Below are 71,686 nucleotides of genomic sequence, written 5' to 3' on the forward strand. Positions count from 1 at the left end.
ACACATAGAGACGGTCCCTACCCAACAGTGGGGGTCGAATGCAGTAACTGCTCAATAAATACGATTGAATGAGTAGACGCTCAGTAAATACGGTCGAATGCGGTAAGCGCTCCGTAGATACGATTGATGGAGTGGAGGAGGCGCTCAGTTAATAGATAAATAGATAAATAAATAGATAGATAGATAAATAAATACATGAATAAGTACATAAATAAATAAATAAGCACATAGATAAGTACATAAATAAATAAGTAAATAAATAAACGAATAATGAATAAATAAATAATAAATAGATATAAATAAATAAATAGATAGATAGATAGATGGATAGATAAATAAATAAATAAATAAATAAATAAATTGATTAATATGCCAACCGGTGCTGGTTACCTTGGAGGCCGGGCTCCCGCGATCCCGAATCCAAGCAAGCTGTTTGGCCCCCGTCCATAGCAGGCCCGAGCCCACCCCCTGTCCCCCTTCCCCTCCCCCGGACTTTTTGGGGAAGGGTCTTTGTCCTCATGGTTCTAAGCGTCTCCACCTCCTGGGGATTCCACCCCCCAAGCCCCCCTCTGTGGCCTAATAATAATAATGATGCCATTTGTTAAGCGCTTACTACGTGCCCAGCACCGTTCTAAGCGCTGGGGAGGTTACAAGGTCATCAGGTTGTCCCACGGTGGGGGGACCACAGTTTTCATCCCCATTCTCCCGATGAGGGAACTGAGGCCCGGAGAAGTGACCTGCCCAAAGTCACCCAGCTGACAATTGGCGGAGCCGGAATTTGAACCCCTGATCTCTGACCCCAATGTGAACTCTTTCCACAGCCACGCTGCTTCTCTGATAATAATGATAGTATTAAGCGCTTACTATGTGCCAAGCACTGTTCTAAGCACTGAGGGACATACAAGGTAATCAGGCTGTCCCTCGTGGGGCTCAGTCTTCATTTTAATAATAATAATAATAGTATTAAGCACTTACTATGTGCCAAGCACTGTTCTAAGTGCTGAAGGACATTCAAGGTAATCAGGCTGTCCCTCGTGGGGCTCAGTCTTCATTTTAGTAATAATCATAATAGTATTAAGCGCTTACTATGTGCCAAGCACTGTTCTAAGCACTGAGGGACATACAAGGTAATCAGGCTGTCCCTCGTGGGGCTCAGTCTTCATTTTAATAATAATAACAATAGTATTAAGCGCTTACCATGTGCCAAGCACTGTTCTAAGCGCTGAGGGACATACAAGGTAATCAGGCTGTCCCTCGTGGGGCTCAGTCTTCATTTTAATAATAATAATAATAGTATTAAGCACTTACTATGTGCCAAGCACTGTTCTAAGCGCTGAGGGACATACAAGGTAATCAGGCTGTCCCTCGTGGGGCTCAGTCTTCATTTTAATAATAATAATAATAGTATTAAGCGCTTACCATGTGCCAAGCACTGTTCTAAGCGCTGAGGGACATACAAGGTAATCAGGCTGTCCCTCGTGGGGCTCAGTCTTCATTTTAATAATAATAATAATAGTATTAAGCACTTACTATGTGCCAAGCACTGTTCTAAGCACTGAGGGACATACAAGGTAATCAGGCTGTCCCTCGTGGGGTTCAGTCTTCATCCCCATTTTAGTAATAATAGTATTAAGCGCTTACTATGTGCCAAGCACTGTTCTAAGCGCTGAGGGACATACAAGGTAATCAGGTTGTCCCACATGGGGCTCAGTCTTCATTCCCATTTTAATAATAATAGTATTAAGCGCTTACTATGTGCCAAGCACTGTTCTAAGCGCTGAGGGACATACAAGGTAATCAGGCTGTCCCTCGTGGGGCTCAGTCTTCATTTTAATAATAATAGTATTAAGCGCTTACTATGTGCCAAGCACTGTTCTAAGCACTGAGGGACATACAAGGTAATCAGGCTGTCCCTCATGGGGCTCAGTCTTCATTTTAATAATAATCATAATAGTATTAAGCGCTTACGATGTGCCAAGCACTGTTCTAAGCGCTGAGGGACATACAAGGTAATCAGGCTGTCCCTCGTGGGGCTCAGTCTTCATTTTAATAATAATCATAATAGTATTAAGCGCTTACTATGTGCCAAGCACTGTTCTAAGCACTGAGGGACATACAAGGTAATCAGGCTGTCCCTCATGGGGCTCAGTCTTCATTTTAATAATAATCATAATAGTATTAAGCGCTTACGATGTGCCAAGCACTGTTCTAAGCGCTGAGGGACATACAAGGTAATCAGGCTGTCCCTCGTGGGGCTCAGTCTTCATTTTAATAATAATAATAATAGTATTAAGCACTTACTATGTGCCAAGCACTGTTCTAAGCACTGAGGGACATACAAGGTAATCAGGCTGTCCCTCGTGGGGCTCAGTCTTCATTTTAATAATAATAATAATAGTATTAAGCGCTTACTATGTGCCAAGCACTGTTCTAAGCGCTGAAGGACATACAAGGTAATCAGGCTGTCCCTCGTGGGGCTCAGTCTTCATTTTAATAATAATAATAATAGTATTAAGCGCTTACCATGTGCCAAGCACTGTACTAAGCACTGAGGGACATACAAGGTAATCAGGCTGTCCCTCGTGGGGCTCAGTCTTCATTTTAATAAAATAATAATAGTATTAAGCGCTTACTATGTGCCAAGCACTGTTCTAAGCACTGAGGGACATACAAGGTAACCAGGCTGTCCCTCGTGGGGCTCAGTCTTCATCCCCATTTTAATAATAATAATAATAATGGCATTTATTAAGTGCTTACTATGTGCAAATCGCTGTTCTAAGCACCGGGGGTCAGGTTGCCCCATGGGGGGCTTACAGGCTTCATCCCCATTTTCCAGATGAGGGAACTGAGGCCCAGAGAAGTGAAGTGACTTGCCCAAAGTCACCCAGCTGACGGTTGGCAGAGTGGGATTTGAACCCATGACCTCTGACTCTTCTTTCCACTGAGCCCCCATAAAGGCGGGATGCACCACAACTCTGCAGGAATTTCTATCCCCAAACACGGCCCCTCACCCTTGAAAAAGCCAAAAAAAAAAGGAAAAAAAAATCCACCCTACACACGATCCCATTTGCTCCTCTCCTCTGGTTGATTGAGTTCTTCAGCAATTAAAAATTTTCTTCCCTATATTGAGCCAGCTGTTGTGTAGGGGCAGTCTCTATATGTTGTCAACTTGTACTTCCCAAGCTCTTAGTCCATCTATTAGTATAATCTTAAAAGGAAATACGATTGAATGAATTTGTACTGCTCCACCTCTAATAAAATTCTCTGCACACAGTAAGTGCTCAATAAATAGGATTCATTGTGTTAATTGAGTGCTTACTGCATGTAGTGTGCTTTTCTAGCACTTGGGAGAATACAATATCACAGAGTTGATAGTCATGTTCCCTCCTCACACATAGTTTACTAAGCGCTTAGTACAGTGCTCTGCACACAGTAAGCACTCAATAAATACGATTGAATGAATGAATAATCCAGTGCTCTGCACACAGTAAGCGCTCAATAAATACGATTGAATGAATGAATGAATCAATCAATCGAATTGGAATTCCAATTCCACAGGAAGGAATGAAGTGCTTCTCTGGGAAGCGGGGTGGGAAAGAGAGCTGTTTGGGGTTTAATCTGTTTTATTGTTAAATTGCCTGGCACATAGTACGCTTTTAATGAAAACCATTATTATTATTTTGTAGTTCCCAGACTGTGTCCCCCCATTTTTCCTCTCCTTCCCCTCCCCACAGCACTTGTGTATATTTGTAATAATAATGATGGCATTTATTAAGCGCTTACTATGTGCAAAGCACTGGAGGTTACAAGGTGATCGGGTTGTCCCCCCGGGGGGCTCACAGTCTTAATGCCCATTTTACAGATGAGGTAACTGAGGCACAGAGAAGTGAAGTGACTTGCCTGAAGTCTACACAGCTGACAATTGGCAGAGCAGGGGTTTGAACCCGTGACCTCTGACTCCAAAGCCCTGGCTCTTTCCACTGAGCCACGCTGCTTCTCTGTACATATTTATTATTCTATTTTATTAATGATGTGTATATAGCTATCATTTTATTTATTCTGATGGTATTGACACCTTTCTACTTGTTTTGTTGTCTGTCTCCCCCTTCTAGACTGTGAGCCCGTTGTTGGGTAGGGACCGTCCCTGTTGCCAATTTGTACTTTCCAAGCGCTTAGTACAGTGCTCTGCACAGAGTAAGTGCTCAATAAATACGATTGATTGATTGCTTAATAAATATGATTGAATGAATAAATGGTTTTGTTTCATTTCCTTGGGGCTGGGGTTCAGGATTTCTGCAAAGTCAAGTTCTGTCTCCCCCACCCCCCAGGCCAACACCCCAGGAGACTTAAATAGCTAGTTTTGGGCAAGGGAATGTTACTGTTTGCTGTTGTACTTTTCCAAGCGTTTAGTACAGTGCTCTGCACACAGTAAGCGCTCAATAAATAGGGTTGATTGAATGAATGAAATCACCACCAGCCAATAATAACGACTGGAATGTGTTAAGTGCTTCTAGACTGTGAGCCCCATCTCTATATGTTGCCAACTTGTACTTCCCAAGCGCTCTGTGTGTGCTCTGCACACAGTAAGCGCTCAATAAATGCGATTGATGATGATGATGAATCCCCATTTTACAGTTGAGACTAGTTTAGAAAATGCCATAATGATATTTTAATAATATATTGTTAATTGTAATATTAATTAATTAATTGTAACATTATGATTATTTATTTGTTTGTTTATTTTACTTGTATATATTTATTCTATTTATTTTATTCTGTTAATATGTTTCGTTTTGTTCTCTGTCTCCCCCTTCTAGACTGTGAGCCCACTGTTGGGTAGGGACCGTCTCTATATGTTGCCAACTTGGACTTCCCAAGTGCTTAGTACAGTGCTCTGCACACAGTAAGCTCTCAATAAATACGACTGAATGACTCAATCATCGATAACGAAATCCCTGTTCTCCCCTCTACTTAGACTGGAAGCCCCATGTGGGATAGGGATGATGCTCTGTGCATAGTAATAATAATAATAATAATGGCATTTGTTAAGCGCTTACTATGTGCAAAGCACTGTTCTAAGCGCTGGGGAGGATACAAGGTGATCAGGTTGTCCCACGTGGGGTTCACAATCTTAATCCCCATTTTACAGATGAGGGAACTGAGGCCCAGAGAAGTGAAGTGACTTTTCCAAAGTCACACAGCTGACAAGTGGCGGAGCCAGGATTTGAACCCATGACCTCTGACTCCCAAGCCCGGGCTCTTTCCACTGAGCCACGCTGCTTCTCGTAGAGCATCCCCTCCTCCCCCTCTCCATCCCCCCTGCCTTACCTCCTTCCCCTCCCCACAGCACCTGTATATATATATGTATATATATACATATATATATGTTGTACATATTTATTACTATATTTTACTTGTACATATTTATTCTATTTATTTTATTTTGTTAATATGTTTTGTTTTGTTGTCTGTCTCCCCCTTCTTGACTGTGAGCCCGCTGCTGGGTAGGGACCGTCTCTATATGTCGCCAACTTGTACTTCCCAAGCACTTAGTACAGTGCTCTGCACACAGTCAGCGCTCAATAAATACGATTGAATGCATAGTAATCGCTCATTCAATACCACCGATTGATTCGCGGTCCCTGCACGCTCTGAATTCCAAAAGAGTCCCAGAACAGCCCTTTTATTTGATAATACTGTTTATTGTCCGACGACTTGGACGTTCACTTGAGAATGAGACGAGGCGTCGGAGCCGCGCCTGATCCCGCTTGTCATTTTCTCAACAACTTTCATGTGTTCCCAGCACAAGAAGATCTCGGACTTCATTATTCCAGCAAAAACACGTCGCTCCCCTTCCTCCCCCCCGCCCAGCCCCAAACAACAACAAAAAACCTCCCCCCCCCCCAAAAAAGAATCAACAAAGCTTTAAATTATGGCGGCGTTAGATATTTCTTAATACTTATCAAGCGGAGATTTGAAAATAACTATAATGTAAACTTTTTTTTAAATATTTTGAGTTGCTTGCAAGAAGGGGAGAAAAACAGGAGGGAAGGAAAAGGGAACTATATAAATTAATGCCAAATGGAGAATCCTTCTACCTCTCTCTGTCTGGCCACCATTTACTGCGAATGGAAGGCCTTCCCGCTCCACCAGGGCCTGAATTTTCTCCGTCCGGGCTTGCTCAGCAAGCTGTAGACCCAACTAGGAAGGATCAAAAAAGTCTATCCCATCCCCTTAAAGCAACTTTCCAGAAGCCATGTCGATTCTGCCGGGATCCCATCACAGTGGGGAGTGGAGGAAGAAGAAAAGGAGCAAAAGGGAGAATTTCTAGGTGGGACACTCTGTGTCAAATGCATCCAATGCCAAAAAAGAAAAAAAAAAGACTTTCAGAAGGGGGGAAAAAAGGATGATAAAAGGGGAAGGAGGAGCGAGAAAGTGCAAGTCTCACAACTAACCACGAGGAAACGGAAGGTGGGGGGGGAATCCAGCGGATGCCAAAACAAACCAAAATATTAGAATAAAAATGAAAAAGAATCAGCAGAAACAGGAGTAAATGTCACCTATGATATAACCATACAGTAAGCAAACAGGGAATGTTATACTGGATTGATTAGAGGGCTTTTTTGTCTTTTTTATATATATATTTATATTTATATATATATAGAAATCACACCAACTGGTCCAATGTGACATCTGAAAAGCCTGAAAAGCATGAAAATGCCCCCGACACGGGTCTGAAGGGATTGGTCCTGGGCTGGGTGTTTTCCCTGTTAATCTGTCCTCGGGATGGAAGGGTCTGGGGCGGGTGGGATTGAGGGAGGAGGGGATGGGGGGCGTCGAGTTCTGGCCTCCGCTCTGCCCCTGGCCTGCTCTGGGACCCAAAGCAATCGATCAATCAATCGATGGTACTTACTGAGCGCTTAGTATGTGCAGAGAAATGCACTAAGTGCCTGGGAGAGTCCGATACGGCGGAATTAGCAGGCACGTTCCCATAACGAGCTTGCAAGTCGCTTAACCTCCCTGGGCCTCAGTTTCCTCATCTGTAAAATGGGGAGAAGACAGACTGAGCCCCAGAGAGGACCGGGAGTCTGTTCGCACTGAGGGTCTTGCAAACTCTCCTGGTGCTTAGCACACAGCGAGCGCTCAACAAACGCCATAATTGGAAAGTTTTGTCACCCAACGTCTGTGCTGCCCAAAGTCAAGGGATGTTAAAAATCATGCGTCAAAGTCACTTTGGGGTGGCAGGAGAACAGAATTAGTCTAGTGGACAGTACCCAGGAGAAGTGATTGGTTCTTTTGTTGTTTTATGGTATTTGTTAATCAATCAATTGTATTTATTGAGCATTTACTATGAGCAGATCACTGTACTAAGCACTTAGGAGAGTACAGAATTAGCAGACAGGTCCCCTGTTAAGTGCTCACTATGTGTCAAACACTGTTCTAAGTGCTGGGGGAGATACAAGTCGACTAGGTCGCACACCATCCCTGCCCCGCATGGGGCTCAGTCTTAAGTAGGAACAGGTTTTGAATCCAGTTGAGGAAACTGAGGCTCAGAGAAGTAAGTGGCTTGCCCGAGGTCACAAAGAAGATAAGTGGCAGAGCCGGGATGAGAACTCCCGGGCCCGGGCTCCTTCCATTAGGCCACGCAGCTTGATCCACTGCTCCGCACACGGTAAGCGCTCAAAAAAATACTACTGATTGGTGAGAAAGCCCCTCTGAGGTTGGCAGATCGTGGACCCATTTGGGAGGGTCTCTGTCCTCCAAGTGGATTAACCAAGTCGTACGGGGGGGTGGGCCCGGAAAACCCTTCCTTCTCACCCTCAGGAAAGCTATATTCCCAACTCAGCTCTGGCTTCCAGAGGCCAAGACCCCATCCTGAGGGAGACGGGATCGGTTCTCACCGGGGCGTGTTGGGAAAACGGCGGCCTCCCGGAAGGTTGGGAGCCCTTGTCCTGTGAGAATTTCATTCTCTAGATGGGTTCACAAGCCGGGCAAGGGGCATAGGGTAGGGGGTTGCCATGTGGGGAAGCCAAAAGGCGAGCTCTGGTCGCCCCACCTCTTTCCAGCCATTCCCTGGACTCGATAAAGCTCCTATAGACTCCTCAGAGCCAAAGGGCAAATTGCCGGCTCCTTGGGGAAACGGAGGTGCTCTGACAGTGACGACGCAGCCGTGACCGTCGCACTCCCGGCCCCAAAATGTGGCCCAGGGGAAGCTGGACGTCCGAACGGGAACCTCCCCGCCCCTCCATGGACAGTCAAACGCCACAACGGCCACTGGTCCGTGGGGAGAGTGGACACCGGACCCGGACACGGAAATCAACTACTACGAGGGGGAGCAGACCGTCTGAGGGTGCTTGGGAATCTCAAGGGAATTTACTCGCCAAAGAACCAACCTATGGGCAGGGTCCTGGACCTCTTTTTGACGTCCTGGGGCTTCCAGTCTTCAGAGCCCCCGGGCCGGCACCCTTCAGAATCGAGTCCCGCCCCGGTTCGAGCGTGACGTGAGAGGGCCTGGTGAAAGTCTGGGCACGGGTGGGACCGGAGAGGGCATTTTAGAAGGTAGGAACAAACCCCCAGCCACAGAAGGAAGCAGAGGGCTGGGGGGCGAGGGAACGGTGAAAGGAGGGACGAGACCATCAGAAGGAGAGAACACAGTAGACCGGCTACATAGACTCCCGCTACGGCCCTCCTCGGCTTCATCCTGGGGGTGACGTTCCTAAGGCCTCCGCCCTCCCCCCGGCCTTGCCAACTCTGCAGAAAGTCCTCCGTGGCCCCTCGGCGGGAGAAAAAGAAACCAAAAATCTCAGAAAGCCCAGCGGACTGAACGGAGATCGGGGGAATCCGGCTCTCTCCCCGGAGACCCGCAGCGTCGTTCTGAAAAGAAAGAGAAAACGGGAAAACCGAAGCTCATCGCGACTAATTTGGACCCGCTTCGGGTGGGAGGGGATGGGACGACCGTATTTTCAGGCTGTTTCCAGGAAGCGATGTCAGAGCTGGACCAGTCTAGACTCTCACAGGCTTTTCTATTGGCCACTCGGGGGGTGGGAAGGGGTGGGGGGCGGTCCGGGCCGGGTGGTCTACGGGTCCTCGATGTCCAGAAACTCCTGCTTGGGCAGGGCCGTCCCACGGTACCAAGCGCAAGACCCGTCGCTTCTCTTGACGCAGGCGAAGTGCTTGGCCTGGTATCCGTTGATGCTCTTCTCGGTGACCCAGTCGGTCCACAGACACTCGTCCGGAGAAGAGACGTAGCACGGAATCACGGGGCAGCGGGAGATCTGGGGGGCGAGGGGAGACGGAGGGGGAGCGGTCAGCGCTGGTGGGGGGCACGGGTGAGAAGGACCCTGGAGGGGCATTCTAGGGCTACCAGAAGCGTCCCGCATAACAATAATAATAATAATGACATTTATTAAGCGCTTACTACGTGCAAAGCACTGTTCTAAGCGCTGGCGGGGGGGTACAAGGTGATCAGGTCGTCCCACGGGGGGCTCACAGTCTTCACCCCCACTTTCCAGATGAGGGAACTGAGGCCCAGAGAAGTGGAGTGACTTGCCCAAAGCCACACAGCTGACAATTGGCGGAGCCGGGATTTGAACCCATAATAATAATAATAATAATGGCATTTATTAAGCGCTTACTATGTGCAGAGCACTGTTCTAAGCACTGGGGAATTTACAAGGTGATCAGGTTGCCCTATGTGGGGCTCACAGTCTTAATCCCCATTTTACAGATGAGGTAACTGAGGCCCGGAGAAGTGAAGTGACTTGCCCAAAGTCACACAGCTGACGAGTGGTGGAGCCGGGATTTGAATCCATGACCTCTGACTCCAAAGCCCGGGCTCTTTCCACTGAGCCACACTGCTTATGCCTCCAACTCTAAGAAGCAGCGAGGCCCAGTGGCTAGAGCCTGGCCCTGGGTGTCAGAAGGTCCTGGGTTCTAATTCCGCCTCCGCCACTTGTCTGCTGGGTGACCTTGGGAAAATGATTTTCCTGGGAAAACGACTGGGCGAGCAATGCGAAAGCTCCCACAGCCTTTAGTCTTTCCCCCCAGATCTCCCCTGCAGCGTGGCTCAGTGGAAAGGGCCCGGGCTTTAGAATCAGAGGTCATGGGTTCAAATCCCACTTCCACCAATTGTCAGCTGGGTGACTTTGGGCAAGTCGCTTCTCTGGGCCTCAGTTCCCTCATCTGTAAAATGGGGATGAAGACTGTGTGCTCCCCGTGGGACAACCTGATCACCTTGTAGCCTCCCCAGCACTTAGAACAGTGCTTTGCACATAGTAAGCGCTTAATAAATCCCATTATTATTATTATTATTCTCCACGCCTGCAGGGGCAAGAACTAGACGATTCTCTTGCCCCGACGGCCAAGCCGTGTGGGACTACAGGGCAGGGAGCCCGGTGAGCCCCTGAGGTGGCCTCTTGGCTACTTACCTTACACTCGCACCCCATCTGGTATCGCTGGTTCAGACTCTTCTTCTGGGTGACGCTCAAAGTGTCCCACGGCACGATGAAGTCACAGAGGGTGATGTACATCCTGCCGTTCCCCTCGGCCTTCCCTGAGGACACACAGGAGCACACTGAGTTGAGTCGGGCGCCGAGCTATGTGCTGAGCGCCTCACGAGGACTGGGCATTCATTCAGTCGTAATTATTGAGCACTTACTGTGTGTGGGAAGTACAAGTTGGCAACATATAGAGACGGTCCCTACCCAACAATGGGCTCACAGTCTAGAAGGGGGAGACAGAGAACAAAACAAAACATATTAACAAAATAAAATAAATGCAATAAATATATTTAAATAAAATAAATAAATAGAGTAATAAATACATACAAACATATATACATATATATATATAGGTGCTGTGGGGAGGGGAAGGAGGTAAGGCGGGGAGGAGGGGGACTAAGCGCACTGGACTAAGTGCTTGGATGAGCACAACGATAGCAAGATGGAGGTTCCCTGCCCTCCAGGAGCGTGCAAGCTCATGGGAGAGAGAATAATAATAATTTTGGTATTTGCTAGGCGCTTACTTTGTGTCAAGCACTGTTTTATACGCTGGGGCAGATTCAAGTTAGATGGAGAAGCAGCGTGGCTCAGTGGAAAGAGCCCGGGCTTGGGAGCCACGGGTCAGGGGTTCTAATCCCGGCTCTGCCACCTGTCAGCTGTGTGACTTTGGACAAGTCACTTCACTTCTCTGGGCCTCAGTTCCCTCATCTGTAAAATGGGGATGAAGACTGGGAGCCCCACAAGGGACAACCTGATCACCTTGTATCCCCCCCCAGCACTTAGAACAGTGCTTTGCACATAGTAAGTGCTTAACAAATGCCATCGTTATTATTACTATTAGATGGGACACGGTTCCTGTCCTTCATGGGGCTCGCGGTTAAGTAGGAGGGAGAACGGGGATGGAATCCCCAGTTTCCAGATGAGGAAACTGAGGCACAGAGAAGGGAAGTGATTTGCCCAGGGTCGTGCAGGAGGCAACTGATAGGGCCGGGATTAAAATCCAGGTCCTCTGAGTCCCGGGAACCGTGCAAAAATCGGAAAGCCAGTCCCAAAAAGAGGAAGCCGGGGGAGAAGGAGCAGTGTGGCTCAGTGGAAAAAGCCCAGGCCTGGCAATCAAAAGATCTGGGTTCTGCCACTTCTCTGCTGTGTGACCTTGGGCAATCACTTCACTTCTCTGTGCCTCAGTGACCTCCTCTTATAAAAGAGATATGATCATTTGGATTCTTTTATATCTTCCCCAGGATTTAACACAGACAGAGCCCTTTAATAAATACCACGATTATTACTAAAGCAAACCATAGACAATATAAAGAAATAAAAATAGACAAAGGGACCCAAGTGCCTTCTTCTCTATATGTATTTTAGTTTTTGGTTTCAACTGACAATTAGGGTAGAACTTGAATGTTCCATTTTGCTGGCCAAACAAAAATTCCCTTTTATTTAAAAATCAGCTTTAATTTACCTCTTTTTTCTTTTACTTTCCCATAAATTACTAGCCAGACTGGAATAGCTGCTAATTAGAGATAAGTGGCTACTAATTAAAGACAAGTTTACCTCCCCCTCCCTTATATAATGCCTTCTCTCTCTCACATCTCTCTCTCTCTCTCTCTCATAAATCTATCTCTCCTTCTCTCTGTCTCCCTCCCATCCCCTGGGCTGCCGGCTAAAGAAAATAAGCTGTGTCACTGAATCTGCAGCAAAAAGAAAACTCTCCTTGAGCAAATGACCAGTTTAAGCAGCCTGGGCGGTCGTTTTTAAACTCTTCTTGGAAAGGCCCCATGTCCGGATGTTCAAACGCTCTCCCGAATGGCTCCAGACAGGACGGGCAATCAATCAATCAATCAATCGTATTTATTGAGCGCTTACTGTGTGCAGAGCACTGTACTAAGAGCTTGGGAAGTACAAGTTGGCAACACATAGGGACGGTCCCTACCCAACAGTGGGCTCACAGTCTAGAAGGGGGAGACAGAGAACAAAACCAAACGTATCCTCTCCCCCTCCCCATTGCCCCCGCCCTACCTCCTTCCCCTCCCCACAGCACCTGTATACATGTTTGTACAGATTTCATTCATTCATTCAATCGTATTTATTGAGCGCTTACTGTGTGCAGAGCACCGCACTAAGCACTTGGGAAGTACAAGCTGGCAACAGTGCTCCACACACAGCAAGTGCTCAATCAATCATCAATGATAATAATAATAATAATAGTATTTGTTAAGCGCTTCAGCATGGTATAGCAGATAGAGCATGGGTCTGAGAGACAGAAGGTCACGGGTTCTAATCCCAGCTCTGCCACTTGCCTGCTGTGTGGCCTTGGGCAAGTCACTTCATTTCCCTGTGCCTCAGTTCCCTCATCTATAAAATGGGGATGAAGGCTACGAGCCTTATGTGGGACAGGGACCGTGTCCGACCCGATTTGCTTGTAACCACACCAGCGCTTAGTACAGTGCTAGGCACACAGTAAGCGCTTAACAAATACCACAGTTATTATGTGCTAAGCACTGTTCTAAGCACTGGGGTAGAAACAAGATAATCAGTTTGGACACAGTCCCAGTCCCACATAGGGTCCACGGTCTTAATCCCCATTTTACAGATGAGGGAACTGAGGCACAGAGAAGTGAAGTATTTTGGGTATTTATGGAATACTAATGATGGTGTTCGTTAGAGAAGCAGTGTGGCTCAGTGGAAAGAGCACGGGCTTTGGAGTCAGAAGTCATGGGTTCGAATCCTGCCTCCGCCACATGTCTGCTGTGCAATCTTGGGCAAGTCACTTAACTTCTCTGGGCCTCAGTCACCTCATCTGTAAAATAGGGATGAAGACTGTGAGCCCCACGTGGGACAACCTGATCAGCCTGTATCCTCCCCAGCGCTTAGAACAGTGCTTTTCACATAGTAAGTGCTTAACAAATGCCAATTATTATTATTAAGCGCTTACTATGTGCAAAGCACTGTTCTAAGCACTGGGGTAGATACAAGGTGATCAAGGTTGTCCCACGGGGGGCTCACAGCCTTAATCCCCATTTTACAGATGACGGAACTGCGGCACAGAGAATTTAAGTGACTTGCCCAAAGTCACACAGCTGACAAGTGGCAGAGCCGGGATTAGAACCCACGACCCCTGACTCCCAAGCCCAGGCTCTTCCCAAATATTTATGGAATAATAATGATGGTATTTTATTTTGTTTGGTTAGTATGTTTGGTTTTGTTCTCTGTCTCCCCCTTTTAGACTGTAAGCCCACTGTTGGGTAGGGACCGTCTCTATATGTTGCCAACTTGTACTTCCCAAGCGCTTAGTACAGTGCTCTGCACACAGTAAGCGCTCAATAAATACGATTGATGATGATGATGATGGTACTTGAGTCCTGTATGGGACAGGGACTGTGTCCAACCTGTTTATCTGGTATCTTCCCCAGAGCTTAGAACAGTGCTTGACACATAATAAGCATTGAACAAATATGATTATTATTATTACTGTGGCTCTTGGTATTCACCCCACCCTCACCCCACAGCACTCACGTATATCTCTGTAATTTATTTTATTTGTATTAATGTCTGTTTGCCCCTCTAGAGTGCACTTATATTATTATTGTCTCCTCCTCTAGACCGTAAGCTCCAGGTCAATTACCTTGTATCTACCCCAAGCTCAGTACACAGTGTCTGGCATATAGTAAGCACTTAACACCCACCATAAAATAAGCACGTAATTTATAGATCTCTACAGAATTTAGGGATATGGGCCTTGGAGCCAAACTGTCTCCCGGGTGACCCAATGGAGGATCGTACCCACCTGCAATAAGATACTCTTTCTTCCCTCCGGTGTCCAGAGAGACTCCGCACACGGCTGAGGAGGGAGCCGTGGAAATCAGCTCGATGTCCTTGTCCGGTCCTTTAAACATCTGGGAGGAAGGAGAAAGGGGAGGTGAAACGGTGGCACGGGAAACCCCGATCGACTGATGGCGTGGATGGGGGGGCCCAACCGATTGATCTATCGACAGCATTGATCTCATCCCCTCACCCACCTCTTTCCTCACCTCGCTGCTCTCCTACCCAACGCCAACCTGCTCACCGGACCTCTATCTTTTCTCTTCTCACCCCCAACCCCTCGTCCGCATCCTGCTTCTGGCCTGGACCTCCCTCCTGCTTCATATCCAAAAGACCACCACTCTCCCCACCTTCAAAGATTTATTAAAATCCCATCTCCTCCATCTCCCACTCCCTTCTGCTTCATCTGTGCACTGGAATCTTTCCCCTTGACATACTTGCTATTCATCCCACGGGGCTAATGTACAGAGCCGTCATTTATTTCCATGTCTGCCACCCACTAGACTGTAAGTGCTTTTTGGACAGGGAGCGTGTCTACCAGCTCTATTGTATTGTGCTCAACCCAGCACAGAGTATATGCTCAACAAATACTAATGATTGATGATTGATCGATTGATTCCCTGAGGTCAGTCAGGTCCTCCTAAATACTGATTGATTGATCGATTGATTCCCTGACGTCAGTCAGGTCCTTCTCAATCAATCAATCAATCGTATTTAGACTGTGGCCCACTATTGGGTAGGGACTGTCTCTATATGTTGCCAACTTGTACTTCCCAAGCGCTTAGTACAGTGCTCTGCACACAATAAGCACTCAATAAATACGATTGATGATGATGATGATTTATTGAGCGCTTACTGTGTGCAGAGCACTGTACTAAACTCTCTCCCGGACCCTGCTTTTCCAAGGATACCGCTACCCCCACCCCAAGACGCCTAGTCTGAAGAACCCCACCCTCCCACCCATTAACACAAACACAACACACGCAACACACCCCCCCTCCTTGGAATCACTATCATAACTCCTCTCCACAGTTGACAGGACACAGCTCATCGTGGGCAGGGACTGTGTCTGTGGTTGTTCTGGACTCTCCCAAGCGCTTAATACAGTGCTTTGCACACAGTAAGCACTCGATAAATATGACCGAATGAATGAACCTGAAGCTAAAAAGGCTTTCAAAGCCTAAGTTCCCACCCTGTCCTGTGCCTTCAAAAAGTGCGCAAGCGTCATATTAGATTCAAACCAGTCAGATTTAGACCCCGATTTATAATCCAACAGGGGAGACAGACATAAAAGTGAGCTAGCCCTTCTTTCTTTCCCCTCAGCCCCCTTTCACCCGTTAGCACCTCTTCCCTCGCAGCACCTTTTCACCTCCTAGGGCCTCTTCCTTCTCTCCCTATCACTCCCTATCACCTCTTCATCCATAGCCTATTTTCACCTCTTAGCACCTCTTCACCCTTAACCTCCTTTCACCCCAGCATCTTTCTCCCCTCAACACCCTTTCACCCCTTCCATCTCTTCATCCATAGCACTTTCACCCCTACAACCTCTTTCCCCTCAGCCTCCTTTCCCCTCCCTCCCCTCCTTTTCGCAAGTTCTCTCAGTTTTCCCATCTCCCAGAGTAGACTGAGGCAATTCCACGTCAACCCAGCCCACTTCCCAGTGGCCCACGTTACCTTTATCTGTTTGATCTCATACTGGATCCTCTTGATGGGATTTCCATAAATATCATTCCCGGAATCCACCTCTTTCCCACTGACAGCTTTTGCCCTGATAACTGCAAGAGATGTGAGAAGGAATAGTTAGGAAAGACAGGCTTTGTCCGGGAAAAAGTCCCAAAACGACGGAAGAGTCAGTACCAAAGACGGGTGTCCCATGGGGGCACTTGAGGGTCCCCAACGGGAAAGTGTCTTAGGTCTAGGTTGGGGGGTGTTCACAGTGGTTTATTAACAGCAATAATAATGATAATAATAATAGTATTTGTTGAGCACCTACTATGTGCCAGGCACTGTTCTAAGCGCTGGGGTGGATACAAGATAATAAGGATAAAAATAATAGTATTTGTTGAGCGCCTACTATGTGCCAGGCACTGTTCTAAGTGCTGGGGTGGATACAAGATAATAATAATAATAATTATGGCATTTGTTACGTGCTTACTATGTGCCAGGCACTGTACTAAGTGCTGGAGTGGATACAAGCAAATCGGGTTGGACACAGACCCTGTCCCACGTGGGGCTCACAGTCTCAAACCCTATTTTACAGATAAGGTAACTGAGGCACAGAGAAGTGGAGTGCTTGCCCAAAACCACACAGCAGATGATGATGATGATGATGGCATTTATTAAGCACTTACTATGTGCAAAGCACTGTTCTAAGCGCTGGGGAGCTTACAAGGTGATCAGGTTGTCTCCCACGGGGGGCTCACGGTCTTAATCCCCATTTTACAGATGAGGTAACTGAGGCCCAGAGAAGTGAAGTGACTCGCCCAAAGTCACACAGCTGACAATTGGCGGAGCCGGGATTTGAACCCATGACCTCTGACTCCAAAGCCCGGGCTCTTTCCACTGAGCCACGCTGCTTCTCTTTGTTGTCTGTCTCCCCCTTCTAGACTGTGAGCCCATTGGGTAGGGACCGTCTCTATATGTTACCAACTTGGACTTCCCAAGTGCTTAGTACAGTGCTCTGCACACAGTAAGCGCTCAGTAAATACGACTGAATGAATGAACTTGCGCAAGGTCACACAGACAGTCTGTGGTGGGAATGGAATTAGAACCCGGATCTGCTGATGTCTAGGCCTGGGCCCTTTCCAGGAGAGAAGCAGCATTGCCTAATGGAAAGAGTCAGGGCCTCGTAGTCAGAGGATCTGGGTTCTAATTCTGGGGCAAATCATTTCACTTCTGTGCACCTCAGTTCCCTCATCTGAAAAATGGGGTTTAAGATGACAAGCCCCATGTGGGACGTGGACTGTGTCCAACCTGATTAGCTTGGATAATAATAGTGATGGCAAGTATATATGTATATATGTTTGTACATATTTATTACTCTATTTATTTATTTTACTTCTACATATCTGTTCTATTTATTTTATTTTGTTAGTAGGTTTGGTTTTGTTCTCTGTCTCCCCCTTTTAGACTGTGAGCCCACTGTTGGGTAGGGACTGTCTCTATATGTTGCCAACTTGTACTTCCCAAGCGCTCAGTACAGTGCTCTGCACACAGTTAGCGCTCAATAAATACGATTGATGATGATGATGATGACTTACTATGTGCAAAGCACTGTTCTAAGCGCTGGGAAGGTTATAAGGTGATCAGGTTGTCCCACGGGGGCTCACAGTCTTAATCCCCATTTTTTACAGATGAGGTGACTGAGGCACAGAGAATTGAAGTGACTTGCCCAAAGTCACACGGCTGACAGTCAGCAGAGCCGGGATTTGAATCCATTACCTCCGACTCCAAAGCCCGGGCTCTTTCCACTGAGCCACGCTGCTTCTCTTGGCTCCCTAACTCTTCTCCAGGACCTGCTTCACGACTTAGTACAGTGCCTGGCATATAATAAGCACCTAACAAATGCCATAAAATTTAAAATAAAAAAGATGACAAACGGGTGGCCGAGAGGAGTTATGAGGCAAGTCCTACCTCTAAGTGAGCTCCAAAGTGTGCAGGATTAAAACAGGCTCGTCTGATCCTTCAGAGGCCTTCCTTGCCCTTATGGGGTTTTTTAAAGCCAAAACAGGGGAGCGAAATAAGTATATCTTCATGGGCCACCAAAATAGCTGGAGGCCAAGGTTGACGAACAAAAATACCGAGCTCTGGAGACATGAAAAAAAGGTCCCCGCCGGCCTCCTCTGAAGGGGAATTTGGGGATCGGCGGAAATCCACCCAAACGGAAAACGAGATCAAAGGAGAAGGAGCCTGCTGCAAAATTCCCGGGGTTCACTGAAAGAGGGATTCCAGAGAACAGAAAGAGGCCAAGGAGTGAAGCCGGGTGGGGTAGCACATGCCTGGAAGTCAGAAGGACCTGGGTTCTAATCCTGGCTCCGCCACCTACCTGCTGTGTGACCTTGGACAAGTCACTTCACTTTCCTCCTCCTCTTGGTAAAATGGGGATTTGATGTCCGTTCTCCCTCCTACTTTGACAGTGAGCCCCATGTGGGACAGGGACTGTGTCTGACCTGATTATTTTAAATCTACCCCAGAGCTTAGCACACTGCCCGGCACCTAGTAAGCGATGAACAAATACCACTTTTTGTTTTAATAGGGACTGTGTCCGACCCAATTATCATGTATTTACCCCAGCACTAATCACAGTGCTGGACATCATCATCATCATCATCATCAATCGTATTTATTGAGCACTTACTGTGTGCAGAGCACTGTACTAAGCGCTTGGGAAGTACAAATTGGCAACATAGAGAGACAGTCCCTACCCAACAGTGGGCTCACAGTCTAAAAGGGGGAGACAAAACCAAACATACTAACAAAATACGGAGTGAGCGCTCAACAGATGCCATAGTTAGACTAGGGTTAGAAAGCGGTGGTGAGACTCTAAATCAATCAATTAATGGCATTTATTGAGCGCTTACTAAGTGCAGAGCACTGTACTAAATGCTTGGGAGAGTACAATGCAACAGAATCAGCAGACATGTTCCCTGCCCCTATCTCAAGGAGATTACAATCTAATCTAATCTACCACCTCCTCCTTCCCTTCCCCACAGCACCTGTACATATGTTGGTACATATTTATTACTCTATTTATTTTACTTGTACATATCTATTCTATTTATTTTATTTTGTTAATATGTTTGGTTTTGTTCTCTGTCTCCCCCTTCTAGACTGTGAGCCCACTGTTGGGTAGGGACTGTCTCTATATATTGCCAACTTGCACTTCCCAAGCACTTAGTACAGTGCTCTGCACACAGTAAGTGCTCAATAAATACGATTGATTGATTGATTGATGGGGGAGACACACATTAAAATAAAGTTAGGGCAACAACCGGAAGATGAGTAATGAATTTTGATATCTATTAAATGCTTAATAATAATAATTGTGGTATTTGTTCAGCGCTTACTATGCATCAGGCACTGTTCAAAGTGTTAGGGGAGATAGAAGGTAATCAGGTTGGACACGGTCCCTGTCCCACCTGGGGTTCACAGTCTTAATCCCCATTTTACAGATGAAGTTGCTGAGGCACTGAGGAGTGAAGTGACTTGCCCAAGGTCACACAGCAAACAAGTGGTGAAGCCGGGATTAGAATCCAGGTCCTTCTGACTCCCGGGATCTATCCACTAGGCCACGCTGCTTCTCTTCCTAACCGCTTGCGGTAAGACACCAAGTAATCAGGTCCCATGTGGGACTCACAGAAGGACTTGGGTTAACAATAATAATAATAATAATAATAATAATAATGATAATAATAATAATAATGGCATTTATTGAGCGCTTACTATGTGAAAAGCACTGTTCTAAGCGCTGGGGAGGTTACAAAGTGATCAGGTTGTCCCACATGGGGCTCACCGTCTTAACCCCCATTTTACAGATGAGGTAACTGAGGCCCAGAGAAGTTAAGCGACTTGCCCAAAGTCACACAGCTGACAAGTGGGGAGCCGGGATTTGAACCCATGACCTCTGACTCCAAAGCCCGGGTTCTTTCCACTGAGCCACGCTGCTTCTCTGGTCCTCCTCCCAGCTTCACCACTTGTCTGCTCTGTGACCTTGGGCAAGTCACTTCACTTCTCTGGGCCTCAGTTCCTTCACCTGCAAAATGGGGATTAAGACCCGGGGCCCCATGTGGGACAGGAACCGTGTCCAATCTGATTAGCCCCCTTCTAGACTGTGAGCCCACTGTTGGGTAGGGACTGTCTCTATGTGTTGCCGATTTGTACCTCCCAAGCGCTTAGTACAGTGCTCTGCACACAGTAAGCGCTCAATAAATACGATTGATTGATGGATTAGCTCGTATCTACTCCAGTGCTTAGAACAGTGCTTGACAAAGAGTAAGCGCTTCACAAATCCCATTATTATTACAGTGCTTGGCACATAGTAAGCCCCTAACAAATACCATTGTTATTATTTAAGCCCACTGTTGGGTAGGGACTGTCTCTATATGTTGCCGACTTGTACTTCCCAAGCGCTTAGTACAGTGCTCTGCACACAGTAAGCGCTCAATAAATACGATTGATTGATTGATTAGCTCATCTCTACTCCAGTGCTTAGAACAGTGCTTGACAAAGAGTAAGCGCTTCACAAATCCCATTATTATTACAGTGCTTGGCACATAGTAAGCCCTTAACAAATACCATTGTTATTATTTAAGCCCACTGTTGGGTAGGGACTGTCTCTATACGTTGCCAACTTGTACTTCCCATGCGCTCAGTACAGTGCTCTCTGCACACAGTAAGCGCTCAATAAATACGATTGATTGATTGATTATTTTTAAAAATCATTATGATTAAAAGCATCCAATGCCAGACGCGGGTCAGACCAGCCGGCCATCAGAACCGCGGTCACTCGAACGGCAACCATCTGACCGAAGGCACCAGGACGTTGGAAGGGACAGTAGGGGGGCAACGCAGCATAGTGGGTAGAGCCCGGGCTTGGGGGTCAGAAGGACCCGGGTTCGAATCCCGGCTCCGCCACACGTCTGCTGTGTGACCTTGGGCGAGTCACTTCACTTCTCGGAGCCTCAGTTCTCTCATCTGCAAAATGGGGATGATGACTGTGAGCCCCACGTGGGACAATCTCATCACCTTGTATCCCTCCTAGCGCTTAGAACAGTGCTTTGCACATAGTAAGCGCTTAACAAAGGCCATCATTATTATTATTATTATTATCTGGAAAATGGGGCTGAAGACCGGGAGCCCCACATGGGCCAGGGACCGTGTGTGACCCGATTAGCTCATCTCTCTTCGAGCGCTTACAACAGTGCTTGGCAAATACTGCAACTGTTGTCATCATGATCATCAAGAAGCAGCGTGGCTCGGTGGAAAGAGCCCCGGCTTTGGAGCCAGAGGTCACGGGTTCGAATCCCAGCTCCACCACATGTCTGCTGTGTGACCTTGGGTGAGTCACTTCACTTCTCGGAGGCTCAGTTCCCTCATCTGCAAAATGGGGATGATGACGGTGAGCCCCACATGGGACAATCTGATCACCTTGTATCCCTCCTAGCGCTTAGAACAGTGCTTTGCACATAGTAAGCGCTTAACAAATGTCATCATCATTATTATTATTATTATCTGGAAAATGGGGCTGAAGACCGGGAGCCCCACGTGGGCCAGGGACCGTGTGTGACCCGAATAGCTCATCTCTCCTCGAGCGCTTACAACAGTGCTTGGCAAATACTGCGACTGTTATCATCATGATCATCAAGAAGCAGCGTGGCTCAGTGGAAAGAGCCCGGGCTTTGGAGCCAGAGGTTATGGGTTCGAATCCCGGCTCCGCCACACGTCTGCTGTGTGACCTTGGGCGAGTCACTTTACTTCTCGGAGCCTCAGTTCCCTCATCTGGAAAATGGGGATTAAGACTGGGAGCCCCATGTGGGACAACCTGATCACCTTGTATCCCTCCTAGCGCTTAGAACAGTGCTTTGCACATAGTAAGCACTTAACAAATGCCATCATTATTATTATTATTATCTGGAAAATGGGGCTGAAGACGGGGAGCCCCATGTGGGCCAGGGACGGTGTGTGACCCGATTAGCTCATCTCTCCTCGAGCGCTTACAACAGTGCTTGGCAAATACTGCGACTGTTGTCATCATGATCATCAAGAAGCAGCGTGGCTCGGTGGAAAGAGCCCAGGCTTTGGAGCCAGAGGTCATGGGTTCGAATCCCAGCTCTGCCACATGTCTGCTGTGTGACCTTGGGCGAGTCACTTCACTTCTCGGAGCCTCCGTTCCCTCATCTGCAAAATGGGGATGATGACGGTGAGCCCCACGTGGGACAATCTGATCACCTTGTATCCCTCCTAGCGCTTAGAACAGTGCTTTGCACATAGTAAGGGCTTAACAAATGCCATCATTATTATTATTATTATTATCTGGAAAATGGGGCTGAAGACCGGGAGCCCCACGTGGGCCAGGGACCGTGTGTGACCCGATTAGCTCATCTCTCCTCGAGCGCTTACAACAGTGCTTGGCAAATACTGCAACTGTTATCATCATGATCATCAAGAAGCAGCGTGGCTCGGTGGAAAGAGCCCGGGCTTTGGAGCCAGAGGTCATGGGTTCGAATCCCGGCTCCGCCACGTGTCTGCTGTGTGACCTTGGGCAAGTCACTTCACTTCTCGGAGCCTCAGTTCCCTCATCTGTAACATGGGGATTAAGACTGGGAGCCCCATGTGGGACAACCTGATCACCTTGTATCCCTCCTAGCGCTTAGAACAGTGCTTTGCACATAGTAAGCGCTTAACAAATGCCATCATTATTATTATTATTATCTGGAAAATGGGGACGAAGACCGGGAGCCCCACATGGGCCAGGGACCATGTGTGACCCGATTAGCTCATCTCTCCTCGAGCGCTTACAACAGTGCTTGGCAAATACTGCGACTGTTATCATCATGATCATCAAGTAGCAGCGTGGCTCGGTGGTGTTATCATCATGATCATCAAGTAGCAGCGTGGCTCGGTGGAAAGAGCCCGGGCTTTGGAGCCAGAGGTCACGGGTTCGAATCCCGGCTCCGCCACATGTCTGCTGTGTGACCTTGGGCAAGTCACTTCACTTCTCGGAGCCTCAGTTCCCTCATCTGCAAAATGGGGATGATGATGGTGAGCCCCACGTGGGACAATCTCATCACCTTGTATCCCTCCTAGCGCTTAGAACAGTGCTTTGCACATAGTAAGCGCTTAACAAATGCCATCATTATTATTATTATTATCTGGAAAATGGGGCTGAAGACCGGGAGCCCCACATGGGCCAGGGACCGTGTGTGACCCGATTAGCTCATCTCTCTTTGAGCGCTTACAACAGTGCTTGGCAAATACTGCGACTGTTGTCATCATGATCATCAAGAAGCAGCGTGGCTCGGTGGAAAGAGCCCGGGCTTTGGAGCCAGAGGTCACGGGTTCAAATCCCAGCTCCGCCACATGTCTGCTGTGTGACCTTGGGCGAGTCACTTCACTTCTCGGAGCCTCAGTTCCCTCATCTGTAACATGGGGATTAAGACTGGGAGCCCCATGTGGGACAACCTGATCACCTTGTATCCCTCCTAGCGCTTAGAACAGTGCTTTGCACATAGTAAGGGCTTAACAAAGGCCATCATTATTATTATTATTATTATCTGGAAAATGGGGCTGAAGACGGGGAGCCCCATGTGGGCCAGGGACGGTGTGTGACCCGATTAGCTCATCTCTCCTCGAGCGCTTACAACAGTGCTTGGCAAATACTGCGACTGTTGTCATCATGATCATCAAGAAGCAGCGTGGCTCGGTGGAAAGAGCCCAGGCTTTGGAGCCAGAGGTCATGGGTTCGAATCCCAGCTCTGCCACATGTCTGCTGTGTGACCTTGGGCGAGTCACTTCACTTCTCGGAGCCTCCGTTCCCTCATCTGCAAAATGGGGATGATGACGGTGAGCCCCACGTGGGACAATCTGATCACCTTGTATCCCTCCTAGCGCTTAGAACAGTGCTTTGCACATAGTAAGCTCTTAACAAAGGCCATCATTATTATTATTATTATTATCTGGAAAATGGGGCTGAAGACCGGGAGCCCCACGTGGGCCAGGTACCGTGTGTGACCCGATTAGCTCATCTCTCCTCGAGCGCTTACAACAGTGCTTGGCAAATACTGCGACTGTTATCATCATGATCATCAAGAAGCAGCGTGGCTCGGTGGAAAGAGCCCGGGCTTTGGAGCCAGAGGTCACGGGTTCAAATCCCAGCTCCGCCACATGTCTGCTGTGTGACCTTGGGCGAGTCACTTCACTTCTCTGAGCCTCAGTTCCCTCATCTGCAAAATGGGGATGATGACTGTGAGCCCCGCGTGGGACAATCTGATCACCTTGTATCCCTCCTAGCGCTTAGAGCAGTGCTTTGCACATAGTAAGCGCTTAACAAATGCCATCATTATTATTATTATTATTATTATCTGGAAAATGGGGCTGAAGACCGGGAGCCCCACGTGGGCCAGGGACCGTGTGTGACCCGATTAGCTCATCTCTCCAGGAGCGCTTACAACAGTGCTTGGCAAATACTGCGACTGTTATCATTATGATCATCACTGCTCTTATTTTTCCGGCTCCGCCCTGGTCCCGCCTGCATCACCCCAGACAACGCGGCCTCCCTTTCGCCACCGCGACGTTAGATTGCTTTTCCCGTCCAGACCACCGCTATGAACCATCTGGGCCTGACAGGAAGGGTGACACCCTCACGGACAAAGCCGCGGCCAGATGTTGGATAGCGGAATGCCCGACGTCAACTTAATTCGAAGTTACCGCAGCGTTCCCCTCCCCCTCGCCCCAAGCTCCCAGTCTCCCCCGGCCTCAGCCCCTCCAGCCTGGCACGGGGGCAGGCGACCACATGACGCCACTTCCTCTCCCCAAGGAGCCTGGAAAAACAATCCCTGTAGAGCTAGCAGAAGTCGGGACAGCTCGGAAGGTGGAAAACCGGAGCCGAGGGAGGCTCTCCGGGCCCGAAGAGGGGACATTTGGAAGATGCAGGAGGAAGAGGAAGAGCCTGGGGACTCCGCTGTTGAGCTTGAGGCCCCCGCACGAGACTCGGGGGACACCTGGGTTCCAATCCCACCGCCGGGGCACACCACCCAACTCATTTAACCTCTCTGGGCCTCAGGTTCCTCATCTGGAAAATGGGGATAAAATACCCAGGTTCCCTGATTCCCTGACCCGTGCGCTTCCACTAGTCGGTCGGTCGTTTGTATTTCTTGAGCACTTTCTGTGTGCGGAGCACTGGACTTGAGAAGCAGCGTGGCTCAGTGGGAAGAACCCGGGCTTGGGAGTCAGAGGTCATGGGTTCTAATCCCGGCTCCGCTGCATGTCTGCTGTTGGACCTCGGGCAAGTCACTTAACTTCTCTGAGCCTCAGTTACCTCATCCGTAAAAAGGGGATTAAGACTGTGAACCCCACGTGGGGCAACTTGATCACCTTGTATCTACCCCAGCACTTAGAACAGTGCTTTGCACATAGAAAGCGCTTAACAAATACCATCATTAATTAAATTAAGTCCTTGGGAGAGGACGATATAACAATAAACACACCCATTCCCTGCCCACAACTAGCTACTACTGCTACTGTTACCACCATCACTACAACCTCTATTATTACTACTACATAGACTGTGAGCCCACTGTTGGGTAGGGACCGTCTCTATATGTTGCCAACTTGTACTTCCCAAGCGCTTAGTACAGTGCTCTGCACACAGTAAGTGCTCAATAAATATGATTGAATGAATGAATGAATACTAAGACTATTGTTATTACTACTACACACTTGGAATGAAGGATTTTCACTTATGAATTTACAAATAACTCTGTAATCTGGGTTTACGCATTCCAGGCTGTGCTCGCATCAATTTTAGATTAGTTTTCAGGCTCCCGACCCTTGTGGATTAAGGTTATTTGGGTTATTATCCACCCTGTCCCTTTCTCTTTAGTTGGTCAGCTTCTCGAGGGCCAGAAATTGTTTGGGATTATCTCGTAGTAACAATAATAATTAACTACAGTATTTGTTAAGTGCTTACTATGTGTCAGGCACTAAGCACTGGGGTGGACGCAAGCAAATCGGGTTGGACGCAGTCCCTGTCCCACATGGACCTCACTGTCTCAATCCCTATTTTACAGATGAGGTAACTGAGGCACAGAGAAGAAGCTAAGTGACTTGCCCTTGGTCACACTGTAGACAAGAAGCAGAGCCGGGATTAGAACCCACAATCTTCTTACTTTCAGGCCCATGCTCTACCCACTAGACCACGCTGCGTCTCTTTACGGTACCCAGTTCAGAAGTGCCTGAAGTGTGTGTGCTGTTTTTCCTAAATCAGGCAACATGGAATAACAGGATTTCTGGCATAAATCAAGTTAGAAATGAGAAGACACATTTGATACATGTTGCATGAGGATTAGTTTGGCAGGCTAGCACTCTTTCTCTCACCTTCTCTCTCTCCCTCTCCACCTCCTGCTGTCTGTTTATTTCTTCTTCCGTCTCTCCCACTCCCGTGCTATCTCGCTCCCGTTTCACCAGCCCTCCGGAATATTACTGGGGGTATTTGTTAAGCACTACGTATGAAGCGCTGGGGTAGATACAAGATTTTCAGGTTGGACCCAGGCCCTGTTCTGTCTAGGGCTCCCGAAGGGACAACAGGCATCGAATACCCCACTTAACAGAGAAGGGAAGCGACTGGCCCAAGGTCACGCTGCAACAAGTGGCGGAGCCGGGATCGGAACCCAGTTCCCCCGACTCCTGGCCTTCCTGATTTTACTACCACCGGAGGGCTCCGGGCTCGTGTCTGGGACCAGCTGCTTCTGCTGAGTCTCGGCTCTGGCTCAAGAAACAGGGAGTGGAGGTGGGAGGGAGGCCAAGTCCGATGGAACGAGAGAAACACGGATTGCGATAAACACGCAGGCCGGGGGTGGGGGCGGGGGAGGGGACCGAGGAATGCTCCAGGCCTCCGTGACTTGGGATCACTCAGAGGTCAGCTGTCCGACCGGGAAGGGGACCCAGGAGGTTCTCAAAGGGGGAAGACCCCCAAATCTCCTGGTCAGCCTGTAGTCTGAGGCCCAGCCTCCCTTCATCCCAAATCTCCCCTAGACCTCCCCCGGTGCCGACCCTGGAACCAGAAACTCATGCTGGGAATTGTCTCCCCCGCTCCGGAGTCCCAAGGCCGCTCCATCTGGGAAGACTGAACCAGTGGAAAGAAACTGGGCCTGGTAATCAGAAGACCTGGGTTCTAATCTTGGCTCGGCCAAAGGGGGAGGACCCCCAAATCCCCTGGTCAGCCTGTAGTCCGAGGCCCAGCCTCCCTTCATCCCAAATCTCCCCTAAACCTCTCCCGGTGCTGACCCTGGAACCAGAAACGCGTGCTGGGAATTGTCTCTCCTGCTCTGGAGTCTCAAGGCCGCTCCATCTGGGAAGACTGAACCAGTGGAAAGATCCTGGGCCGGGTAATCAGAAGACCTGGGTTCTAATCTTGGCTCGGCCAAAGGAGGAGGACCCCCAAATCCCCTGGTCAGCCTGTAGTCCGAGGCCCAGCCTCCCTTCATCCCAAATCTCCCCTAGACCTCCCCCGGTGCTGACCCTGGAACCAGAAACGCGTGCTGGGAATTGTCTCTCCCGCTCCGGAGTCCCAAGGCCGCTCCATCTGGGAAGACTGAACCAGTGGAAAGAACCCGGGCCTGGTAATCAGAAGACCTGGGTTCTAATCTTGGCTCGGCCACTAATCTGCTCTGTGACCTTGGGCAAGTTATTTCATGTCCCTGTACTTCAGTTACCTCATCTGTACAATGGGGATTAAGACTGTGAGCCCCATGTGGGGCAGGGACTGTGTCCAACCCAATCTGATTGTATCCACCCCAGCGCTTAGTATAGTGTCTGGCGCATAAATGCTCAACAAATAAATAATATTATTTTCATTGTTACTAACTACTGGGGCAGATACAAGTTAATCAGGTTGGACACAGTCCACGTCCCACATGGGGCTCACAGATGTAATCCCCATTTTACAGATGAGGTTGTTGAGGCACAGAGAAGTGAAAAGACTTGTCCAAATGATTAGGTAGCAGACGAGTGGCAAACTGGGATGAGAACCCAGGTTCTCTGACTTTCAGGCCTGTGCTCTTTCCCCTAGGGCACACTGTGTTCTCCCTCCTACTTAGACTGTGAGCTCCGTGTGGAACAGGGACTGTGTACAACACGATAAACTTGGATTTGTCCCAGTATTTAGAACAGTGCTTGACACATAGTAAGGGCTTAACAAATACCATTAAAAAAAAAATAGCGTCACCACTTATTCTCCTCTCGCTCCCTTTGGGGCTGAAGGTTGGTTGGAAAAGACGTGAGCTGGTAATTTTGGTCCTTATTCGCAAGGCAGCCCTAAACTAGAGGCATCAGTGGAAAAATTCCTAAGGAAGGGAGGTTGGAGAACCCCCTAGATCGAGCTGATAATCTCTAGCTCAATCCCGCAGGCTCCGGCAGACATTTTGGGAGAGACGATCGTGCCTTCATTTAGCTTAACAAAGCTCCGTGGTGTCGGTCCAATTCTATTTCTTTTTGTTTGTTTTTTTGGTATTTGTTATGTGCTTACAATGTGACAGGCACTGTACTAAGCGCTGGGGTAGATAGAAGCTAATGGGGTTGGGCACAGTCCCTGTCCCACATAATAACTGTATTTGTTAAGCACTTACTACGCACCAGGCACTGCTCTAAGCGCTGGGATAGATACGAGGTCATCAGGTTAGACACAGTCCCTGTCCCAAACAGGGCTCTCAGTTCTTCATCCCCATTTTACAGTTGAAGAAACCGAGGCCCAGAGAAGTGAGGTGACTGACCTAAGGTCACAGAGCAGGTGGTGGCGGAGCCAGGATTAGCACCCAGGTCCTTCTGATTCCTGGGCCCAGGCTCTATAGGGCTTAAAGTATCATTTTACAGACGAGGGAACTGAGGCACAGAGAAGTGACTCTCCTAAGGTCTCACAGCGGACAAGTAGCAGAGTCGGGATTTAGAACTCAGGTCCTTCTGACTCTCAGGCCTGGGCTCTATCCGCTAGGCCCCACTGCTTCTTACCCAGCTCTGCACTTAACCTGTCTGGGCCTCAGTTTCCTCATCTGTTCACACGCTATAAGTGGGCTCACAACGATGTTCCCCCAAACTTGGCAGAGAGGAGGCGAATCCCCCTCCCCAGAGACGCCACTGACCCGCTCTATTTCTCACTGGCCTCAGTTCCCTCATCTGTAAAACGGGGATGCTGACTGTGACTCTGTCCGACCGGATTAGCTTGGATTCATTCATTCGATCGTATTTATTGAGCGCTTACTGTGTGCAGAGCACTGTACTAAGCGCTGGGGAAGTACAAGTTGGCAACGTATAGAGACAGTCCCTACCCAACAGTGGGCTCACGGGGATCACAAGCCCCGTCACTCCTGACCTCACGGGGATAGCCAGATGAGGATGAGGTGAGCGAACGTGAGAACATTGTGGAAAATGTGAAGCGCTCTTACTCTCGAGGTTTGACTGCTCCTGCCCCATCCACCCGAGGGTCTTTTTCCCAAGACAGCAGAGACGGGGGGCTGGGAGGTTTCTGGATCCCTCATTCCTCCTCTTCCCCCCGACATCCCCTAATTCCGACCCCTCCGCGGCCTCTGGCTCGTTCTCTAAGTTCCCACTTCACTCCCCACCGCCTGCCAGGGGGAGAACCAGAGCCTAAGCGCTCTCCAATCTCACTCTTTTTAGAGTAGGAAATCGGATCCAACAGGACTGTCATTTTCTCCTTTCCAACGGCCCACTGAGTCCCTGGGAGGGGGCCGGGGGACATAGGGGAGGGTCGCCTCTGGTCGAGAACCCTGCCTCCAGTCTGTGGGACATCCTTGTGTCATCCCTGCGCAAGGACGACACGCAAATTCGTGAAGCGTTCCATATTTTTTGTACATATCTATTCTATTTATTTTGTTAGTATGTTTGGTTTTGTTCTCTGTCTCCCCCTTTTAGACTGTGAGCCCACTGTTGGGTAGGGACTGTCTCTATATGTTGCCAACTTGTACTTCCCAAGCGCTTACTACAGTGCTCTGCACACCCTAAGCGCTCAATAAATATGATTGATGATGATGATGTGGGGCCTTTGGGGAGAAGGTTGGGGGTGCTCATGATGAGAAGCAGCACGATCGAGTAGAGAAGAGCACAGGCCTGGGAATCAGAAGATCGTGGCTTCTAATCCTGGCTCTGCCACTCGTCTGCTGTGTGGCTTCGGGCACGTCGCTTCGCTTCTCTGGGCCTCGCTTCCCTCATCTGTAAAATGGGGATGAAGACTGGAAGCCCCATGTGGGACAGGGACTGTGTGCCTGGCACCAGTAAGCCCTTAAAAAACACCACTAGTACCCAGGAGGAAAATGAGGCAGCAAAGTAGAGTCCAGCTGGGTCTGAACCGACGTCTACTCGGGCCTTGGGGGGAGCGAGGATGAGGAGGAAGAAAACCCTGGAACGTGCCCTAAGCCCACGCCCAAAGCCACCACTCAGAGAGGCAGGGGAGGAGACCGGCAGAAGAGGGAGAGAGAAGGGAGGGGAATGCAAGACAGGCAATGTGTCTGTTTTATTGCTCGACTGGACTCTCCTCAGCGCTTAGTACAGTTCTCTGCACATAGTAAGCACTCAATAAATACGATTGAATGAATGAATGAATGAATAGTAAGCACTCAATAAACACAACTTATTGACTACCAACACACACACGCTATAAGTGGGCTCACAACAATGTTCCCCCAAACTTGGCAGAGGAGGCGAATCCCCCTCCCCAGAGACGCCACTGACCCGCTCTATTTCTCACTGGCCTCAGTTCCCTCATCTGTAAAACGGGGCTGCTGACTGTGACTAGCTTGGATTCATTCATTCAGTCGTATTTACTGAGCGCTTACTGTGTGCAGAGCACTGTACTAAGTGCTTGGGAAGTACAAGTCGGCAACATCTAGAGACGGTCCCTACCCAACAACAGGCTCACAGTCTAGAAAGGGGAGACAGATCTTAGCACAGTGCCTGGCGCGTAGTAAGTGTTTAACAAATCTATGAAAAAAGGAGCGGGGGGAGTCAGACACCTGCCGCTTGGTGCCGAGGGGTCGACACCCCCTCTCAGGCTCGGGGGGCGTGGGATTGGGCCCCCCTTCTAGCTTTAGTGATCGGGGAATGGGGGAGGGAGGGGGTCCCAGCTCCTGTAGCAGGACCGCAGCAGCAGCAAGCAATAAGCAGCGAGCGGGCTCCAGTGGATTTCACTCACATGCTTCTGAATCATTTGCAAAAAATGCATCCCCCCCCAATCCCGGGAGGAATGGTTCGGAACAGTGCGGCTTTGTGGAGGGAAATTCTCTGCACTGCACTTTATCCGCCAAGGCCCACTCTGGAAATCAGAGCTCCGGCCCGGAGCAGCGTAGGGGGGGACAGCGGGAGACGGAGGTGAAAGGGAGGGGACAAGGAAGGGCCCCCCCAACTCTGAAACAGTAATGAGTGGCTGCATGTTTTAATGGATGGAGCACGGCCCGGGAAGTCAGGAGGACTTGGGTTCTAATCACGGCTCTGCCGCTTGTCTGCTGTATGTGCCCTATCCATTAGGCCATACTGCTTCTCTGTCGTTGTGTTGAAAAGGAGCTTCCTCCGATTGCCAAGACAGGGAAGGGCTGGTTCCTGGAAAGGCGGGTTTCTGGGAAAACCCTGAGGATCAGCGTGGCCTAGTGGAAAGAGGCTGGGCCCGGGAGTCAGAGGACCTGGGTTCTAATCCCGGCCCTGCCGCTTGTCTTCTGTGTGACCTCGGGCAAGTCACTTTACTTCTGTGGGACTCAGTTCCCTCATCTGCAAAATGCAGATTCCACAATCCCTGTTCTCCCTCCTACTTAGACTGTGAGCCCCATATGGGAGCTGATTAGTTGGTGTCTACCCCAGCATTTAGGAAGAGAATCAATCAATCGTATTTATTGAGCGCTTACTGTGTGCAGAGCACTGTACTAAGCGCTTGGGAAGTACAAGTTGGAGCAGTGTGGTCTAGTGGATAGAGCCTGGGCATGGGAGTTAGAAGGACCTGGGTTCTAATCCTAGCTCCAGCCCCTGCCTGCTGTTCATTCACCCACTCAACTGTATTTATCTGATTATCTTGTACCTCCCATGGTGCTTAGTACAGTACCTGGCACATAGTAAGTGCTTAATGAATACCATAAAAAAAAAATTTGAAATAAATCCAAGGCTGGAGACGGCGGCCTTGCTCGTGGCCCAGTCAGCTGCCCCGCATCTTGTCCCCGCCCTCCCCGCCAGTCTAGGGCTGCTCTCATCATCATCAATCGTATTTATTGAGCGCTTACTATGTGCAGAGCACTGTACTAAGCACTTGGGAAGTACAAATTGGCAACATATAGAGATAGTCCCTACCCAACAGTGGGCTCACAGCCCGTCCCTGCCCTCCCTGCCCAGGCCACGGCCCGGTCAACCCCCGGGGAAGCGGCATCCAGTGGCGATTTATTTATATTTATTTAAATAGAGTATTTATTACTCTATTTATTTATTTATTTTACTTGTACATATCTATTCTATTTATTTTATTTTGTTAGTATGTTTGGTTTTGTCTCCCCCTTTTAGACTGCGAGCCCACTGTTGGGTAGGGACTGTCTCTATATGTTGCCAATTTGTACTTCCCAAGCGCTTAGTACAGTGCTCTGCACACAGTAAGCGCTCAATAAATACAATTGATGATGATGATGATGACCTCAGAGCAGCTCCACAAGAAGGAGCCCCCAGGGCCCTGGAGGGATGGAGTCTGGGGCCGCGGGACACTGAGGACCTTGGACATTGTGGTGTTGGACACTGAGGATGCCGGACACTGAGGACAAGCACTTAGTACAGTGCTCTGCACACAGTAAGCGCTCAATAAATACGATTGATTGATTGATTGATTGACACCAGATACTGTGGCCATTCACATCTCCGACCACTCTTGCCTCCACTCCGGAATCAGATCTCAGCATACGCACACACACACAAACACACACACATACCCAGTCCAGCCAAGGGGCAGCCAGGACACTGGGCAGTTAAATCGTTATACTGTACTCTCCCAAGCGCTTATTACAGTACTCTGCACACAGTAAGCACTCAATAAATATGCTTAATTGATTGATTCCAGCCCCCAATGTTCTTGGGCTTGTTTAGACTGAAGGGGCAGGAGGCCTGGGTTCCGGTCCCGCCCTGCTGGGTGACCTTGGGCAAGTCCCTCCTCCTCTCTGGGCCTCAGTTTCCTCTTCTGTAAAATAGGGAGAAGATGGAAAGAGCCCGGGCTTTGGAGTCAGAGGTCATGGGTTCAAATCCCGGCTCCGCCAACTGTCAGCTGTGTGACTCCGGGCAAGTCACTTCATTTCTCTGGGCCTCAGTTACCTCATCTGTAAAATGGGGATAAAAACTGTGAGCCCCCACTTGGGAAACCCAATCACCTTTTCACCTCCCCAGTGCTTAGAACAGTGCTTTGCACATAGTAAACGCTTAACAAATACCATCATTATTATTATTATTATGTCTGCCCTCCCTCTTGGGTTGGGGACCCCCATGTGGGGCAGGAACTGTGCCTGAACTGATTATTCTGGGTCCTGTCCCAGCACTTTGCACATGGAAAGCACTTAACAAACATCGTAATAACTCTAATAATGTGAGGCACTTTGCATTCCCTAAGTACTGTGAGCTCACTGTGGGCAGGGAATGTGCCTGTTTGTTGTTATATTGTCCTCTCCCAAGTGCTTAGTACAGTGCTTTGCACCTAGTAAGTGCTCAATAAATCTGACTGAATGCGGTATTCGGTATGATTGAATGAGTTTGGAATACATCCCAACTTCAGCATTTACCTACCTGCTTTAAATGCTCTTACTTCCCCTTATCTGTAGTTATTTTTGTGACTGTGTTCCCCCCCTAGACTGTCAGCCCTTGAAGGCAGGGCTCTGCTCTAACAACTTTATTTTACTCTCCCAAGCGCTTAGTACAGTGCTCTTCACGGAAAAAGTGCTCAATAAATGTGATTGATTGATTGATTGATTCCATGGTGCCAATTCAAAGAGACCAATGGAACAGCGCCCCCTGTCCCCCCACCAGGTATTTCACCTAGATTAGAGATAATAATAATAATAATAATAATAATAATAATAATAATAATGGCATTTATTAAGTGCTATGTGCAAAGCACTGTTCTAAGCGCTGGGGAGGTTACACAGTAATCAGGTTGTCCCACTGGGGGCTCACAGTCTTAATCCCCATTTTACAGATGAGGTCACCGAAGCCCAGAGAAGTGAAGTGACTTGCCCAAAGTCACACAGCTGACAATTGGTGGCACCGGGATTTGAATCCAAAGCCCGGGCTCTTGCCACTGAGCCACGCTGCTTCTCCTAGAAGCAGATGGAAAGAGCCCAGCCTGGGAGTCAAAGGACCTGGGTTCGAATCCCAGCTCATTCAATCGTATTTATTGAGCGCTTACTGTGTGCAGAGCACTGTACTAAGCGCTTGGAAAGTACAATACAGCAATAAAAAGAGATAATCCCTGTCCACAACGAGCTCACCATCTAGAGGGGGGAAGACAGATATCAATACAAGTAAACAGGCATCAATATAAATAAATAAAATAACAGATATAACACATAAGTGCTGTGGGGCGGGGGGGGGAAGAGTCAGGGTGATGCAGATGGGAGTGGGAGACTTAGGAAAAGTGGGGCTTAGTCTGGGAAGGCCTCTTGGAGGAGATGCGCATTCAGTAGGGCTTTGAAGGGGAAGAGAGTGATTGTCCGGTGGATTTGGGGGGGAGGCTTTCCAGGACTCAGGTAGGACGGGGGTCAGGGGTTGGCGGCAAGACAGGGGAGATGAAGGCACAGTGAGAAGGCAGAAGAGAGGAGGGTGTGGGCTGGGATGGAGAAGGAGAGATGGGAGGTGAGGTAGGAGGGGGCAAGGTGATGGAGAGCTTTAAAGTCAGTAGTGAGGAGCTTTTGTTTGATACAGAGGTGGATTTGAGCCCTCAACATTTCTGTAGGAAGATAATCCGGGCACAGCGTGAAGTATGGACTGGAGTGGGGAGAGGCAGGAGGTTGGGAGGTCAGAAAGGAGGCTGATGCAGTAATCTAGGTGGGATAGGATGAGTGACTGTACTAACGTGGTAACGGTTTGGATGGGGAGGAAAGGGTGGATCTTGGCGATGTTGTGAAGGTGAGACTGACAGGTATTGGTGACGGGTTGGATATGTGGATTGAATGAGAGAGCGGAGTTAAGGATGACACCAAGGTTATGGGCTCGTGAGCCGGGAAGGATGGTTGTACCTTCTATAGAGAAGGGAAAGTTCGGGAGAGGAGGGGGGATAAGGAGCTCTGTTTTGGACATGTTAAGTTTGAGGTGGCGGCAGGACATCCAAGTAGATGGCAGGACCAGGCGCTTAGTATAATGCTCTGCACATAATAAGTGCTCAGTAGGGACCTTTGATTGACCAAGCGTGTGAACAGAATGTGGTGGAGAGAATTAGGCGGGTTTTTGGGGTGGGCACGGGGAGCCAGAAACCGCGTAGCCCAGTGGCCTGGGCATCAGAAGGACCTGGGTTCTCATCCCAGCCCCGCCATTTGTCTGCTGTGTGACCTTGGGCAAGTCACTTCTCTTCTCTAGGCCTCAATTCCCTATCTGGAAAATGGGGATGAAGACCGTGAGCCCCATGTGGGACGAGGACTGTGTCCAACCTGATTAGCTTCTATCTACCCCAGCGCTTAGAACAGTGCTTGACACATAGTAAGTGCTTAACAAATACCACCATCATCAGAAGAAGAAGAAGCTCGGCCCCCCCCCGCAAAGAGAGGGAAGGGGCGAGAGGCACGGCCAGCGATGGGGGGAGTCGACTGGCAGCTGTGATTTCTCTGCTTGGCACTAAAATCATCCGCTACACAAGCCCAGCTGGTCTCGCCGTGGTCCCTCTGCCAGCGACGGTCCTTACGGAGTGCCAAACACATGCCAGGCGCCGTGCCAGGCGTGGGCATCAATGCAAGACGGTGGGATCTAAGATGGTGGGATCTAAGAAGGAGGAGGGGGATTTCTCCTCATGGGACGGGCGAGGAAACGGAGGAGGACCTGGGAGGTGAAGGGATTAGCCCAAGGTCAGACGACAGGCTGGGCTGGGGCAGAGCCGAGGCTCAAACTCACATCTCCTGATTCCCAGGATGGCAGTGAGCCGAAGAATGGGCAGGAGCAGACACCGGTACATCACCTTAGCCTCCCTGGCAAACAGCCCTACTAATGTTTCTGGGGAAGGGTGGACGCCTTAGGTTTCTCTACAGCAAAGAGACCCCCTGTTTTTGGGTTTTTTTTGAAGAGGGAAGGTGGGAGTGGTTACAGTATTTGTTAAACACTTACTATGTGCCAGGCACTGTAGAGATTCCTGTCTCTCCCCGCTCCAGTCCACACTTCACTCTGCTGCCCGGATCATTTTTCTACAAAAACGTTCAGTCCGTGTTTTCCCCTTCCTCAAGACCCTCCCGGAGTTGCCCATCCACCTCCGCGTCGAACAGAAACTCATCGCCATCAGCTTTAAGGCCTTCAATCAGCTCGCCTCCCTCTTACCTCACCTTGCTGCTCTCCTATTACAACCCAGCCCGCACGGTTGGCTCCTCTAATGCCAACCTACTCACTGTCCCTCGATCTGGCCTACGTCGCGCGCCAACCCCTCGCCCGCATCCGGCCTCTGGCCTGCAACGCCCTCCCTCTTCATATCCGACAGACAATGACTCTCCCAACTTCAAACCTCTTTGAAAGTCCAACTCCTCCAAGAGGCCTTCCCTGACCTAGCCCTCCTTTTCTCTTCTCCCTCTCTGACTCGCTCCCTTTATTCCTCCCCTCTCCCAGCCCCACAGCACTTATGATGATGATGATGGTATTTGTTAAGCGCTTACTATGTGCAAAGCACTGTTCTAAGCGCTGGATTACATCCATATCTGTTATTATATTTATCGATATTAACATCTGTCTCCCCCTCTAGACTGCAAGCTAGTTGTGGGCAGGGAATGTGTCTGTTCTATTGTTCTATCAGACTCTCCCAAGTATTTAGTAGAGCGCTCTGCACACAGTAATAATAATAATAGTAAACACTTAACAAATGCCATTATTATTATGTGCAAAGTCATCATCATCATCATCATCGATCGTATTTATTGAGCGCTTACTATGTGCAGAGCACTGTACTAAGCGCTTGGGAAGGACAAATTGGCAACATATAGAGACAGTCCCTACCCAACAGTGGGCTCACAGTCTAAAAGGGGGAGACAGAGAACAAAACCAAACATACTAACAAAATAAAATAGAATAGATATGTACAAGTAAAATAAATAAATAAATAAATAAATAAATAGAGTAATGAATATGTACAAACATAAGTCCTGTTCTAAGCGCTGGGTAAACACTCAGGAAATACGATTTACTGACTGACTGCCTATACCAAGCGTTGGGGTAGATAATTAATCAGGTTGGACACAGTAGACATAGCTGGGACTAGAACCCAGGACCTTATGAATCCCAGATCCGTGCTCTATCTACTAAGCCACACTGCCTCCAGTCTAACAGGTAAGAGGGTTACAGAGGGAGGGTTGTTCATCCCCTTGTCTCTGGTTCATCTTTTCTCCAAAACGTGGGGATCACAGAAAGCTGCCCACTATGCCATGGTTCTACTCCCAGTTCCGCCATATGACTGCCGTGTGACCTTGGGCAACTCATTTCACTGCTCTGGGCCTCAGTTACATCATCTGCAAAACGGGGATTAAGAGTGTGAGCCCCATGTGGGACAGGGACCGCGTCCAACCTGATTAACTTATTCCCACCCCAGCACTTGGAACAGTGCTTGGCACAGAGTTAGCCCTTAACAAGTACCACGATGATTTTATGGTTTTTTTAAACCCACTCCGCCATTTGCCTGGCGGGCGGCCTTGGTCGAGTCACTTCGCTGTGTGACCTTGGGCAACTCATTTCACTTCTCTGGGCCTCAGTTACATCATCTGCAGAACGGGGATTAAGAGTGTGAACCCCATGTGGGACAGGGACCGCGTCCAACCTGATTAACTTATTCCCACCCCAGCGCTTGGAACAGTGCTTGGCACAGAGTTAGCCCTTAACAAGTACCATGATGATTTTATGATTTTTTTAAACCCGCTCCGCCATTTGCCTGGTGGGCGAAATCGCTCCCGTGGAGAGATAAGCCGTCTCCGGTCACCCTGGCCATTCCCAACCTTCTCCTCCCTTAACGCCATTCCCGGCTCTCGTTGCTACGGAAGGAGATGCTTTGGAACCGTTGTGCGGACAGAGGGGATTTGTCCGTACAGGCCTGGCTTAGCACTAATCTGCCGAGAGTCAGAAGGACCTGGGCTCTTATCCCGGCTTCGCCCCTTGGCCTCTGTGTGATCTTGGGCAAATCACTTCCCTTCTCTGGGCCCCAGGTCCCTCATCGGCAGAATGGGGAGTCAATCCCCGTTCTCCCTCCTCCTTAGACCAGGGGACCTCATGATCTTGTCCCTACCCCATCGCTTAGTAATAATAATAATAATAATGGCATTTATTAAGCGCTTACTATGGGCAAAGCACTGTTCTACGCGCTGGGGAGGTTACAAAGTAATCAGGTTGTCCCACCCGGGGCTCACGGTCTTAATCCCCATTTTACAGATGAGGTAACTGAGGCACAGAGAAATGACTTGTCCAAAGTCACACAGCTGATAATTGGCAGAGCCAGGACTTGAACCCAAAGCCCGTGCTCTTTCCACTATTTATTTATTTAATTTAATTTATTTTGTTAGTATGTTCGGTTTTGTTCTCTGTCTCCCCTTTTTAGACTGTGAGCCCACTGTTGGGTAGGGACTGTCTCTATATGTTGCCAACTTGTACTTCGCAAGCGCGTAGTCCAGTGCTCTGCACACAGTAAGCGCTCAATAAATACGATTGATTGATTGATTGATTCACGCTGCTTCAAGTACAGTCCTAGGCACATAATAAGCACCTGACACAAACCCCAGTGATGATTATTATTACTAAATACTGGGGTCTAGACCCCCTGCAATCAGGGCCGATCCAGCCCCTCCCACCACGGGGCTCACAGCCTTAGTCGGGGGACATCAGGTGTTGAACCCCCATTAGTCCAGTGCTCTGCACACAGTAGGCACTCAATAAATACGATTGAGTGAATGAATGAATGAAGGCTTGGTGGGGGGCTCCCTCTTCAAGGGGTGAGGCCTCAGCTCAGGGAATATCTCCGAGCGCTTAGTCCAGTGCTCTGCACACACTAAACGCTCAATCAGTATGATTAAATAAATGAATGAATGAATGAATAACGGGGGCTCATCCATCTATGTATCTGTATCTACACACACACGTATATACTATATATGTGTATATATACATATATATATTGTGTGTGTGCATATGTATATATACACATATATATGTCTCCCCCTTTTAGACTGTGAGCCCACTGTCGGGTAGGGACTGTCTCTATATGTTGCCAACTTGTACTTCCCAAGCGCTGCACACAGTAAGCGCTCAATAAATACGACTGATTGATTGATTGATTAGACCGATGAAGAGACTGAGGCCCAGAGAACGGCAGTGACTTGTCCAAGGTCACCCAGCGGTGGAGCCGGGGTGAGAACCCAGGTCCTCTGGCTCCCTGCCTCTCTCCGCTAGGCCGCCCCGCTTCTCACCGCTTCCCTCCGTTCCCAGAGCCAAGTGCCCCCAACATTCCCGGGCTCCACGTGCTTCCTCCTGATCTAACTCAGACCCATGGTATGTGACTCAGCTGCTTTGCAGATGGCATCAAGAGGGGGGCTATAGACCCCCTTTAAGGGAGGAGGAAGAGGAGGAAGAATCAATCAATCAATAGTATAAATTGGGAGCTTACTCTGTGCAGGGCGCTGTACTGAGTGCTTGGGACGGTACACTGCAACAAAATTAGCAGACATGTTCCCTGCCCAGAATCAGTCGTATTTATTGAGCACTTACTGTGTGCAGAGCACTGTACTAAGCTCTTGGGAGAGTACAACAGAAATAGTAGACCTGTTCCATGCCCATAACGAATTTACAGACTGAGAAATAATAATTGTGATATTTGATAAGCACTTACAGTGGGAGCTCTCTTCCTCCCTTCAAGGCCCTACTGAGAGCTCACCTCCTCCGGGAGGCCTTCCCAGACTGAGCCCCTTCCTTCCTCTCCCCCTCGTCCCCCTCTCCATCCCCCCCATCTTACCTCCTTCCCTTCCCCACAGCACCTGTATATATGTATATATGTTCGTACATATTTATTACTCTGTTTATTGTACTTGTACATATCTATTCTATTTATTTTATTTTGTTAGTATGTTTGGTTTTGTTCTCTGTCTCCCCCTTTTAGACTGTGAGCCCACTGTTGGGTAGGGACTGTCTCTATGTGTTGCCAACTTGTACTTCCCAAGCGCTTAGTACAGTGCTCTGCACACAGTAAGCGCTCAATAAATACGATTGAATGAATGAATGAATCAGGTCCCACGTGGGGCTCACAGTCTAAGTAGGAGGAAGAACGGGGACTGAATCCCCATTTTACCGATGAGGAAACTGAGGCCCAGATACGTTAAGTGACTTGCCCAAAGTCACACAGTAGGCAAGTGGTGGAGCTGGGATTAAAATCCAGATTTTTGGACTCCCAGGCCTGGGCTCTTTCCACTAGGCCACGCTGCTTCTGGAAGAGTCGGGAATAGTCAACTGGTGTGGTGGGGACTGGAGAGGAGCCGGAAAGTTACTTGTGCTGGACTCTCCCAAGCGCTCAGTACAGCACTTGGTGCTCAGTAAGTGCTCAGCAAATACCACTGATGGATGAATTAGACTGCTCCACCTGTCTACACTGCCTCTTTCAGTCAAGGTGCCGAAAGTGGTCCCTGCTGCAGCCCCCTCCTCAAATCTGAGACGGAGGGATGCGCCTCCTGTCCCCCTCCTGCCCCTTTCCCTACAGAACCCTGAATTTATTATTATTATTCCTAACAATAATAATAATGGTATTTGTTAAGCACTTACTAGGTGTCGAGCACTGTTCTAAGCTAATCAGATTGGACACACTCCCTGTCCCATATGCGGCTCACAGTCCCCATTTTACAGATGAGGTAACTGAGGCACAGAGTAATTAAGGGACTCGATCAAGGTCACATAGCCGATAAGTGGCACAGCTGAGACCCCAGGTCCTTCTGACTCCAGGAATCTTCCTTTCTGTGAGTTTTCCTCGACTTGGGAGAAGCGGGGAGGGTCTTTGAAAGCCAGAAGAGAGTGAATGAAAAAGCCAAACCCAGGCCCTGTCCTCCTGAAAGCCCCCTCATCCCGGACTCTTTCAGCACCCCCATTCTTGGCAGGCTGGCGAGGAGCCCGGAGACAGAAGCCTGGGGAATTGTCTCCCCGAGAACGAGCTGATGGAATAATAACGGTGGCATTTGTTAAGTGCTTACTGTGGGCCAGGCACTGTACTGAGCGCCGAGGGGGAATGAAAGCAAATCGCGCTGGACAAAGTCCCTCTCCCACCCTGGCCAAGAAGTCTTCACCCCCACTTTTCAGATGAGGGAACTGAGGCCCAGAAAAGTGAAGTGACTTGCTCAAGGTCACCCAGCAGACGGGATGGGAACCCAGGTCCTCGTGACTCCGGGGGCCGGGTTCCAGCCCCTAGGCCAAAGCCTCCCGACCCCCCCACCCCCATGGCTAATCCCGGGTTTAAAGACCCACAGGGTTATTAATACCCAGTAAGTGGCAAGAAATCCAGCTGGTCAGCTCTTTTCTTTCCGGCCATCCCCCCCACGCCGTACCCGCTTCCTCCCAGGATGGGGGCTAGTGTGACCGCTAGCCTGGCTAGCTCAGCCCCCACAGGGGCCACCGTGGGAACGTCCGGCCAGGACCCAGGCCGCCCTCACCTCCCGTGTGCCCAGTGCCCAGTGAGGGGAGAGCTGGACTCCATCCTGCCCTCCTCCTCCTCCTCCTCTTCTTCCTCCTCCTCCTCCTCCTCCTCCTGCGGCTGCCAGGGAACCGCCCGGGGTCCCTGTCTCGCCCCCTCGGGTGTGTGTGGAGTGAACCCCTCAACCCTGGTCCCCCAGCCAGGCCCCGGCCAAGCCCCTGGCCCAGCCCAGGCCCCCCTCCCTGGCTCTGGAGCTCCAGAGAGGAATTTCAGAAGGAATTTTGAGGTTGAGGAAGGGAAAGGGGGTGGGGGAATTGGAAAGGGGCAGGGAGGGAGAGACAGAGGGACAGGGGGCGGGGGGGGGGGGAGAGATGGACAGACAGAGGGAGGGAGGGGCAGGGGGGCAGAGGGACAGAGAGGGTGACACAGGGCAGAGGGACGAGGGACCAGGGGACAGAGGGTTGGGGGACAGAGGGGAAATAAGGCAACGGGGGACAGAGGGAGGGACAAGGGGACAGAGCGTCGAAGAACCAGACAGTTGAGGGACAGAGGGACCAAGGGGTCGAGGGGGACCAGACAGAGAGGGGGGCAAGGGACAGAGGTACCTGGGGATCGAGGGACAGAGCGGGGACAAGGTGACACACGAGCAAGGGGACAGAAGGATGAGGGACCAGGGGGTCGAGGGGCAGAGGGGGACCAGACAGAGGGACGGGGTGGGGGGAGAGAGAGGGGGATAAGGGGACAAAGAGGGAGAGGGGGACAGAGGGACCAGGGGGTCGAGGGGCGGGGGGGCCGGACAGAGGGACAAGGGAGAAAGGGGGACAAGGGGACAGAGAGGGAGAGGGGAGCAGAGGAACGAGGGAGGGAAGAGGACAGAAGGGACCAGGGGGTCGAGGGGCAGAGGGGGACCAGACAGAGGGACAGAGGGAGAGGGGGACAGAGGGACCAGGGGGTCGAGGGACGGGGGGGGCAAGTGGGCAGAGGGAGGAAGGGGGACAGAGGGACCAGGGGCTCGAGGGGGACCGGACAGAGGGACAAGGGAAAAAGGGGAACAAGGGGACAGAGGAGGAGAGGGGGACAGAGGAACCAGGGGGTCGAGGGGCAGAGGGGGACCGGACAGAGAGACAAGGGAGAGAAGGGGACAGAGGGAAAGAGGGGGACAGAGGGACAGAGGGGGACGGGACAGAGGGGGACGGGACAGAGGGACAAGGGAGGGAAGGGGACAGAGGGACCAGGGGGTCGAGGGACGGGGGGGGCAAGGGGGCAGAGGGAGGAAGGGGGACAGAGGGGCCAGGGGGTCGAGGGTCAGCGGGGGATCAGACAGAGGGCCACAAGTGACGGGGGGGGGGGACGGCGAGGGGGGGCCAGGGAGGGAGGGGACCCTGAGAAAGTCCCAGGCGCCTGGAAGTTTGGGGCCCGGAGGGCCGGCGGGGGGGGGGGGGACCACCACAAGTGGGAGGTGACTAGGGGGGATGGGCGGGGGGGGTGTCCCTTTTTGGAGGGAGGCCGGTGCTTCCTTACCTACATCTGCGTTGCAAAAGGCGTGCTGCGGGTGGGCGGGGGAGCAGCTGCAGGCCCGGGCGGGGGCGGGCGCCCGGCCCAGGCCCAGCAGCAGCAGCAGCAGCAGCGGCAGCCGCGCCAGCGGGACCATCGCCGGGACCCAGCCGGGACCGCCCGCACCCCGGGAACCCCGGGACCCCCGGGACCCCCGGAGACGCCCGCGTCCGGCCGGAGGGAGGGAGGGAGGGGTGGACGGGAGGGAGGGACGGAGGGAGGGAGGGCGGAGGGACGGAGGGACGGACGGACGGAGGGATGGAGGGGAGGACGGACGGAGGGACGGCCGGAGGGATGGAGGGCCGGAGGGGGCGAGCACCGGGCGAGGGGGAGGAGGCACCGAGCAGCCGACCGGGGGCTCGCTCTTCCAGGGGCGCTGCCTGCCTGCCTGCCTGCCTGCCTGCCTCTCTCCCTCCTCCTTCTCCTCCTCCTCCTCCTCTTCCTCTCCCCTCCTCCTTCCCCCCGGCCCGGCCCGCCCTCCTAGGTCCCTCCTCCTCCTCCTCCTCCTCCTCGATCCCTCCTCCTGTTCCCTTAACCCGCCCGGCCCTCCCTCCTAGGACCCTCCTCCCTTCTCTTTGGTCCCGCCTCCTCTTCCCCTTCCCGGCCCGCCTCTCCCTCCTAAGCCCCTCCTCCTCCTCCTCCTCCCCTTTGCTCCCTCCTCCTCCTCCCCCTCCTCCTCTTTCCCCCTTCTTTTCCTCCTCCCCCTCCTTTTTGCTCCCTCCTCCTCCTCCTCTTTCCCCCTTCTTTTCCTCCTCCCCCTCCTCTTTGGTGCCTCCTCCTCCTCCTCTTCCCCTTCCCGGCCCGCCTCTCCCTCCTAAGTCCCTCCTCCTCCTCCCCCTCCCCCTTCTCCTCTTTCCCCCTCCTCCTCCTCCCCCCCCCCTTTGGTCCCTCCTCCTCCTCCTCCTCCTCTTCCCGGCCCGCCTGTTCCTCCTAAGCCCCTCCTCCTCCTCCCCCCTTCCCTCCTCCTTGGTCCCTCCTCCCCCTCCTCCTCTTTCCCCCTTCTTCTCCTCCCCCTCCCACTCCTCCTCCCCTTCCCGGCCCGCCCCTCCCTCCTAGGTCCCTCCTCCCTCCCGTTGGTCCCTCCTCCTCCTCCTCCCCCTCCCCCTCTTCCCCTGCCCGGCCCGCCCCTCCCTCCTAGGTCCCTCCTCCCCCTTCCCCCCTCCTCCTCCTCCTCCTCCTGCCCCTCCTCCTTTTTCCCCCTTCTTCTCCTCTTCCCCTTCCAGCTCCTCCCCCTCCTCTTCCTTTTCCCCTTCCCGATCCTCCCCTCCCTCCCAGGTCCCTCCTCCTGCCCCTCCCCCTTTTTCCCCCTTCTCCTCCTCCTCCTCTTCCCCTTCCAGATCCGCCCCTCCCTCCTTAGTCCCTCCTCCCTCCCTCCTAGATCCCTCCTCCTCTTCCTTTCCCCCTTCCCCCTTTCTTCTCCTCCTTCTCCTCCTACCCCCCTTCTTCCCCCCTTCTTCTCCTTTCCACTTTCATCCATTCGTATTTAATAAGCGCTCACTGTGTTCAGAGCACTGTACTAAGCGCTTGGGAGAGGACCACACAACAGTAAACAGACACATTCCCCGCCCACAACGAGCTCCTCCTCCTCCTCCTCCTCCCTTCTCCGGCCCGCCCCATCCCCGGCTCTGCCACTTGTCAGCTGGGTGACTTTGGGCAAGTCACTTCACTTCTCTGGGCCTCAGTTCCCTCATCTGGAAAATGGGGACGAAGACTGAGAACCCCACGGGGGACAACCTGATCACCTGGTATCTACCCCACCGCTTAGAACAGTGCTTGGCTCAGAGTAAGCGCTTAACAAATACCATCATCACTATTATTATTATTATCACCATCCTCCTAGGTCCCTCCCCCCTCGGCCCCGCCCCACTTCCCGAAAAAGAGAGTTTTTCTCGATTTGGTCTGCCGAAGGACCAGGGGGAGGGTTGGGGTCGGTGGGCAATTTCTTCTTTTATGTTTGTTTTTAGCAGCGCACCAGGAAGAGAAAGAGACACAGAGGGAGAGAGAAAAACAGATGGATACTGTGACACAGAGACAGAGAAACAGAGATTTAAAAAGTCCTTTTTCTCTGGTAGTCTGAGCTCAGGTTGGACCAGCTCTTTAATGGGGTCCTCCGGGGGTTCAGTCCAGGCTGCCAAACCACCACCACCAGTGCGGCCCTCCTCCCCTCCCTCCTCCTCCTCCTATCGCTCATCTTGTCAATCGATGGTATTTATTGAGCAACTCCTGAAAATGAGCCCACTGTTGGGTAGGGACTGTCTCTATATGTTGCCAATTTGTACTTCCGAAGCGCATAGTACAGTGCTCTGCATATAGTAAGCGCTCAATAAATACGATTGATGATGATGATGATGATGATAGAGCCACCGTACTAAACATGTTTTTATGGTGTTTGGGCACCTCTTGAGGGCAGAACACTTTTTTATGGTATTTGTTAAGCAGGCACTGTACTAAGGCCTGGGGTGGATACGAGCTCATCAGATTGGACACAGTCCCTGTCCCACACGGGGCTCGCTGTCTTAATCCCCATTTGACAGATGAGGGAAATAAAACCCAGAGAAGTGAAATAATAATAATAGTAATGATGATGGCATTTGTTAAGCACTTACTATGTGCAAAGCACTAAGAGCTGGGGGGGGGATACAAGGTGATCAGGTTGTCCCACGTGGGGCTCACAGTCTTAATCCCCATTTTACAGATGAGGTAACGGAGGCTCAGAGAAGTTAAGTGATTTGCCCAAGGTCACACAGCAGACAGGAATGACTTCCTTCAAGGCCCTACTGAGAGCTCACCTCCTCCAGGAGGCCTTCCCAGACTGAGCCCCTTCCTTCCTTTCCCCCTCATCCCCCCTCCATCCCCCATCTTACCTCCTTCCCTTCCCCACAGCACCTGTATACATGTATGTTTGTACATATTTATTACTCTATTTATCTTATTTGTACATATCCTATTTATTTTATTTTGTTAGTATGTTTGGTTTTGTTGTCTGTCTCCCCCTTCTAAACTGTGAGCCCGCTGTTGGGTAGGGACCATCTCTAGATGTTGCCGACTTGTACTTCCCAAGCGCTTAGTACAGTGCTCTGCACACAGTAAGCGCTCAATAAATACGATTGATTGATTGATTGATTGACTTCCTTGAGGTCACACAGCAGACAAGTGACAGATCCAGGATTAGAACCCAGGTCCTCCGACTCCCAGGAGTGTCCTCTTTCCACTAGGCCACGCTTGCTTCTCTTGGGAGAACAGGAGTAATGACACTTATTGGGTGCGTCTCTGAGGGCAGAGCACTGTACTGAGTGCTTGGGAGAATTCACTCATTCAATCATATTTATTAAGTGCTAATTGTGTGCACTGTACTAATCGCTTGGGAAAGTACGACATAACAACAGTCCTTCCTCTCCCCCTCCTTCCTTCCTCTCCCCCTCCCCATCCCCCCCGCCTTACCTCCTTGTTATATGTTGCCAGCTTGTACTTCCCAAGCGCTTAGTACAGTGCTCTGCACACAGTAAGCACTCAATAAATATGATTGATTGATTGATTCCCCTCCCCACAGCACCTGTATATGTTTATACGTATTTATTACTCTATTTTATTTGTACATATTTATTCTATTTATTTTATTTTGTTAATATGTTTTGTTTTGTTCTCTGTCTCCCCCTTCTAGACTGTGAGCCCACTGTTGGGTAAGGACCGTCTCTATCTGTTGCCAACATGTACTTCCCAAGCGCTTAGTACAGTGCTCTGCACACAGTAAGCGCTCAATAAACACGATTGAATGAATGAACAGTGACATTCCCTACCCACAACGAGCTCACAGTCTAGAACCCATCCCAAGCAGGTTCCCGTCTAGTCAGTGATCCATTCTGATTTATTCTAATATTTTATTCCGGCATATTTGTTCTCCTCCCCGTCTGCTCCTCACTGTTCTTCCTGCTCCCACTATTTGCAAATATTTGGTCTGTCTGACTCCCCCGTGAATATCCAAATTCTTTGGGGGCGGGGAAAGTGTCTACCTTCTGTTATACATTCTGTTATACATTGAACCCACATGGGCCTCAACGTCAAAGACAGAGGAAGGACAAGTACTGACTCTCCATTTTCCAGAGGAGGAATCAATCAATCAATCGTATTTATTGAGCGCTTACTGTGTGCAGAGCACTGGACTAAGCGCTTGGGAAGTCCAAGTTGGCAACACAGAGAGACGGTCCCTACCCAACAGTGGGCTCACAGTCTAGAAGGGGGAGACAGGGAACAAAACATATTAACAAAATAAAATAAATAGAATAGATATGTACAAGTAAAATAGAGTAATAAATCCCTACAAACATATATATATGTTTGTGTATATATATGTATGTATATGTGTGTGTATATATATGTGTATATGTATGTATATATGTGTGTGTATGTGTGTGTATGTATGTGTGTATGTGTATATGTGTGTATATATATATGTGTGTATATATGTATATATGTGTGTGTATATATATGTATAGATGTGTGTGTGTGTATATATCTATCTATCTATCTATCTATATATATATATATACACAGGTGCTGTGGGGAAGGGAAGGAGGTAAGGCGGGGGGGATGGAGAGGAAACTGAGGAAGCAGAGAGACCGGCCCAAGGTCACACCACAGAGGAGCGACAGAGAAGGGTCCTGTGTGTAGTCTAGGGTTATTAGGAGGGTCTGGCCCCAAGCTTGGGCGCGTTCAACATTCCCCTCTGCCAGGGGAAGGGGCAGCATTGATTATCTTGTATTTGCCCCAACGCTAAGCACATAGTACGTGCTTCTCCCCCTTCTAGACTGTGAGCCCGCTGTTGGGTAGGGACTGTCTCTATGTGTTGCCGACTTGTACTTCCCAAGCGCTTAGTACAGTGCTCTGCACACAGTAAGTGCTCAATAAATGTGACTGATTGATTGATTGATTAATACATACCTCCATTATCATCATCATCACGTAAAGCAGCTTGGCGTAGTGGGCAGAGCACGGGCCTGGGAATCAGAAGGTCCTGGATTCTCATCCTGTCTCCGCCACTTGTCTGCTGTGTGACCCTGGGTAAGTCATTTCACTTCTCTGGGCCTCAATCCCATCTGTAAAATGGGGAGACTAGGAGCCCCACGTTATGATGATTATGCCCCACGTGGGACACCCTGATTACCTTGTATCTCCCCCAGCCCTTAGCACAGTGCTCGGTACATCGTAAGTGCTTAGCAATTACCAACGTTACCGTTAACAACACATTAACACTGCTATTAACAAGAGAAGCAGCGTGGCTCATTGGAAAGAGCACGGGCTTTGGAGTCAGAGGTCATGGGTTCGAATCCCGGCTCTGCCACATGTCTGCTGTGTGACCTTGGGCAAGTCACTTCACTTCTCTGAGCCTCAGTTCCCTCATCTGTAAATGGGAATTAAGACTGTGAGCCCCACGTGGGACAACTTGATCACCTTGTATCCACCCCCAGCGCTTAGAACAGTGCTCTGCACATAGTAAGCGCTTAACAAATGCCATCATTATTATTATTATTATTATTACTATTATTGCGATTACCGGTTTCCAGCGGGAGGCTTCGCCCTCTGGGCTGCGTTGAATGAGCGGGTTTTGTAGGAGCAAAGCAGCCTCTGCAACTTGAGCTGTTATTTTGGGTCTAAAGCCCCCTCTCCCTTCCCAGCCGAGGCCGGGGGCGAGAGACAGGGAGCAGGGTGGCCTAATAGGTAGACCCCAGGCCTGAGAGTCAGAAAGACCCGAGTTCTCATCCCGGCTCCCGTCTGCTGTGTGACCTCGGGCAAGTCGCTTCACTTCTCTGGGTCTCACTTCCCTCATCTGGAAAATGGGGATTAAGACTGGGAGCTCCATGTAGGATATGGACTGTCCAACCTAATTAATAATAATGGCATTTGTTAAGCGCTTACTATGTGCAGAGCACTGTTCTAAGCGCTGGGGGTGGATGCAAGGTGATCAAGTTGTCCCACGTGGGGCTCACAGTCTTAATCCCCATTTTACAGGTGAGGTAACCGAGGCTCAGAGAAGTTAAGTGACTTGCCCAAGGTCACACAGCAGACATGTGGCGGAGCCGGGATTCAAACCCATGACCTCTTGTATCTAACTCAGTGCTTAGTACAGCGACTGGCACATAGTAAGCACTTAATACCACAATTATTATTGTTGTATTTTACTTGTACATATTTATTAATTTTATTTTGTTTAATATGTTTTGTTTTGTTGTCTGTCTCCCCCTTCTAGACTGTAAGCCCACTGTTGGGTAGGGACTGTCTCTAGATGTTGCCAACTTGTACTTCCCAAGCGCTTAGTACAGTGCTCTGCACACGGTAAGCGCTCAATAAATACGATTGATGATGATGATGATCCCGGCTCCCCGTCTGCTGTGTGACCTCGGGTAAGTCGCTTCACTTCTCTGGGTCTCACTTCCCTCATCTGGAAAATGGGGATTAAGACTGGGAGCTCCATGTAGCATATGGACTGTCCAACCCAATTAGTTTGTATCTAACTCAGCGCTTAGTACAGCGACTGGCACATAGCAAGCACTTAATACCACAATTATTATTATTGTTGTTGTATTTTACTTGTACGTATTTATTATATTTATTTTATTTTGTTTAATATGTTTTGTTTTGTTGTCTGTCTCCCCCTTCTAGACGGTGAGCCCGCTGTTGGGTAGGGACCGTCTCTATATGTTGCCAACTTGGACTTCCCAAGCGCTTGGTACAGTGCTCTGCACACAGTAAGTGCTCAATAAATACGACTGATTGCCACCAGAGCCCAGTGGAAAAACCTGGGAGTCAGAAGGACCTGGGTTCTAATCCTGCCTTCGCCGCTTGTCTGCTGTGTCACCTTGGGCAAGCCACTTCTTTTTCCTGGGCCTCAGTTCCCTCATCTGGAAAAGTGGGAATTAAGACTGTGAGCCCCATGTGTGTGTCCAACCTGATTAACTTGTATCTCCCTCAGATTCAAGGTGCTTAAAAGATGCTTAACAAATACCACTAAAAGAAGAAAACGCTTAGAACAGTGCTTTGCACCTAGTAAGCACTTAACAAATGCCATCATTATCATCATCAATCGTATTTATTGAGCGCTTACTGTGTGCAGAGCACTGTACATCATAAGAAATGAAAACGCTTAGAACAGTGCTTTGCACATAGTAAGCACTTAACAAATGCCATCATTATTATTATTATGAAAAAAAAAGCCCTTCTCGGAGGCAAGCCATGCCGGGGAAAGGAACTGCCTCAAAAAAGTCCCAGGCCCTTGCCAGGAAGTTTTGCAATTCCCACTGGGTTGGCTCCGTTCCCCCTGGCTTCACCCCCCAAAATCATTCCTGGGATGAACCGCAGCCTTCCCATTCCCGTCCTGAAGCCCTGCAGATGGGCATCTCTCACCGGAACCCCGTCTCCTCTCGGCCTTGGCAGACTTAATCCCCATTTTACAGATGAGGGAACTGAGGCCCTGAGAAGTGAAGGGCTTGCCCTAAGTCACACAGTAGACGAGTAGCTGAGTCAGGACTAGAACTCAGGTTCCCCTCACCTCCATACCCGAGATCTAACCACTGGGCCACACTGTATTGCTTGAAGTTAGGAGGCCGGCCCCGACGACCCCTCAAAGTCTGGATTTCCAGTCCCCCAGTTGCGCCCTATTAGGGGATCCATCGCTACCGTCCAAAAGGCAAGAACAGAAACAGTCGACTAAAGGCTGCATAATTTAATTAATCAATAATATTACGATAGAGTGGGTAGGGAAGAGGGAGGAGATACGAACAGTTTCCTTCTCCCGCCGACAGCCGGGAGTTCCGTGGGTCCTCACCTAGAAGGATCTCGAGGTTACTGCTTACTAGGAAGGTAATAACAACAGCTACAATAATAACGAGAATTGTCAATTGTATTTATTGAGTGCTTGCTGGGTGCAGAGCACTGCACTAAGCGTTTGGGAGAGTACAACAATAAAAACAGACATATTCCCTGCCCACAACGACCTTACAGTCCCATCTCCGCCACTTGTCAGCTGTGTGACTTTAGGCAAGTCACTTCACTTCTCTGGGCCTCTGTTACCTCATCTGTAAAATGGGGATTAAGAATGTGAGCCCCCTGAGGGACAACCGGATCACCTTGTAACCTCCCCAGCGCTTAGAACAGTGCTTTGCACATAGTAAGCGCTTAATAAATGCCATCATTATTATTATTACAGTCTAGAAGATTGTGGCAATACCCATGGCCTTTGATAAGTGTTTACTATGCGCCAAGCACTGTACTAAGCGCCGGGGCAGATCCAGTGTAATCAGATCAGCCGCAGTCCCTGTCCCATACAGACCTCGAAGTCTGAGGGAGAACAGATACTCAATCTCCGCTTGACAGATAAGGAAACTGAGGCCCAGGCGAGTGAAGTGGCTCGCCCAAGGTCGCTCAGCAGAGAAGTGGCACGATTCGAACCCAGGTCTCCTCACGCCCAGGCTAGGGGTCTTTCTGAACTGCCAGTTGTATTACTAGTGTGCTAGGTATCCCCGCCCTGGATGGTCCCAAAGAGACGTACTGTACTAACCACTTAGTCTTACTGGACGCCTCTCACTCACAAGGGAGCCTTTTTTTTAAAAAAAAAAAAAAAGGTATTTTTTTAAGCACACAGGAAGCACTCAATAAATACCTCTTATGAGGATAAGAAGCAGCATGGCCTAGTGGGTAGAGCCCAGGCCCGGGAGCCAGAAGGACCTGGATTCTAATCCTGGGTCTGCTGTGTGACCCTAGGCAAGTCACTTCACTTCTCTGCCCAGTTACTTCATCTGTAAAATGGGGATGATGACTGTGAGCGCCACGTGGGCCAGGGATATGCCCAACCCGATTAGCTTGACTACAGTGCCTGCCTGGCACACGGTAAGAGTTTAACAAATACCATAATTATTATTAATATTATTGTTCAGTGCCCACATGGTAAGAGTTTAACAAACACCATAATTATTATTAATATTATTGTTCGATGCCAAGCACTTAGTACCTTGCACATAGTAAACGCTCAATAAATACCACTGTTGGCTTATCTCTCATTTATCCCCGCTCTTTGCACACAGTAAATACTCAATAAATACCACTGTTGACTTGATTATCTTTCACTTATCCCAGCTCTTTGACCTCAGATAAGTGGTGAACAAACCCTGTTCATAGGGGTTAATTTCCCCTCCCAACAAGCCATTCGCCAGATCCAAACATGTTTTGCCCCCAAGGGGCAGACAGAAGTCGCTTTACTGGACGCCTCTCGCTCACAAGGGAGTCTTTTTTTTTTTTTTTAAAAAAAAAGGTATTTTTTTAAGCACTTACCATGGGATAGGCACTCTACTAAGCGCTGGGGTAGAAACAAGCTAATCAGGTTGGACAGTCCCCGTCCCAGGGCTCACAATCTTCACCCCCATTTTACAGCTGAGGGGACTGAGGCCTAGAGAAGTTAAATGACCGGCCCAAGGTCACACGGCAAAGTGGCGAAGCCCGAATTTGAACTCAGGTCCTTCTGACTGATGCCCAGCGGCTTTGCTGGAAAATATTAAACATTCGATGAGCTGACAGGGTGGGGGGCTCACTTCCACTACCCTCCCTCCTCCACCCTCTTGGCTCCCCTCACCTCGTGGGGGGGATGGAGGAGGCGGGGGGGTCAGGACTTGAGCTGGGACTCAATTTCCCCTCTGAAACTTTATTGTTTCGAAAACAGATGGATGAGGAGGAGGAAGCACGGTCATCGTTGGGACGGAAGGAACACAGAAGGGCGGTGGGGCGACCAAGACAGAATAATTTAAAAAAATTAGGAAGTTCATTCGCTCTGTGCAAATGGGGAATCCAGTTCATACTCCAGGTGCTTGGTGCTGGGAGAGGGGAAGTGGGGGGTCTCCCGCTCGGGGTCTTGAGGGTCTCGGGACCTTCCCGAGAAGGGGGGTTTCCTTGTCCCCCTCTCACCCACCTGGAAGGAAGAGCCTGAGGAGAGGGAGAAGAGGCGGCTAAGCAGTAAGAAGGGGGGCTTGGGACCGGTGGCCTTCCCGGGGGACGCAGGCCCCTTCTTGCTGCTTGAAGCCAGGGTGAGGACAGGGCTTTGCTCGTCCTGGCGGGGAAGGAAGAACCAAAAAAATGGGCTTTCAAATGGTCGGCGGGGGGAGGGAAGAGGTGAGAAGAGGATGAGGTAGCGCCTGTGGGGCCTCTGTCCATGGAATGAGGTTTCCGGCTCCCTCTGCCCCCAGTATGGATGCCCATGGTGACGTCTGCTCCTCCTGCCCCGCCGCCACCGGGGTCTGCACCCAGAGAGGCAGGAGGGGCAGCAGGCTGGGTGGTCCAGGCCCTACTCTCTCAGCCCCAAGCTTCAGGGTCAGACCAACACCCCACTCCGGGCAGCCGGGCAGGGGAATGGGCCGCCTGAACCATCTCAGAGAGCCGAAACTCCCCTTTGCTTTTTCATTCGCTCCATCCCCGGTCCCCAGGGGAGGGCAACGTGCCCTGGGCTCTGTCCGGCCCCCAACGGGGGGTGATTCCCCCCACCCGTCTCACTCGAGGCCAGCCTCTCCCAAGGGCAGGGCCCGCTGCCCGGTGGGGGACAAGACCCCATCAGCACTGTGGGGGCTCTGCTTGATTGTGGAGGGGGCGGTTTACTCAGGGGAAGGGGTTTAAAAGTGCTCTCTGGCTCTGGGTGGGTTTGGCCGGAGGAGGACCGGTGAGGCCTCACGGCTCAGGAAGGGTCTTGGCTTTTCTCGGGATGCCCCCGCGGTTCGGGGCACTCCATCGCAGAGCCTTGGGGGTCTCTGATTCACCAGTGAGGGGGGAGTCTGCTCCTCTCCCTGCCGCTGAATCCTCCAGGAAGGGCGGGCTCTACCAGGAGGGACCTCCGCCGCTGCAGCACCAAACGGCGGGGCTGGGAGGCAAGGGGTTGGCATGAGGGCCCCAGAGGATGCTGGGAGGCAAGGGGTTGGCGTGAGGGCCCCAGAGGATGCTGGGAGGCAAGGGGTTGGCGGGACAGGGGGGTGTAAACCGGTTGCAATGATCACTAGCCACGATTAGGCACGAGAACACGAGAAGGAGCACCACCGCCAGGCTGTCCGGTCCCTGGCCCTCCCTCTGGCCGGAGGGTCTTCGGCGACCCCCACAGAAGGATTTTTTTAAAAAAAAGAACCCCAAAAAAACCCCGACAATAACACACCACCCTCCCCCTCATCCGCCTAAAACCCGGGCCGGCGACGCCATCCCCCCCCTCAGACGAACTCGATCCCTTCGTACTTGACGTCGCCGATGCGGGTCTCGGGCAGGAGGAAGCGGCCGTCCAGGGTGAAGGCCATGATGTAGGTGGCCGCCCGGCCGCCCTCCTCCTCCGACTTGAGGGCCACGATGACCTGGTCGTCCGTGTCGGGCACGAACTTGAAGGAGGAGAAGCCGTGGGTGGGGCTCACCTCCCCGATGCGGCTGACGGCGATGCGGCCGAAGTCCTGGGCCGAGCGGAGGAGCAGGTTGGTGCCCCGGCGCTCGTCCTCCTTCTCGCTGTAGCGCTCGTGGCTGGCCCGGCGAGGCAGGAAGAACCAGTGTTGCAGCGTGTCGCTCCAGCACGCCGACTCGTGGATTAAGTAGCCTGCAAGGGCGGCCACAAAAAACATTCGCCCCATCTCCTCCTCACAGGTCCCACCCACCCATAATAATGACATTATTATGTCATTGATAATAATTGTGCTATTGGTTAAGCGCTTACTTCAGGAAGCAGCCCGCACGGGTGTGCTAGTGGAGTGAACTCTTTCCTCTACCCCATCTCCTCCTCACAAGAAGCCCTGCACAACTAGAGGGTCCCTGCCCCTGAGGTAGTAATTAATTAATTAATAATGGCATTTATTAAGCGCTTACTATCATCATCAATCATATTTATTGAGCGCTTACTGTGTGCAGAGCACTGTACTAAGCGCTTGGGAAGTACAAACTGGCAACATATAGAGACAGTCCCTACCCAACAGTGGGCTCACAGTCTAAAAGCTTACTATGTGCAAAGCACTGTTCTAAGCGCTGGGGAGGTTACAAGGTGACCAAGTGACGGGGGGCTCCCAGTCTTAAATTCCCATTTTACAGATGGGGAACTGAGGCCCAGAGAAGTGAAGTGACTTGCCCCAAGTCACACAGCTGACAACTGTCATATAGAGACAGTCCCTACCCAACAGTGGGCTCACAGTCTTTATTTATTTATTTGACCTGTACATATCTATTCTATTTATTTTATTTTGTTAGTATGTTTGGTTTTGTTCTCCGTCTCCCCCTTTTAGACTGTGAGCCCCCTGTTGGGTAGGGACCGTCTCTATTGGACTTCCCAAGCGCTTAGTACAGTGCTCTGCACCCAGGAAGCGCTCAATAAATACGGTTGATTGATTGATTGATTGATTGACCATGAGCTAGGCTCCGGGGCTCGGGGGTTGGTGTCCGCGGGGCGGAGGGGATCGGGGGGTCCGGGGGCGCTCACCTGGGGGCTGGATGCCGGCGGCGGCCCTCAGGGCGTTGTAGTTGGACACCCAATTCTCGTGCTCCACGTTGCCCCGGTGGCCGACAACCTTGACCCACTCGGGGTTGTCGTTGACGACCTCGCCGGTGGTGCTGGTCCACTCCTTGCCCAGGCCGCCCACGTACAGGTGCTCGTCCTTCACCGCTAGCCACTCCGCCTTAAAGCCTGCGGGCAACCACATCATCATCATCAATCGTATTTATTGAGCGCTTACTATGTGCAGAGCACTGGACTAAGCGCTTGGGAAGTACAAATTGGCAACATATAGAGACAGTCCCTACCCAACAGTGGGCTCACATCCGGCTCAGAGCGGGCCCAGCCGGGCCCAGAGAGGACAGGGGGGAGAAAGCGGGGGGAGGACGGGAAAGGGGGCCGATCGAAGGGGGAAAAATAATAATGACGGCATTTATTATTTTTTTAATGGCATTTATTAAGCGCTTACTATGTGCAAAGCCCTGTTCTAAGCGCTGGGGAGCTTACAAGGTGATCAGGTTGTCCCACGGGGGGCTCCCAGTCTTCATCCCCATTTTCCAGATGAGGTAACTGAGGCCCAGAGAAGTGCAGTGACTTGCCCCAAGTCACACAGCTAAGTGGTGGAGCCGGGATTTGAACCCATGACCTCTGACTCCAAAGCCCGGCCTCTTTCCACTGAGCCACGCTGCTTCTCTCTGTTAAGCGCTTACGATACGCCGGGCACTGTACTAAGCATGGGGGTGGATACAGGCACCCCGGCATGGCTCGGTGGGAAAGAGCCCGGGCTTTGGAGTCAGGGGTCATGGGTTCAGATCCCGGCTCTGCCGATCGTCAGCTGTGGGACGTTGGGCAAGTCACTTCACTTCTCTGGGCCTCAGTGACCTCAGCTGTAAAATGGGGATTAAGGCTGTTTGGTTGTCCGTCTCCCCCGTCTAGACTGTGAGCCCGTTGTTGGGTAGGGACCGTCTCAATATGTTCCCAACTTGGACTTCCCAAGCGCTTAGTACAGTGCTCTGCACACAGTAAGTGCTCAATAAATAAATTGAATGATTTGAATTATTATACAAGCGAATCGAGTTGGACACAGTCCCCTGTCCTAGGTGGGGCTCACGGTCTCGATCCCCATTTTACAGCTGAGGGAACTGAGGCATAGAGGAGAGAATGACTTGCCCAAGGTCACCCAGCAGACAAGCGGCAGCGCCGGGATTAGAACCCAGGACCTTCTCCCAGCCTCGGGATCTTTCCACTAGGGGCTCGGCACGTGGTAGGCGCTTAGTAAGTACCATTGATTGAATAATAATAATGATGGCATTTGTTAAGTGCTTACTATGTGCAAAGCACTGCTCTAAGCGCTGGATTATAATAGCATTTATTAAGCGCTTACTATGTGCAAAGCACTGCTCTAAGCGCTGGATTATAATAGCATTTATTAAGCGCTTAGTATGTGCAAAGCACTGTTCTAAGCAACAGAGAGGTTACAAGGTGATCAGGTTGTCCCACGGGGGGCTCACAGTCTTCATCCCCATCTTACAGATGAGGGAACTGAGGCCCAGAGAAGTGAACTGACTTGCCCAAAGTCACACAGCTGACAAGTGGCAGAGTCGGAATCCGAACCCATGACCTCTGACTCCAAAGCCCAGGCTCTTGCCACTACGCCACGCCGCTTCTCCAGCCACGCTCACCCCCATTTTACAGATGAGGGAACTGAGGCCCAGAGAACGGTATGGTGTTAAGCGCTCAGTTCAGTGCTCTGCACATAGCGAGCGCCCAATCAACACCATCCACCCATCAATTGCATTTATTGAGCGCTTACTGTGTGCAGAGCACTGTACTAAGCGCTTGGGAAGTCCAAGTTGGCAACATGTAGAGACGGTCCCTGCCCAACAGTGGGCTCACAGTCTAAAATGGGCGAGGAGGGGTGGCCCTCAACACCATCCACCCAATTGTATTTATTGAGCGCTTACTGTGTGCAGAGCACTGTACTAAGCGCTTGCGAAGTCCAAGTTGGCAACATATAGAGACGGTCCCTACCCGACAGTGGGCTCACAGTCTAAAATGGGCGAGGAGGGGTGGCCCTCAACACCATCCACCCAATCGTATTTACTGAGCGCTTACTGTGTGCAGAGCACTGTACTGAGCGCTTGGGAAGTCCAAGTTGGCAACATGTAGAGACGGACCCTGCCCAACAGTGGGCTCACAGTCTGAAATGGGCGAGGAGGGGTGGCCCTCAACACCATCCACCCAATTGTACTTATTGAGCGCTTACTGTGTGCAGAGCACTGTACTAAGCGCTTGGGAAGTCCAGGTTGGCAACATGTAGAGACGGCCCCTGCCCAACAGTGGGCTCAGGGTCTCAAATGGGCGAGGAGGGGTGGCCCCCGCCCACCCTCAGGCCCGGCTCACCTTTGCCCACGCTCCCGTCTCCGTCCGACAGGATGACCCAAGGCACGGCCTTGGTGCCCTCGATCCGGTAGACCACCCCGGTGCGGTCGTCCACGGAGTAGAGCTTCCCGTTGAAGACCACCAGGTCGGACAGCTCCATGCCGCGGCCCCCCTCCGCCAGGTGGGACTCCAGGACGCCGTCCTCCCGGTCCCACTCGACGCTGACCCGCCGGCCCCCGGGCGCCAGGGTCAGGTGGCCCTTCTTCAGGTAGCTGAACCAGGTGTTCTCCGCCGGCGCCCGGGACCCCGTGTCCAGGTCGGCGATGAGGGCGATGCGGTAGCGGAGCCCCTCGGGGGTCCGCTGGGGCGGGGACAGCGGGTAGGTGGCATTGTAGCGGTCCCCGGGGGGCGGGCCGGGGGGCCGGGGCCGGGCGCGGGGGGGCCGGGCGCTGCAGGCAGAGCAGGAGCAGGGCGGCCGCCACGCTGAGGGCCGACAGGACGATGGCCCGCCAGCGGGGCCGGAACCGGGGGTCCGACGCCTTGCTCATGGACGCCAACACGGGCAGCCCGCCCACGCTGATCCGCATGGCCTGCCGGGGCTCAGCCCATCCCGAGGGGTCGCGGGGCGGCGTGGGCATCGGGCCCGGAGCGGGCGGGGGACACCTGCGCGCCCCCGCAGCTGGCGGGGCGGAGGAGGAGGAGAGACGGATCAGCCGCGGGGACCCCGTTTCCCCACCCGCCCCCCGCTAATCCCAGCTCCACCACTCGTCTGCTGTGTGACCCTGGGTGGGTCCCTTCACTTCTCGGGGCCTCAGTGACCTCATCTGTAAAAAACGGGGATGAAGAGCGTGAGCCCCATGTGGAACGGGGACTGTGTCCAACCTGATTAACTTGGATCCACCCCGGCGCTTAGAACAGTGCTTGCCACATAGTAAGCGCTTAACAAGTGCCATAATTGTTACTATTACGTCCCCTTCTGGGCCCGCCATCGAACCCTGGCCCACATCATCCCCCGGGCCTGGAATGCCCTCACTCTGCCCACCCGCCAAGCTAGCTCTCTTCCTCCCTTCAAGGCCCTACTGAGAGCTCACCTCCTCCAGGAGGCCTTCCCAGACTGAGCCCCTTCCTTCCTCTCCCCCTCGTCCCCCTCTCCACACCCCCCACCTTACCTCCTTCCCTTCCCCACAGCACCTGTATATATGTATATTTGTTTGTACATATTTATTACTCTATTTATTCATCTTGCTTGTACATCTCTATTCTAATTATTTTATTTTGTTAGTACGTTTGGTTTTGTTCTCCGTCTCCCCCTTTTAGGCTGTGAGCCCACTGTTGGGTAGGGACTGTCTCTAGATGTTGCCAACTTGGACTTCCCAAGTGCTTAGTACAGTGCTCTGCACACAGTAAGTGCTCAATAAATACGATTGATGATGATGATATAGGTTTGTACATATTTATTACTCTATTTATTTATCTTGCCTGTACATATCTATTCTATTTATTTTATTTTGTTAGTATGTTTGGTTTTGTTGTCTGTCTCCCCCTTCTAGACTGTGAGCCCGCTGTTGGGTAGGGACTGTCCCTATATGTTGCCAACTTGTACTTCCCAAGCGCTTGGTACAGTGCTCTGCACACAGTAAGCGCTCAATAAATACGATCGATTGATTGATTGATGTGCCAAGTTCATTCAATTCCATCGTATTTCTTGAGGGCTTACTGTGTGCAGAGCACTGTACTAAGCGCTTGGTTCTGTACACAGTCCCTGTCTCCCAGACTGAGCCCCCCCGATTCCTCTCCCCCTCCCCATCCCCCCCGCCTTACCTCCTTCCCCTCCCCACAGCACCTGTATATATGTTTGTGCAGATTTCATTCATTCATTCATTCAATCGTATTTATTGAGCGCTTACTGTGTGCAGAGCACTGTACTAAGCGCTTGGGAAGTACAGGTTGGCAACAGATAGAGACGGTCCCTACCCACCAGCGGGCTCACAGTCTAGAAGGGGGAGACAGACAACAAAACAAAACATATTAACAAAGTAAAATAAATAGAATAAATATGTACAAATAAAGTAGAGTAGTAAATACGTACAAACATATGTACATATGTTCATTCATTTAATCGTATTTATTGAGCGCTTACTGTGTGCGGAGCACTGTACTAAGCACTTGGGAAGCACAAGCTGGAAACATCTAGAGACTGTCCCTACCCAACAGCGGGCTCACAGTCTAGAAGGGGGAGACAGACAACAAAACAAAACATATTAACAAAATAAAATAAATAGAATAAATATGTACAAATGAAATAGAGTAGTAAATACGTACAAACACATGCACATATGTTCATTCATTTAATTGTATTCATTGAGCGCTTACTGTGTGCGGAGCACTGTACTAAGCGCTTAGGAAGGACAAGTTGGCAACATCTAGAGCCGGTCCCTACCCAACAGCGGGCTCACAGTCTAGAAGGGGGAGACAGACAACAAATCAAAACATATTAACAAAATAAAATAGAGTAGTAAATACGTACAAACATATATACTAACAAAATAAAACAGAGTAGTAAATACGTACAAACATATATTCATTCATTCATTCAATTGTATTTATTGAGCGCTTACTGCGTGCAGAGCACTGTACTAAGCGCTTGGGAAGTGCAAGTTGGCAACATCTAGAGATCTTCAAGGCCCCCTGGAATCCCACCTCCTCCAGGGCGCCTTCCACCGTGGGAACCAGCGCAACCCAGCAGAAAGAGCCCTGGTTCCGGGGCCGGAGGTCCGGGTTCAAATCCCACCTCAGCCTTCCGGGTAGCCTCGCGCCAGTCACTTCAGTTCTCGGTGCCTCATCCGTAAAACGGGGTACCTGTCCCCCCACCTCCTCTGACTGCGAACCCCATGTGGGACAGGGCCCGGGTCCGACCCGATTAGCTAGGATCTTCCCGAGCAGCGCTTAACAAATAGCACAATTATACGTTAATCTCTCAGTTTCCCATCCTGTTTCTCCTTCATCTGGCATCTGGGTACTTCCTGGTCACCTAAGCACTTGAGTGCGTTTGTGTACACAACCCTCCTCCCCCTCCCCCCCGCCTTACCTCCTTCCCCTCCCCACAGCACCTGTATATATGTATATATTACTCTATTTTATTTGTACATATTTATTCTATTTAGTTTACTTTGTTAACATGTTTTGCTTTGTCGTCTGTCTCCCCCTTCTAGACTGTGAGCCCGCCGTTGGGTAGGGACCGTCTCTATATGTTGCCAACTTGGACTTCCCAAGCGCTTAGTCCGGTGCTCTGCACACAGTAAGCGCTCAATAAATACGACTGAATGAATGAATGAATATATGTTTGTACGTATTTACTACTCTATTTATTTTATTTTGTTAATATGTTTGGTTTTGGTGTCCGTCTCCCCCCTTCTAGACTGTGAGCCCGCTGTTGGGTAGGGACCGTCTCTAGATGTTGCCAACTTGGACTTCCCAAGCGCTTAGTCCGGTGCTCTGCACACAGTAAGCGCTCAATAAATACGATTGAATGAATGAATACACGCACACAGTACTTATGTACTTATCTTTATATTCTATTACTTCCTCCTATTTATAATTCAATTTAGCCTCTGTAATCCCAGCTCCACCACTTGCCTTCCGTGTGACTGTGAACAAATCACCTAACCTCTCTGGGGCTCAGTTTCCATTCATTCATTCATTCAGGCGTATTTATTGAGGGGCCTTGAAGATCTCTAGATGTTGCCAACTTATCATCATCATCAATCGTATTTATTGAGCGCTTACTATGTGCAGAGCACTGTACTAAGCGCTTGGGAAGTACAAATTGGCAACATCTAGAGACAGTCCCTACCCAACAGTGGGCTCACAGTCTAAAAGGGGGAGACAGAGAACAAAACCAAGCGTACTAACAAAATAAAATAAATAGAATAGATATGTACAAGTTAAATAAATAAATAGAGTAATAAATATGTACAAATATGCTTGTCCTTCCCAAGCGCTTAGTCCAGTGCTCTGCACACAGTAAGCGCTCAATAAATACGATTGAATGAATGAAGGAAGATATGTATATATGTTTGTACGTATTTACTACTCTATATCTTTATTTTATTTGTACATATTTATTTTATTTTGTTAATACGTTTGGTTTTGTTGTCTCTCTCCCCCTTCCGGACTGCGGGCCCGCTGTTGGGGAGGGACCGTCTCTAGATGTTGCCAAGCGCTTGGGAAGTCCAAGTCGGCAACAGATAGAGAGGGTCCCTACCCGACGACGGGCTCACGGTCTAGAAGGGGGACAATTCAAGCTTTCAAAGGTATAGAGCGCTTACCGTGTGCCGAGCACTGTACTGAGCGCTTGGGAAGGACAAGTCGGCAACATCTAGAGCCGGTCCCTACCCAACAGCGGGCTCACAGTCTAGAAGGGGGAGACAGACAACAAAACAAAACATATTAACAAAATAAATAGAATGAATATGTACAAATAAAATAGAGTAGTAAATATGTACAAACATATGTACATATGTTCATTTAATCGTATTTATGGAACGCTTACTGTGTGCAGAGCACTGGACTAAGCGCTTGGGAAGGACAAGTCGGCAACATCTAGAGCCGGTCCCTACCCAACAGCGGGCTCACAGTCTAGAAGGGGGAGACGGACAACGAAACAAAACGTATTAACAAAATAAAATAAATAGAATGAATATGTACAAATAAAATAGAGTAGTAAATACGTACAAACATATGTACATATGTTCATTCATTTAATCGTATTTATTGAGCGCTAACTGTGTGCGGAGCACTGGACTAAGCGCTTGGGAAGGACAAGTCGGCAACATCTAGAGCCGGTCCCTACCCAACAGCGGGCTCACAGTCTAGAAGGGGGAGACGGACAACAAAACAAAACGTATTAACAAAATAAAATAAATAGAATGAATATGTACAAATGAAATAGAGTAGTAAATATGTACAAACATATGTACATATGTTCATTCATTTAATCGTATTTATTGAGCGCTTACTGTGTGCGGAGCACTGGACTAAGCGCTTGGGAAGGACAAGTCGGCAACATCTAGAGCCGGTCCCTACCCAACAGCGGGCTCACAGTCTAGAAGGGGGAGACGGACAACGAAACAAAACGTATTAACAAAATAAAATAAATAGAATGAATATGTACAAATGAAATAGAGTAGTAAATATGTACAAACATATGTACATATGTTCATTCATTTAATCGTATTTATTGAGCGCTTACTGTGTGCGGAGCACTGGACTAAGCGCTTGGGAAGGACAAGTCGGCAACATCTAGAGCCAGTCCCTACCCAACAGCGGGCTCACTGACTAGAAGGGGGAGACGGACAACGAAACAAAACATATTAACAAAATAAAATAAATAGAATGAATATGTACAAATAAAATAGAGTAGTAAATACGTACAAACATATGTACATATGTTCATTCATTTAATCGTATTTATTGAGCGCTAACTGTGTGCGGAGCACTGGACTAAGCGCTTGGGAAGGACAAGTCGGCAACATCTAGAGCCGGTCCCTACCCAACAGCGGGCTCACTGTCTAGAAGGGGGAGACAGACAACAAAACAAAACATATTAACAAAATAAAATAAATAGAATGAATATGTACAGATACAGTAGTAAATACGTACAAACATATGTACATATGTTCATTCATTCATTTAATTGTATTTATTGAGCGCTTACTGTGTGCGGAGCATGCCTGTCTCCCCCGTCTGTACTTCCCAAGCGCTTAGTACAGTGCTCTGCACACAGTAAGCGCTCAATAAATACAACTGATTGATTGATTGAGTGTCAGCTCACTGTGGACAGGGAACGTGTTCTAGTGGACTCTTCCAAGCGCTTAGTACAGGGCTCTGCACACAGTAAGCGCTCAATAAATACAACTGATTGATTGATTGATTGATAGAGTGTCAGCTCACTGTGGACAGGGAACGTGTTCTAGTGGACTCTTCCAAGCGCTTAGTACAGGGCTCTGCGCACAGTGAGCGCTCAATAAATACGACTGACTGCGGCGAGGAGGAAGACGTCCTGGCCAAGTCACGGAGGAGGCTGACCCGGCTCCTTCAATGCTCCTTTCAGTGGGCAGATCCCGGCGGGAATAGAGGCCCATTCACTCAGCGGCGGGAGAAGCGGGAGAGAACAGGGACACCCTGCCTGCGCTCTCGGGAGCTCCGAAGGGTCGGATCTCAGGAAGGGGAAGCAGCGTGGCTCAGTGGAAAGAGCCCGGGCTTGGGAGTCAGAAGTCACGGGTTCAAATCCTGGCTCTGCCGCTTGTCAGCTGTGTAACTTTGGGCAAATCACTTCACTGGGCCTCAGTTACCTCATCTGTAAAATGGGGATTAAGACCGTGAACCCCCCCATGGGACAACCTGATCACCTTGTATCCTGAACAGTGCTTTGCACATAATCCCCACTGTTGGGTAGGGACTGTCTCTATATGTTGCCAACTTGTACTTCCCAAGCGCTTAGTACAGTGCTCTGCACACAGTAAGCGCTCAATAAATACGATTGATTGATTGATTGATAATAAGCGCTGCCCATCCGCCAAGCTCGCTCTCTTCCTCCCTTCAAGGCCCTACTGAGAGCTCACCTCCTCCAGGAGGCCTTCCCACACTGAGCCCCTTCCTTCCTCTCCCCCTCGTCCCCCTCTCCATCCCCCTCATCTTACCTCCTTCCCTTCCCCACAGCACCTGTATATATGTATATATGTTTGTACGTATTTATTACTCTATTTATTTATTTTACTTGTACATATCTATTCTATTTATTTTATTTTGTTAATATGTTTGGTTTGGTTCTCTGTCTCCCCCTTCTAGACTGTGAAGCCCGGAGGCCTTCCCAGACTGAGCCCCTTCCTTCCTCTCCCCCTCATCTTACCTCCTTCCCTTCCCCACAGCACCTGTATATATGTTTGTACATATTTATTACTCTATTTATTTTACTTGTACATATCTATTCTATTTATTGTATTCTGTTAGTGTGTTTGGTTTTGTTCTCTGTCTCCCCCTTCTAGACTGTGAGCCCACTGTTGGGTAGGGACCGTCTCTCTATGTTGCCAACTTGGACTTCCCAAGCGCTTGGTACAGTGCTCTGCACACAGTAAGCGCTCAATAAATACGATTGATTGATTGATTGATTAACAAATGCCATCATTATTATTTTTATTATTACCACCACCCCGCTTTCCCCCCATCCTTGGGGATGGTAGCTGAGAGTGAGGAGGAGGTGGTCCCCGGGGGGAAGGCCACAGGCCATTGTCCGGTTCTTCATACACCCAGAAAGTACTTGACCTTTGGGCCTGACCCCAGGCCCCTCACGCCGGGGCGATGCTGGGCTGGGGGTGGCATCGGGGCAGAGGGCAGGATGTGTACTTTTAATAATAATAATATAATAATATAATATTATATAATCATTATTATATAATAATAAAAATGATGGCATTTATTAAGCGCTTACTATGTGCAAAGCACTGTTCTAAGCGCTGGGGAGGTTACAAGGTGTTCTGGTTGTCCCTCAGGGGGCTCACAGTCTTCATCCCCATTTTCCAGATGAGGGAACTGAGGCCCAGAGAAGTGAAGTGACTTGCCCAAAGTCCCACAGCTGACAGGTGGCGGAGCCGGGGTTTGAACCCATGACCTCTGACTCCAAATAATAATAATGGCATTTATTAAGTGCTTACTATGTGCAAAGCACTGTTCTAAGCGCTGAATAATAATAATAATAATAATGATGACTCCAAAGGCCAGGCCCTTTCCACTGAGCCAGGCTGCTTCGCTGTTGCTTCTCTTTTGTTGCACGGGCCTTTCCCAAGGGTTTAGCGCAGTGCTCTGCACACAGTGAGTGCTCAATAAATACCGCCGATTTGGTGGCGGCCCAGAAAACAGACTCACCTAGAACAGGGAGGGAGAGGGGGTGGAAGGGTGGTTGGTGATGCCCACCAGGGGAAAGAAGGGGCTGGTTAATGGGGGGGGCGCGGGGGGGTCCAGTCAGAAGGAGATTGAGGGAGGGGGGAAGGAGGGATTGGGAAGGAGGAGGAAATGGGAAATGGGAGAAAATTGGGAAGGGGGTGGGAAAGAAGGGGGAGGGGGGCTGGAGGGAGAAGGGGGAGGGAAGGAAGAAGGGGGAGAGGGGCTGGAGGGAAAAGGGGGAGGGAAGGAAGATGGGGAGACTTTGGGGGGCAAGGGGGAAGAAGGGGAGAAGGCTGGGAGGAAGGATGGGTATATATGTTGCCAACTTGTCCTTCCCAAGCGCTTAGTACAGTGCTCTGCACACAGTAAGCGCTCAATAAATACAATTGAATGAATGAATGAATAAGGAGGGAGAGGAAGAGGGGGGACTGGGAGGAAGGAGGAGAAAGACGGGGCGGGGGGGGGGGAGAAAGGGGAAGAAGCAGTGTGGCTTAGTGGCTAGAGCCCGGGCCTGGGAGTTAGAATAAAAATAATAATTTGGGTATTTATTCAACGCTTACTATGTGCCAAGCACTGTTCTAAGCGCTGGGTAGATACAAGGCAATCAGGTTGTCCCACATGGGACTCCTAGTCGTCATCCCCATTTTCCACATGAGGTCACTGAGGCCCAGAGAAGGGAAATGACTGGCCCAAAGTGGCCAGTTGGGATTAGAACCCACAACCTCTCACATTATTATTAGCACGGATCCACCCCAGCGCTTGGTACAGCACTTAGCACACAGCAAGCGCTTAAACAAATACCATAAAAAGTGGTGGGGGTGTGGGGGGAGGTTAGGGAGCCAAGGGAAGCAGCGTGGCTCAGTGGAAAGAGTGCGGGCTTGGGAGCCAGGGGTCATGGGTTCGAATTCCGGCTCCGCCACTTGTCAGCTGTGTGACCTTGGGCAAGCCACTTAACTTCTCTGGGCCTCTGTGACCTCATCTGTAAAATGGGGATGAAGACTGGGAGCCCCATGGGGGACAACCTGATCACCTTATAGCCCCCCCCCGGCGCTTAGAACAGTGCTCGGCACATCGAAAGCACTTAACACCATACCATTCTCTGGGCCTCAGTTCCCTCAACTGTAAAATGGGGATGAAGATTGGGAGCCCCATGGGGGACAACCTGATCACCTTGTATCCCCCGCCCCCAGCGCTTAGAACAGTGCTCGGCACATAGAAAGCACTTAACACCATACCATTCTCTGGGCCTCAGTTCCCTCAACTGTAAAATGGGGGTGAAGACTGGGAGCCCCCCGTGGGACAACCTGATCACCTTGTGTCCTTCCCAGCGCTTAGAACAGTGCTTGGCACGTAGTAAGCGCTTAACTCCATACCATTTTCTGGGCCTCAGTTCCCTCAACTGTAAAATGGGGATGAAGACTGGGAGCCCCATGGGGGACAACCTGATCACCTTGTATCCCCCCCACAGTGCTTAGAACAGTGCTTGGCACACAGTAAGCGCTTAACACCATACCATTCTCTGGGCCTCAGTTCCCTCAACTGTAAAATGGGGGTGAAGACTGTGAGCCCCATGGGGGACAATCTGATGGCCTTGTATCCCCCCCAGCGCTTAGAACAGTGCTCGGCACATAGTAAGCGCTTAACACCATCCCATTCTCTGGGCCTCAGTTTCCTCAACTGTAAAATGGGGGGTGAAGATTGGGAGCCCCATGGGGGACAACCTGATCACCTTGTATCCTCCCCAGCGCTTAGAACAGTGCTTGGCACATAGTAAGCGCTTAACACCATACCATTCTCTGGGCCTCAGTTCCCTCAACTGTAAAATGGGGGTGAAGACTGGGAGCCCCCCGTGGGACAACCTGATCACCTTGTGTCCTTCCCAGCGCTTAGAACAGTGCTTGGCACATAGTAAGCGCTTAACACCATACCATTCCCTGAGCCTCAGTTCCCTCAACTGTAAAATGGGGGTGAAGACTGGGAGCCCCCCGTGGGACAACCTGATCACCTTGTGTCCTTCCCAGCGCTTAGAACAGTGCTTGGCACATAGTAAGCGCTTAACACCATACCATTCCCTGAGCCTCAGTTCCCTCAACTGTAAAATGGGGATGAAGACTGGGAGCGCCATTGGGGACAACCTGATCACCTTGTATCCCCTCCAGCGCTTAGAACAGTGCTTGGCACATAGTAAGCGCTTAACACCATACCATTCTCTGGGCCTCAGTTCCCTCATCTGTAAAATGGGGGTGAAGACTGGGAGCATGGGGGGCAACCTGATCACCTTGTATCCCCCCCCCGCGCTTAGAACAGTGCTGGGCACGTAGTAAGCGCTTAACACCATACCATTCTCTGAGCCTCAGTTCCCTCATCTGTAAAATTGGGGGTGAAGATTGGGAGCCCCATAGGGGACAACCTGATCACCTTGCATCCCCCCCACCGCTTAGAACACTGCTTGGCACGTAGTAAGAGCTTAACACCATACCATTCTCTGGGCCTCACTTCCCTCATCTGTAAAATGGGGGTGAAGACTGGGAGCCCCATGGGGGACAACCTGATCACCTTGTAACCTCCCCAGCGCTTAGAACAGTGCTTGGCACATAGTAGGAGCTTAACACCATATCATTCCCTGTGCCTCAGTTCCCTCATCTGTAAAATGGGGGTGTAGACTAGGAGCCCCATGGGAGACAACCTGATCACCTTGTATCCCCCCCAGCGCTTAGAACAGTGCTTGGCACATAGTAAGAGCTTAACAAATATTATTATTATTATTAATAATAATAATAATAATTAAGAAGGGGTCCAGGACTCACCCGACTCAGCGATGCCCCCGAAGCTGCAAGGACGGGCTGAGCGCTGCGCGGGCCGAGGCCTCACTTCCGCCCCGGCCGTGGCCCAACCGACTACAACTCCCGGCAGCCTCTGCGCGCCACGTGCCCGGCGTGCGGCCCACGCGCTTACGTGCCCTGCGTGCGGCGGGAGAGAGGGGCATGCTGGGAGTTGTAGTCCCCGCCGTGGGGCCTCCTCACGGTCTGCGCGCCCTAAAGGCCCGTCGCGTAGCCGTGAGGGAGGGGATGGGGGCGTTCGACGCCGACCCCCAAAATGGCCCCCCAACCCAAGGGAGAATCAATCAATCGTATTTAATAATAATGATAATGGCATTTGTTAAGCGCTTACTATGTGCAAAGCACTGTTCTAAGCACTGGGGAGGATACAAGGTGATCAAGTTGTCCCACGTGGGGCTCACAGGTTTAAACCCCATTTGACAGATGAGGTAACTGAGGCTCAGAGAAGTTAAGTGACTTGCCCAAGGTCACACAGCAGATGCTTGGTGGAGCTGGGATTAGAACCCATGACCTCTGACTTCCAAGCCCAGGCTCTTTCCACTGAGCCACGCTGCTTCTCTATTCATCATCATCAATCGTATTTATTGGGCGCTTACTATGTGCAGAGCACTGTACTAAGTGCTTTGGTAGTCCAAGTTGGCAACATATAGAGACAGTCCCTACCCAACAGTGGGCTCACAGTCTAAAAGGGGGAGACAGAGAACAAAACCAAACATACTAACAAAATAAAATAAATAGAATAGATATGTACAAATAAAATAAATAAATAAATAAAGAGTAAAAAATATGTACAAACATATATATATATATATACAGCTCTATTGAGCGCTTACTGTGTGCAGAGCACTGTACTAAGCGCTTGGGAAGCAGTGTGGCTCAGTGGCTGCCTCACTGCTCTCTCTGGACTGGCCCCACCTGCTCTCTCCACAGAGGCCCACCCCTCTCTCTCTAGCCCTGGCCCCCCTGCCCTCTGTGGCCTTGCCCCCCCAACCCTCTCTGCACCTATATGCCCTGTCATCTCTGGACCGGCCCCCCCTGCTGTCTCTGGACTGCCTCCCCCACCCCCCGCATTCTCTGTACATGCCCCCCCTGCCTTCCTCCCCTGTTCTCTCTGGACCGGCACCCCCCAGCTATCTCTGGAATGGCCTCCCCCACCCTGCCCTCTATGGACCTGCCCTCCCTGCTCTGTCTGCTCCCCCCCTTCTCTCTCTGGACCTGCCCCCCTTCTCTCTCTGGACCTGCCCCCCTGCTCTCCCTGGAACTGCCCCCCCCACACCCTCTCTGGACCTGCCCCCCCACGCCCTCTCTGGACCTGCCCTCCTGTTCTCTCTTTACCTGCCCCTCCCCACTGGCTCTATCGAATGGCGCTCCCCCCCCCCCCGCTGTATCTGGACCTGCCTGCCCCTGCCCTCTCTCGACCTGCCCCCCCAACCTTCTCTGGAATTGACCCCCCCCCCCCGGTTCTCCCTGGACCGGCTTCCCCTGCTCTCCCTGGACTGGCCTCCCCTGCTGTCTCTAGACACCACCACCCCCCCAGCTCTCTCTGGACCCCCCCCTCTCTGGACCTTGTCAGGTCCTTTTAGACTGTGAGCCCACTGTTGGGTAGGGACTGTCTCTATATGTTGCCAATTTGTACTTCCCAAGTGCTTAGTACAGTGCTCTGCACATAGTAAGCGCTCAATAAATACGATTGATGATGATGATGATGATGGAAAGAGCCGGGGCTTGGGCGTCAGGGGTCGTGGGTTCTAATCCCGACTCCCCCACTTGTCAGCTGTGTGACTTTGGGCCAGTCCCCTCTCTGGGCCTCAGTGACCTCATCTGGAAAATAATAATAATAATGACATTTATTAAGTGCTTACTATGTGCAAAGCACTGTTCTAAGCGCTAGGGTGGTCACTAGCTGATCACGTTGCCCCATAGAGGCGGGGGGGGGGCGCTCAGTCTTCATCCCCATTTTCCAGATGAGGGTACTGAGGCCCAGAGAAGTGAAGTGACTTGCCCAAAGTCACCCAGCTGTCAGTTGGCGGAGCCGGGATTTGAACCCATGACTTCTGACTCCCAAACCCGTGCTCTTTCCACTGAGCCATGCTGCTTCTCTAAAATCATCATCATCATCAATCGTATTTATTGAGCGCTTACTATGTGCAGAGCACTGTACTAAGCGCTTGGGAAGTACAAATTGGCAACATATAGAGACAGTCCCTACCCAACAGTGGGCTCACAGTCTAAAAGGGGGAGACAGAGAACAAAACCAAACATACTAACAAAATAAAATAAATAGAATAGATATGTACAAGTAAATAAATAAATAGAGTAATAAATATGTACAAATATGTAAAATGGGGGTTAAGACTATGAGCACCCCGTGGGACAACCTGATTACCTTGTATCCCCCCCCCCCCCACCAGCGCTTAGAACAGTGCTTGGCACATAGTAAGCGCTTAACAAATGCCACCATTATTAGTATTATTTAGTGATAGATAGGTTGGGGTGTAGCCGAGCTGGCCACCTATTTAGGTTTAGATACTCTTGGAAGTTGACTGTAATAGATGGGGTCTATTAACCCTTTTGTCTTCTCCCAAGCGCTCAGTACAGC

At 50.3% G+C, this 71,686-nt stretch overlaps 2 protein-coding genes across 2 annotated transcripts; both read right to left on the reverse strand.

Moving 5' to 3' along the window:
• Nucleotides 1-7,625: 7,625 nt before the first annotated feature.
• On the reverse strand, nt 7,626-43,542 carry TIMP2 (TIMP metallopeptidase inhibitor 2). The gene is made up of 5 exons (XM_038741997.1): nt 43,411-43,542; nt 15,996-16,096; nt 14,287-14,395; nt 10,428-10,552; nt 7,626-9,275 (listed from the first exon to the last, which is right to left on the reverse strand). The coding sequence occupies exons 1-5, from the start codon at nt 43,538-43,540 to the stop codon at nt 9,078-9,080; spliced, it is 663 nt and encodes a 220-aa protein (XP_038597925.1). The 5' UTR covers nt 43,541-43,542; the 3' UTR covers nt 7,626-9,077.
• A 9,345-nt stretch (nt 43,543-52,887) lies between these two features.
• On the reverse strand, nt 52,888-69,111 carry CANT1 (calcium activated nucleotidase 1). The gene is given in 5 exon segments (XM_038742119.1): nt 52,888-55,042; nt 55,913-56,116; nt 58,328-58,722; nt 58,724-58,985; nt 69,055-69,111. Coding segments are annotated over 4 exon segments (1,191 nt in total). The 5' UTR covers nt 58,945-58,985; nt 69,055-69,111; the 3' UTR covers nt 52,888-54,671.
• Nucleotides 69,112-71,686: the final 2,575 nt, after the last annotated feature.

Source organism: Tachyglossus aculeatus, unplaced genomic scaffold, assembly GCF_015852505.1.
Source record: "Tachyglossus aculeatus isolate mTacAcu1 unplaced genomic scaffold, mTacAcu1.pri SUPER_34, whole genome shotgun sequence".
NCBI lineage: Eukaryota > Metazoa > Chordata > Mammalia > Monotremata > Tachyglossidae > Tachyglossus > Tachyglossus aculeatus.

What these genes read in the sequence shown, in the direction of transcription:
- TIMP2 (XM_038741997.1), bottom strand. Translation starts at nt 43,540, where the DNA reads ATGGTCCCGCTGGCGCGGCTGCCGCTGCTGCTGCTGCTGCTGCTGGGC. An exon ending in CTTTTGCAACGCAGATGTAG is followed by an intron (nt 16,097 to 43,410) that starts GTAAGGAAGCAC and finishes CATCTCTTGCAG; the next exon opens with TTATCAGGGCAAAAGCTGTC. An exon ending in ATGAGATCAAACAGATAAAG is followed by an intron (nt 14,396 to 15,995) that starts GTAACGTGGGCC and finishes CCTTCCTCCCAG; the next exon opens with ATGTTTAAAGGACCGGACAA.